General features: G+C 37.6%; 2 protein-coding genes across 2 annotated transcripts; one reads left to right on the forward strand and one right to left on the reverse strand.

Annotated features, from left to right (window-relative positions):
- The first annotated feature begins 18,532 nt into the window (after nt 1–18,532).
- LOC140235857 (G2/M phase-specific E3 ubiquitin-protein ligase-like) lies at nt 18,533–32,209 on the forward strand. Its single transcript, XM_072315855.1, has 8 exons — nt 18,533–18,577; nt 20,379–20,453; nt 21,393–21,448; nt 24,160–24,437; nt 26,731–26,909; nt 28,972–29,138; nt 30,170–30,384; nt 31,953–32,209. Exons 1-8 carry the CDS (start codon nt 18,533–18,535, stop codon nt 32,207–32,209), a joined length of 1,272 nt encoding a protein of 423 aa, XP_072171956.1.
- Nucleotides 32,210–42,670: 10,461 nt separating this feature from the next.
- LOC140235858 (uncharacterized) lies at nt 42,671–55,877 on the reverse strand. Its single transcript, XM_072315856.1, has 6 exons — nt 55,805–55,877; nt 53,194–53,304; nt 49,329–49,456; nt 48,404–48,569; nt 43,219–43,421; nt 42,671–42,690 (listed from the first exon to the last, which is right to left on the reverse strand). The coding sequence occupies exons 1-6, from the start codon at nt 55,843–55,845 to the stop codon at nt 42,671–42,673; spliced, it is 669 nt and encodes a 222-aa protein (XP_072171957.1). The 5' UTR covers nt 55,846–55,877.
- Between the last annotated feature and the right edge of the window lie 16,212 nt (nt 55,878–72,089).

Genomic DNA, 72,089 nt, shown 5'->3' on the forward strand with positions numbered 1-72,089 from the left:
TTAAACTTACAGGAGCGTTAGAACTTTGATGGCCTTTCATTTCGTACACGATGCACACGGAATCTGACGTCGACACTTTGCAGAAAAACGTCTATATACAGTATACGAGGCGTCTTTGTTGCACAATAGCGGCACTTCCATTTTCCATCTTTCCAATCAGAATTAATACAGAAGTGATATATCAGTGTATACTCGTATAGCCGTGTGCAAAGGCTATTTACAGTGGCTAATTACTACATTCGTGCTCTTGCGTCTCTACGAATTTAGTCTACAGACAACAGAAAGAAAAGGTTTGAGTGTTAATACTCAAGCTCTGTGCACTCGTTTGATGAGGCAACTGGTCATGGAGTGAGCTCACACCTGTTGAGGACTTTGTCACTGAATTGTATATTCTAGTCGCGACGAGACTGAACATTACATTGACCTTGTTGCACAGATCATAGAAAGCAGCAACGGCATGATGAGTTCCCGTAATGCCATTTGCAATTTATATTGAAATATCTGCCTATTTATCTTGTTTTTTTCTGATGTTCTTGGAGGTCTGCACGCTACGTGTGGATAACAAAGACGACTTTCCCAATGTAACTATCTATGTAGGCAATAATTTGACTTTGGAATGCAACGGTTATGAAGGCATTGACAGTTTTCGCTTATCCAAAACAAGCTACCTGATAAATAGTACCACGGAAGACGACTATTTCGCTTTTTACTCCAAATTAGATGAAAAATTGCCAAAACTTGAAATCATAAATGAGCATACCATCAGCACATACGTCGAAGACTTGAAGGGAATTGCTTTCCTGCACCTGTCTTTCACTAATATCTCCTACAGCGACTCGAGCAAGTATACAGGTTCAGTATCAGGAGAAGGCACGGGTTATATTAAGACGACAACGTTTCATGTTCGTGTGTTTGGATGCACTTGTTTCTTTGATGCAAGCACAGGTCAAAAACAAGTCAACACCGCAAGATGTAAAATCACGGGGCTACGAAGCAATGAGTATAACTGGACAGTTAGGCCTCATACATGTCGTAGCCTACACGAGGAAGTCAGCGTCAATTTGTCTGGTGGCCAATTTACATATTCTCCGGAACACGATATTTTGACGTATCGCTCACTGGATATTAAACTCGACCACTTTTCGAATGTCACTCCAATTCGATGTGCACTTCCGTCTGGAAAATCCAAAGAGGAAGATGAATCAGCCTCTTTAATCACAATCATCTCAACTGGAATCTCCATCGTTATGTTCTTCTTCATGACGGCTTTTGCTTATGTATTTTACACTTGCAAAATCAGATCACATGAGAATCAGATAGATTCACCACATGACTCAGAGGATAGTGATTCTATCCTGCACATTTGGGCCTACCAAGGTATATACACAACAGATCTTTCGGCAAGGAAAACAGTGAATGATGATGATAAAAATCAGATAACATCGAATTTCATTTTTACGAAATTTTGTAAAAGTGCCTTTTACACTGCCACGGATCGCTTCACGAATTGTCCCGGCGTGCAACATCACAATTTTCGTCTCAATGCCTGTGTGGATGTGATTCCATCTGGATGTCTACACGGATGGCGTCTACACATGTACATACTGGGTAGCAGCACGGACCACCACACGGACGCCAGACAAGATCACGGAGGCAACTGCGTCTCTTCACGGCCCCTACGTTGTCTGCACGGATATCCCTGAAATATTGACAGGTGACTTCTGCTTTATGGCTCTCAGTTTGATAACTAAGCCGTGTTGGGAAACATGTCTTCAGAGTCAAGCATGGCAAGGACACCCCAGGATGTATAGCACATACTTCTGATTGTCGACACCATATAGGTAAAACTCTCTGTCGCAGAAGCTCTTATTTTACAGCAACATAATGAAATAAACAACACACAAGAAAAAAAGAAAGCAGACGGATTGTGCGGATCAAACCTTGACTTCTAAGGCGACCATATTATGGATATTACAATTTTAAAAACTTTATGAAAGTGCATGCATTCTGACACTTTGCATCAAATCATCGCTTCAAGCATATAAATGTATACTGTATCCGTGACATGGCAATTTACCCTCAACTATTTGTTCGTATTGCAAAATACATGTCATTTCAATCCCGGATGGAGCCAAAGCTAATACAGACGTCCCGTTGTCTTCACTGGGTCTCCCGAAATAGCTACCGAGCTACATAGAATGCAAGGTGCCTTCAAGGAAGAGTACGGACTGATTTTCCTCCGTGAACTCCCCCATTAAAAAAAAAAAAATCAAAAATCAAGTAAGCTTTTTTTTTTTTTTTTTTTTTTTTTTTCACGGACATTCCGGTACACCAAAGATCACGCCGGATGACTTCGCGATGTCTAAAGGATAATGCCGGAGAAAGCATGGATGATCCCTGAGAGACGATCCGTGATGGTACATTACGATGCTATCAGTAAAAAGTGTAAAAGGGGCTTACGATCTTCGGTTTATATCCATTTCGTGTGATATCAGATGATCTACTTCCCAGTTTGTCTGACACCACTACGGCTAAACTCATTAAGTCTACTATCAATTTCGTCTAATACACTAACCCTTAGCGTAATCTTAAGTCCTTAGAGAAAATAAGACCGGAGCGATCGTCGCAGGAGCAACTTAATGTCGTGTCATTATCGTCATAAAGGCCCATGACCCGACAAGCAAAGTGACAAGTTCTACTAAGATAAATGGTTTGTCGTTAATCTTTTGGATTGTATATTCTTAGTTCTGCCTGGATTAGTGTCCTGGCATGATATTGAAATGGGGTTTGATAAAGAATATGACACATTATGTTTCACTGTGCGTTTCATATTTTAACACAGGAGAACGCGTGTACGTTGATCCATGACCATGTTCAAAATTCCTGATGGTTCTCTGTTACTGTATCAATCATTGTCTTTCCTTGACAGAGACCTTCCAATTTGCATCCAGTGCGTTGCATATGCACAATATTCATCATACCTTGGGCTGTCTACATTGATTCTCTTTGTAACATTATCGCATTTATAGCTGTTTTGTTTCATGTATATAAAATTAATTGTAAGTTTTTTTTTTTTTTGCCTCACGTGATATATGAGGAACGAGAAAATTGTAAAGAAAAATGATATACTAGTAGGTCACGAGGAATATCTCAAGGACATTTCATTTGATATTTCTGCACTGCACCAAAGTAAATCTTGACTATTGAACGCATGCATCCGACTGCTTGGCGTGAAAGTGAAAGATAGAGGCTCAAATAAAATAGAAGTTAGGTGAAAATAATCCGTGGTAATTGTTGACGATTAGTACAAAGCCTGTGTAAGTTACTTGTGTTAAATGATAGAAGATACAGTGCGACTTTCGGATAAAGGTTATGCCCTCGTTAGTTTGATTTAAAGGGGAAATCCAGTCCAAACGTGAGTTAGTTTCATAAGAAAGAGTAAAATATTACGAGTTCAACGATATTAATTTGATTAAAATCGTATGAAAAATATGGAAGTAATGACATTTTGAAGCCATGCTACTTTGGGGGGAAACAGTTCTTGAACAGTATGCAAATGTCAAAGTGAGCATGTCTTCCCCTCACAACTTACCAGTTACTTCAAGTTTTTCATTCAAACGCAATTATGCTCGAGGATGGAATCCTCATATGTTGCGACAAAGATTGTCGCCCCCTGAAACAGGCGACAATTTTTGACGGAGTTGGCGTCTTAAATTGTAGCCCCGTCATAAATTGTTGCCTGGCGACAGATGGTGGCAAAAATTGTCGCCCGCCCTCGAAGCACATTTTGCTGGGTAATATCGTTCTTGACATAGTCATTGAAATACCAACACATAACTTACATGGCTACATCCATGCAAACATGCCATGTAAAAAGTCATGGTGAGGTTTCAAGGAAAATTTAGTGTGCACGTGCGCGCGCACATGATAATTTAGTGTCCGTTTGTGCATGTGTGTGTGTGTGTGTGTGTGTGTGTGTTAGTGTATATGATGGAAGAATGTGTTTATTATGTCAGCGTATGGTGTCTTGGCTGCGCGTGGGGACGGATAGACTGTTGCTGGCATAAACGTTATATTGATTTTATCAGCAGCTTTGAATTTGATGAGATGTTTGACGGATTTGTATATGAATTCGGAGTGGTGCTTGCGTGCGGGCTGATGCTGCTTTTATGCATACGGTCCTTTATGTCTTACGTATTAACATTGGGAATCGTTTCATCAGGAAGGAAGGTGGTATCGGATCGGGTGTGTGCGTGTGTGTAGGTTACATTTCGTTATTCCGAAGGTTCGTTATTCCGAAGGCTCTTTAGTCCGAAGGTTCGTTATTCCGAAGGTTCGTTATCCCGAATTTCATTTTCGGATCAACGAACCTTCGGAATAACGAACCTGCGGAATAACGCCACAAATGTTCGGATTAACGAACCCTATTTATTTTCGGATTAACGAACCTCTAGGTTTAGGAAATTTTTGTGTTTCGGATTAATGAACCTTCGGAAAAACGAACCTTCGGAATAACGTCACACGAGCGCTCGCACACAACACACATACGTACGTAGCCTACGAACACCAAACCTCTCAGATGTAGTACACTCATGCAGGCACAAAACTGCGCCCACAAACACGCATCACCACACACCCTATACACATACGCCACTACCCACATACACACGTATATGGAAGGCCATCGCCGCCAAAACGCGTGCCAACACCATACGCGTGCTCGTCACAACGTACGCGTGGTCATTTTGGAACGTACGTATGCTCATTTCATAACGTACGCATGCATATTTCTCATTATAACTATTTGAAATTCGCAACGTACGCATGGTTGTTGTATAACGTACGTATGTTCATTTCATAACGTACGCTTAGTTTTGTCATTACGTACGCATGGTTTCAGAGAAACCTCAGTTTCTGAAACATACGTGTAGATATTTCAATGCGTACGTAATCCCAGAAGCAGACGCACGTTAACCCGTTGAGGACGAGTCCCGAGTATACTCGGGCAGGTGTCTATGGGAAATGTGTGTTGTAGCAAAATCAGTCCGTCTTCAACGGGTTAAATTAAACGCACGCGTACGTTATAACGGAGTCATGTATGCGCGCCACTGACGCAGCTCCACACAACCAATGAAAAAGCGTGTTGGAAAGGTACACTGTGCTCGAGCTAAATTCCCGCGCCGTCTGAATTGACATCTCATTGATCTTCGTCGTCGAGTGCAGTACAATGGATCCTTTGAGCCGCCTAGAAAGGCGTTTCACGGCGGCAGTAAACCAGACTAGGATGGCTGATCTGCATCCCTCAACATCAACATCAACATCAACATCAACATCAACATCAGCATCAGATACCATGTCCATGGCAAATGACGGCGGCGATCGCAATCGTGACTATGGGAACGTTGCGGACAGGTAGGAACCCGTGGCCGTACTAGTAGGGCTTACTCATGCAGTAGGACATGAAGCCCGAAGGTTGAAGCTGGTTGCCAACTCAACTGCGAACATGTTTTCCATTGTTGACGAAGGCGCCATTGATTTATACTTCCAGTAAAATTACTGTATCACATCCGATGTGTCTTTGATCATTCCTCCTGTAATAATATTAATTTGATTTAGGTCCATGCATTTGTGCGAAGACTGGGATCTTCATTCTCAAAATATCTCTTGAAAACTAAAATCCCTTTAAATTTAGGTCTATCAGTCATTGCATCTGATCTGAACTCTTCATAGAGTCTGTTGATGAGAAATACAATGTAACGTTATAGGTAAAATGCAGAGTAAAGTCAATGAAGATGCTTAAGAAATGTTAGACTAATCTAGTACCTAGTAGGGCCTATTAACTTTACAGGAATTTGTGAATGTAAGTGAAGTGATCAGGATCGAGTGCGATTAATGATATCAATTCAAGATTTGTATTTTTTTTTTTTTTTTTAGAGTGGGGGATAAGCCTATGGTCTGGACAGATGCACAGTAGGACCTATGTCACTATTGTCAGAGGTATGCAGCTTTATGTAATCTTGGATTTATGAAGGCCCTAACGTTAGATATTTATCAAATTAGGCCTACCGGTACCTTCTTTCAGCCTCCAAGTGTCACAATAAAGTCCTAATGTTAAGATTTAATGCACATATGATAGGAAGGTCTAAATATGTGCATGTGGTATAAAGGTCTGATGGAATATGGAATGATTTAATTGTGACATTAAAAAATGAGTAACGTGTTATATGACTTAATAGACCAGTTCGTAATTCCACTTTGCGCATGAGCAGAAAAAGGTCATTTGTACCAATAGGCATTTTGGTTTATTAATTCACTGAGATAAGCATCTGTGATGTGATGATTATTCATGAGATCCTTATCTAAATAGTGCTTGACAGCATATCCACCTGACAGCAAACCTGGTATTTGGCAACATCAAAAGAAAAAGGTTGTTATTGCATTCAATATGAAACAATGAATTAGATGCCTGCTAAAGTGTCAACTGACGGACTATTCTGGTCACCTGGTCTAAACTCAAGTTCATAATTTGTTTGAACACGAATTCCATAAATTGTTATGTCGGGTAAGCTTATGCATTATACCGCTTTGAAAACGAGTGAAGTGCCTAACCAGCTGAGAAAAAAGAAAGGTCATTTGTACCAAGGTGTACATGAGCTTATTACGAACTGGCTTATATAAGAACGACCCAAGTCCATGGAAAACCATTTCGAGTAAACTAAAAAAGAACTTCTCTTTTTTATTTGTCCAATAATATTCTATTTAACTGTGATGGGAAGGCAACATTGTATATACAAATTAGAACATATATTATTATGACAATTAACATTGTGGAGAGGCCATTTTGTGTGATGGACTTGGGTCGTTCTTTGATTCATATGGACTTGGGTCGTTCTTTGATTCATAGACATGATATTCTGCTATAGAGATGAGAGAAGGATGAGAGAGGGCGCTATAGTATGAATGTAAGAATGACCCAAGTCCTTCATTTTTACATAAATATAAGATTTAACTCATTCATTTCAGGCACTTCCGGGGGAACTTATATATACACAAGATGAAGCTACAATTTCCCATGTCAAACTGAATTTGGCCAAAAATTGGACTTGGGTCATTCTTATATTCAGGTCTTCAAATGTTAACTGTTAGTTGATAATATCTTTAATACAGTACCGTATAGAATAATACCATTTAGATCCTATGTACAGCCTTTTTGGTTTTAGGACACTTTTAAGTCAATGTGCATGTAAAAAATCAGCCAGACATCAAGCATGAGAATGGGAGAATTTGAAAATTTGGTCTCAAGGTGAAAGACCTTTTGCCTAACACAGGAGAGTTTGTAGTGTTCAGTACTAGTAGTACAGTAGCTGTCTTCATGCAGTGTCAATTTGCAAATTTTTATCTATTTGTTGTTCCTTTGTAGGTTCAGATTATTTCAGAATGGTGGTCAAGGTGCCTCACACAACCGGACACCACCACGTCATAGATTTACACGTAGGCAAGCCAGAAGAAGCCTTGACAGACCAAGTGTTCAGAGAACATATACCAAGTTTGTCACATTGCTGCCATCACCAGATGTTACCAGCATTGCACGATATACAAAGCTGCAAAAAGGTACAAAGTTTTATGGATGCTTTATACCATATGCATGTTGATTCTTACATCATCCATCCCCCTGAAAAGAGTGAAACAAAGTGCATATATATGTTCTTAAAGTTATTGTTATTCAGTCAGTCAGTTGACATTGGTGAAGTAGCCAATATCACAGAGCAAAGTAAAATATCAGTGGCCGGCCCATTATATGTCGACCAATGATTCTGTTAATATCTTACTTTCAAGTATTTCGTTGAACAATTTTGCTAATTGTACTCCCTTATGAAAAGCATAATCAAATTATCTCCTGGCCAATTTTTTGATTTGCGTGAATTCATTGTTCTATCTAAAATATATTCAAACTATCCCAATTTGCCATTGATGGATGAAAATGCATTCTGTTACTTTGTAACAGTATAACAATTTTTTCATGACAACTTTTGAACATAATTAATTGCAAATGTAAAATGTCTTCATTGACAGGAAATCCATTACAAAAAGTGTATAAACAATTAAGCTTTTCACAGTTTAAGACTTCACATGCACTGGATATTATAGGTCGGATTATTTGTAGGATTACACATGCACACCAACGCAAGTACATGTATTGATATTCTCATATATTTACATGTGTATTGTAAGACATTTTCCATTTCTTTCTGTTACATGTTTAGCGGGGCTGAAGACAAAAAAAATAACGGTACCTCTTGGTCTATCAAGGCAGCAGTTTTTCTCATATCTGAGGGATCAGTTTACCCAACTTGATCACATCTCCTTCCGTTTGTGCAAAGTTGGCCCGAACAAGCTAATTGTAAAGCTGCCTGACGCGATTTGTACCCCTCAGGCCCTGAGGCGACACGTCTTACACAAACGGTCAAACCTCTACATCTTGCCTTATGAGGTTAGCAAAATTGATTTTGTGTTCTTTGTATGTCATTGTTCATATGTGTATTCTGTAAGGCAGTACTTTTAATACTTTAACAGTCTGTTCAATTTGATTTCCTACTCTCCAAAAGTATATACTCTAGCTTGTCAGCTGACGCCCACCCTCACCCTCATGTCCCAACCCCTCCTTGATTTAGTCTTCAACTAGAATGTTTTCAGTGCCTATAGGAAGAAGGCACAATCATTTCATATAGATTTATCTTCTTTTCCAGGTCTGAAAAGAAATGTATTTGTTCTTGCTTTTGATATTTGTTCCAGGAGCTGCCACTGAATGAAAGGGGAGACCAGTCTACTGATGAGGTATCTACATTGTCGTATAGATCTATTTTTAGAGATTCTAGGTTCTGTGCAGATTATACTTTTTCATGGTGTAAAGTTATTTCACCGTTCTCTTTTACAGTTTAGACATGATAATGGAAGAAAGAGCTGTTAAAATCCAGGATCAGCATTTAAAAGTGGGAGCATACCATGTACAACCCTATCAAACAAAGTTCAAAGGTGTCTATTAATGTAGTCAGGTGGGCAGTTGAGGGGTAGGTCATGAAATGTCATGAATTAAAGGGAACCCAAACGCAAAGAGCAATGTGGATTGAATGAATGCAGCAACATTAGTAGAACACATCAGTGAAAATTTGAAGAAAATCGGACAATCAATGCAAAAGTTATGAATTGTTAAAGTTAACTTTTGGTGTTGGAACCGCTGGATGAGGAGACTACTAGAGGTTATGACGTATGAGAGGACAACAATATAAAAGAAAATATAACCAGAATTCCACTAGAAAGTTAATTTTTCATGAAAATTAAACATTCCATCAACTTGATGAGATACTGACATATGTGTAGGGTAGCAATATTCACCATGCTTTCTGAAAGCAGTTTGCCAAGTGTTAGCTTTCATTATACTAGAAAAGAGAATTTTTGTGGAAAAAATGATCATTATTGCACTTGCTTTCCAGTTGTCATATTTTGGGATAATGCTTTCCAGTTGTCATATTTTGGGATAATGCTTAAACTATTTCCATACTGACATCAGTCATTATTTAATTGTTATTGAAGGTGGACAAAAGAAAACATCAGATTTCAATGGTTGCTGCATACATAATAATTTTACCCAGGAATTTACTGGCCAAAGTCATAGAACTCCTTTATAGTATTCAGTAAGTGTTAATCACCTAAAATATGCAAAGATCATTCAAAATTTTACTACAGATTTGTTGTACTGCAAGTAGCATCTGGCACAGTGGATTGTGGATTCTATGTTGAGGTCCCATCAACAAGTTTTAATTACAGTTCAGTGTACAGTGTATGCAATTTCTTTCATTTAGGTTTCTTACTCTATTAAAGAAGTCTCGATTAATAACTATCTGTTTTGATGCATTGTATTTCAGGAGATGGTGGTTGAAATTGAGAATCAAGAAATGGAAATGCAGCCTTTGGTAAGAGAAGAGCCACAAAAATGAAAGGTGTGGCCTGTACTCATGTATAGCCTTTCATTATTATCACTTTTTGGAAATCTCAGCCATTTGAAAACTAATTTTCATCAGATGAACGTTGAATCCTTCTAAAAATTACATGCTCTTTCATATTTCAGAAGAGGTTCCTCATCATCTCACTAAGGAATGTATAAACCTGAATCCCTACCACAATCAGTACTGTACAGTCCCTCTAATGTTATAGTTATTCACCCTTTTAGCATGTATGGCAGTGAGTGTACCTCCAGCCATGGAGCTACAAACGAACTGCCTGGAGGTCACAGTGTGACCTCCATATAGCCCCCTCCTCTCTCTCTCTCTCTCTCTCTCTGCTATGTCTAGCCACTAACCATGGGCCTACTTAGGTCCATGCACTGACTGACCCCATAACCCCATTAAACCTTAAAGGGAGGAAACAGTACTGGTTGAGGTGGGGGATTCATGTTTTTAACATTCCTAAGTGAGATGATGAGAAATCTCTAATGAAATATAGAGCATGTCATTTTAAGGAGGATTCAACATTTATTTGGGTACGATATCAAAAAAAAAAAAAGTGATTATAATAAAAGGCAACAGCTAGGCCACTTCTTTTATTTGTTTCACCTTGTTTGTGTATATATCAGCCGGCCATTTCAAAACTAATTTTCATCAATAAGCTTTTGATACCCCTTAGAATTGCATGCTCTTTGACATCTCAGAGAGTGGTTTGTGAATACTCGTATCTTGCAAAATGTTAAAAGCCAACCAGAACGTACACACACCCTTTAAAAGTACAGTTCGACCTCAACTGTCTGGACAAGCTGTGGACAGATTAAGGGATTTGGTCTAGTTTGGGCAGACATACAATGTAGGAGACTCAATACTTTATATATATAGGGGAAAGGGGGACAATTTGAGCCCCGGGTAAAATGAGCCCCCTTAAGAGAAATTTTACTCACTGCTCTAATGTGCCTGGGCCAAACTGGCAACTACTTTGTAGTACATGTATGTTATTTAGTCCACTATCTCTGCCACAAGTTGCAGTAAAATGTGCACCTACATCCTATTTCATATGGCAAGGAGGAGCAGTTAAAGGACAAGTCCACCTTCATATACATAAGGCTTGAGAGAATGCAGCAATATTAGTAGAACACATCAGTGAAAGTTTGAGGAAAATTGGACAATCCGTTCAAAAGTTACGAATATTTTAAGTATCTGCGCAGTCACTGCTGGAAGAGAAGACTACTACAGTGTATGATGTCACATGCGTACAACTATATAAGATAAATAAAAAGAGAATTTCACAAAACTTTACTTTTTGAATAAAGTGCACATTTCTTCGACTTGCTACTGACGTATGTTAAGGGTAATATTATTCCCCCTGCCTTCTGAAAGAGAGAAGTCGAATGTTCTTTTGTTATGCGAGAAAAATGGAAATATGTTGAATTTTCTTTATTCTTTCTTTATATCGTTGTACTCATGTGACATCACAAGCTCTAGTAGTCTTTTCATCCAGCCGTGACTGAGCAGAAACTTCAAAAATTCATAACTTTGTAACGGATTGTCCAATTTTGCTCAAACTCTCACTGATGTGTTCTACTAATATTGCTGCATTCACTCAATCCACATGTCTATGAAGGTGAACTTGTCCTTTAAACACATAGCACTACGGAATTTCATCTCGAAAGTGGCATGTCTGCTTTGGAAAGATCAGTACTCTATCTACCCCTTTGCTTCAATTATTTATATTCTTTGTTGATTGTGTTAAGTAGCCAAGTATGTGCAAATTACAAAATATTTCTAGAGAGAATCATTTTGATTTTGTACCTGAATGTGAATGTATGGAATAGTACCCCATGGGGTGATATATGAGCCCCCTCTGTTATGTGTGGACGCTGTGTATCATATAATGAATCGAGTAATTATGTATTTCAATACAATTTGTGGTTTTAATTGAATGTTTCTTGAAATATATTAGAATAAGAGAAATGCATGTATTACAAGCCCACATTTAAAGAGAATACAGGTGTATGTGGCCCAACAATGATAGGATGCATCTTAAGCACTAACAATAACATTTGTACTGGTACCATTATTCAGTACATTGGAACATTGGGTGAGAATAAAAAAGAGTAAAGAGGCTGAGAAAAAACTGTAAGGAAAGCAGAACAGAAAGAATCAACGACAAAGGAAAGAGAGAGATGGAACAGAAGTGTTTTTGATGGGCCACCAGTGGAACTTCCACAAATTAGTGACAATGAAACCCAAATGGCTGACAATGAAGTCAAAAATGTGAAGCATGTGGTGAAATTGATGATACAATCAACTCAAGTTCATTGGTTGTTATCTCTGTCCAAAGTTATTGTGCAGGGTTGTTGCTTATATGTGGCATTGGTCTCTCTTCAGTTGTAGATATGTTACAGCAGTTTTTTGTTATCACAATGATTGCTAGTAAATCATGTAATTTAAAACAGACACTATGCATTGTGTGACAATTTACAACATTTATGGGAATAAAACATGGTGGAAACACATATGCTATGTCATTAACATTGCTTTAATTAATGAGATAATTAACCGGGGGAATATTAAAATCACTTTTATACTCCAGAATACCTATTAGGAAAGCAAAATTCATTACAGTTTGTTACAGCATAGAAATTGACACGTGGTTTTGAAAATTTAATTTGGAATAGCTATTAACATAATTTCTACAGGGTAGACATATTATTTAGCTTATCTACTACTATTACGTGTGGTATTGTCATGCTCCAGCATGTTTTATTTATTGAGATATTATTAAAAATGTCAAAAAGGGGGCTCAAATTGCCCCTTTCCCCTTTATATATCTGCTGAAGAATCAATGGCCTGTACAATACTATTTTTGGAATGCATAGTTATTTAGATAAATATTAGGTATTAATGTGCATGTATATTAATTGCATTGAGAATATAATGTAATTCATGTGACTTTGTGAAGGAATTTTGTTTGAGTTATAAATTTTCCTCTTTCCTGTAGTTATTTAACTACGTAATCAAAAAACAAAAAATCATGCCAAGATCACATCTGGTACCCCGTTTATACTGCTAGCAGGTTTCAGAGCCTCCTCGAGGAGGTTCGAAAGTCCGCTCTGAAAAAGCAGCCTCTTGTCTGTTTTAAAGGGAAGGTACAGTATTGGTGGAGATGAGAATTGGGTTTTTAACTTTTTGTGAGATACCAAGAAAACACTTAGGAAATAGTACAGAGCATACCATTTTAAGAGGAATTCAAAGTTAATTTGATGAAAATCGGGTTTGGAATGACTGAAACATCCAAAAATAAAGTAAAACAAAGCGATCATAATAAAGTGTGGGTCCCACACTTATTAGAATCGCTCTGTTTTGGATATCTCAGCCATTTCAAAACCAATTTTCATCAAATAAACGTTGAATACCTCATGGAATTACATGCTCTTTGTATTTTCTTAAGAGGTTTCTCATTACCTCAACAAAAAATGTTAGAAACCTGAAATTAGGTCTCAACCAAAACTGTACAATCCCTTTAACTGCTCGCCAAAAGCAGACCGCTAGCAGGTCCTAGCAGGCTAAACCTTCTCCTCCCCTCTGATTTATGGGGCGGGCTTTTGAGTGAAAGTGTGCAAGTTGAAAGGCTTTCTGCAGAGGGGATTGGTCGAGATGGCTGGGTTGTTTATGCAGGGAAGTGGAAGAAATACCTGCGATGTGAGCAGGCGATGACCTTCAGCAATTACCTCCGGTCAGCCAAAATGCAGCTTCTCGAATCCCCTATGCCTTTAACTTCAGTCGAAACTCCTAGAGGCGGCTTTAGCAGCCTAAATAGGTGATTTCAGAACCCGACCTGATCAGAACTCCTTTTTCTGAATTCTGTCTGTTTGTATGAGCTGAAAGCCTGCTCGAGGCTGATATACATAGGAGGTTTCAGAACCCCCTTTTTCCTTAGTGTAAACATCCGGCAGGGTATCTATAGGCCTCATGGAAAGCTCTGGATATACTCAGTATGGTGGCTGGATATGAGCAGTGTACATGTATTATATATACAATGCAGTGTATGTAAATTTGTGGAGTTCTGTATAAAAGGGAAAGCATAGGACCTATATGTTTGAGATAAGAATTTATCTTTAACTTTTTTTTTGTGAGAACCTATATGGTTGAGATGAGAATTCAACTTTTAACTTTTTTGTGAGATAATGAGAAATCACTTCGTAAAATGTGAAAAATGATACAATTCTAAGAGGATTCTAGAATTCAACTGATAAAAATCAATTTTGAAATTGTTGTGATATCCCAAAAATAAAGAGGTACAGAAAACAAAGTGGCCCTATAATGAAAGGTGGGTCCCACCTTGTTTTTTCAAATCATTTTCATTTCAAAACCTATGGTTTCATGAAATAAACTTTGAATCCCTTATTGAAATCATATTCTCATTGATATTTCATTAGAGGTTTCTCATTGTTGTTTTTTTTTTAAATCTCAAAACACTTAAGCCCCATCTCATCTAAACCTAGCTGTACCATCCTTAAGAACCATATCATGCATATTGAACTCCTTGCAGAGTCGATTCATATTTGGCAGTTGCATCCAAGCACACACAGGCTAATTATTTATATTACAATGAACTCATCAAATCCTGATATTTATAGAGAGACAGATGGCATTGATACAAACTATCTGACAAGTCAAGCCATATCAGACTTTATATAGGCCTACACAAAAGCATTTAGAATGAGCATTGGTAGTCAGTTACGTCTGTAGGACTACCTGTGTGGAATTAAGCGGGTATGTGAAATACATAACCAAACTTATAGATGAAAAAGAAAAAATGATTGATATTTCAGAACAAACAGTCAGAAGATCATCTGCTGTCAGATACACTTGTTTTGCGTATCCGGGCAATTACCCCCCCGAGGGCAATTACCCCCCTGCTAAATACTGGTTAGTGGTAAGGTTAGAGTTAAGATTAGGGTTAGGGTTGGGTTTAGTGTTAGGAGTTTGGGTTATGGTTAGGATTAGTTTCAGGATTAGGATTAGGATTAGGGACAGGGGAAGGGTCCGGGGTAATTGCCCAGGGGGTAATTGCCCTAGACCCCTTGTTTTGTTCTATAAAGCATGTCTTATACCAAGTTTACACTAACCAGCCATAAGGGGGGGGGGGGGGCATTTAGGATCATTAATCATGACATGTATATACATAGGCATTGGATAGAATATATTGAGTTATGGTTATGTGCTCAATGTCTTCTTTTAAAAATCAGTTATTTCTAATTGCATCGATTATATCTTAGGAGATGGCGAGTGATGTTGGGAATCAACAAAGGGAAGTGGAGCCTGTGGTAAGAGAAGAGACAGTTATAAAGTGTTATTAAGATCTATCTCACAGCTTCTAGATGTTTTCTTTTTCATGTAGGCTTACATGTAAGAGGGAGAAATATGAATTGCCTTCAAAATACCTTATTTCACCATATTTATTTTTATAAGATATGATATATTTCTCATTTCAAGGGCATTGACAGGAATTGCTCTGGCTATAGAATATGATAATCATCATAATAATAATAACAATAATAATAATATATTATAATTACATATCAATACTGTAAAAGTGGTTTCGTTCGCGTACAGAAACTGATAGCGTTGAACAAGCATCGAGTTCAAGAACATTTTCGCGTGATGTTAAATTCGCGGTTCAACCTCAAAGCGCGAAAAGCGCGAAAATAAAACCACAGTGAAAGAAACCACTTCTACAGTAATCAATACTGTGGGCTTATAATGCTTTTATGAGTCTTGCAACAATTTTTTTGTTATACTAGTAATCAAATAAAGTTGCATAAGAATCTTAGAGGGAAAAAGTAAAGAAAAATTAATTGGCCTTTCATTCTTTCATGTTATACACCTGGAAATCAGATTAAAGAGAAAGTTGCTGATGAAGGCTCGAAGTTATTTACCTTTTTGATTGACTTATTTGCTTCGAAGGCATGTATCAGACCAAGTTTTCTTTAATATGCCATGGGGGTCCACATTTGTATTACATTTGAATTACCAATGATTATATTCTCTATACAATGTACCATTCATTTTAGAATCATTAATCATGACATGTATAGGATATAATGAATTATGAGTTATTGTTATAAGAAAATATACTCTGTGTCACTGCTGTAGTGTTCAGTGTCTTCACATTAAAGTAAATTATTTTTAAATGCATCAATTATATCTTAGGAGATGGCGAGTAATGTTGGGAATCAACAAAGGGAAGTGGAGCCTGTGGTAAGATAAGAGACAATTGTAAAGTATTATTAAGATATATCCCTCAGCTACCAGATGTTTTCTTTTTCATGTAAAAGGGATTTTTCCCCCTTGAAATACCATGTCAACATGTTTAGTAAGGTATGATGTATTACTTTTTTCAAGGGCATGGGCAGGAATTGTTCAGGCTATATCATGATAGTAATGATGATGATAATACATGTAATAATAATGATAATAATAAATGTATATATATATATATATATATATATATATATATATATATATGTATACAATAATTACATAATCAATATACATTGGGCTGATAATGGTTATAAAATTCTTGCACCAATTTTTTTGTCGTTATGTTGGTAGTCAAACAGAGTAGCATAAGAATCTTAAAGGAATAAAGTAAAGGAAAATTAATTGGCCTTTCATTCTGTCATGTTATACACCTGGAAATCAGATTAAAGAGATAGTTGCTGCTGAAGACCCAAAGTTATTTACCTGTTTTGATTTACTTATCTGGTTCTAAGGCATACATCAGACTAAGTTTTAATTAACCTGCTTTTTTTTGGGGGGGGGGGGCTGGGGGGACGTCCACATTCACATTATTACTGAACATTATATTCTCTATACAATGTACCATTCATTTTAGAATCATTTATCATGATATGTATAGGTCTAGCACAGAATGAATTATGAGTTACGGTTATATACACAATGTTTCTTTTTTTGTGTGTTCAGTGTCTTCACATTAAGGTCAATGATTATTTCCAATTGCATCGATTATATCTTAGGAGATGGCGAGTGATGTTGGGAATCAACAACGGGAAGTGGAGCCTGTGGTAAGAGAAGAGACAATTATAAAGTGTTATTAAGATCTACCAGCTTCCAGATGTTTTCTTTTTCATGTAAAAGGGAAAATTTTCTTTTCCCTTGAAATACCATGTCACGATGTGAATTAAGGTATGACGTATTACTCTTTGCAAGAGCATGTGCAGGAATTGTTCTGGCTATAAGATACTGAACATTATATTCTCTATACAATCTACCATTCATTTTAGAATCATTAATCATGACATGTAAAGGTCGAGCACAGAAGAAATTAGGTTTATTATGGTATGATATGTTACTCTTTTCAAGGGCATGTAATAATGATAGTCGTTATAATTATGATAATAAAAATAATAATAATAATAATAATGATATATATATATATATATATATATATATATATATATATAATATACAACAATTACACATATCTATATACTTTGGACTGATACCGCTTTTATAATTTTTACACCAACTTTTTATTGTTATACTGGTAGTCAAACAGAGTTGCATAAGAATCTTAAAGGTATACAGTAAAGGAAAATTAATTGGCCATTCAATCTTTCATGTTATATACACCTGGAAATCAGCTAGATGAAAGAGATAGTTGCTGCTGAAGACATGTATCAGACCAAGTTTTAATCAACCTCCGGGGGGGGGGGGGCACATTAATATTATTACTGAACATTATATTTTCTATACAATGTACCATTCATTTTAGGATCATTAATCATGACATGCATAAGTCTAGCACAGAATAGATAATAAGTTTTGGTTATATACTCAATGTTTCTGCTTTTGTGTTTAGTGTCTTCACATTAAGGTCAATGATTATTTCTAATTGCATTGATTATATCTTAGGAGATGGCGAGTGATGTTGGGAATCGACAAAGGGATGTGGAGCCTGTGGTAAGAGAAGAGACAAAGTGTTACATATGTATTAAGATCTATCTCCCAGCTTGTAGATATATGGCCATTCAATATATACATATATATATATATATATATATATATACACTTTGTACTGACTTTTTTTATTGTTATACTGGTAGTCAAACAGAGTTGCATAAGAATCTTAAAGGAATCCAGTAAAGGAAAATTAATTGGCCATTAAATCTTTCATGTTATATATACACTTGGAAATCAGATGACAGAGAAAGAAGCTGCTGAAGACCCAAATTATTAACCTGTTTCGATTCACTAATCTGGTTCTAAGGCATGTATTGGACCAAATTTCATTTTCAGAGCTGCATTCATATTATTACTTAACATTATATTCTCTATACAATGTACCATTCATTTTAGAATAATTAATCATGACATGTATAGGTCTAGCACAGAATAAATCATGAGTTATGGTTATATACTCAATGTTTCTTCTTTTGTGTTCAGTGTCTTCACATTAAGGTCAGTGATTATTTCTAATTGCATTGATTATGTCTTAGGAGATGGCGAGTGATGTTGGGAATCAACAACGGGAAGTGGAGCCTGTGGTAAGAGAAGAGACAATTATAAAGAGTTATTCAGATCTACCTCCCAGCTTCTTGATGTTTTCTTTTTCATGTAAAAGGGAAAATTTTCTTTTCCTTTGAAATACCATGTCACGATGTGAATTAAGGTATAATGTATTACTCCTTTCAAGGGCATGAACAAAAATTCTCTGGCTGGCTAGGTATATAACATACATACAATAATAGTATTTTATGATTATGCAGGGTGATCAAAACTTGAAATTTGAGCATGTTGCAAGCTCAGAATTTGAGAGTACTGCAGAAATTGTATGTGTGCAGAGTGCATATCACAAATACATAGTAAGCAACACATCGCAGCTAATCTCTCTTTGTATTTCTTACATTCAATGGTCTCTCTCACCTGTTTTGCAAGCATATTAATTAATAAGTTGTTAATACTTACAGTTATCTTCTCTGCTTTTGTTAGGAGATTGCTGGTGAAGTTGCAAATCAAGAAAGAGAAGTTGAGCCTGTGGTAAGATACTAACTATTGAACGGTGGCAAGGGCATGTTGAAAATGTTATTGATATTTAGTTCCCACATATTGTCCGTAGTGTCCCCGCCGAACGAGTTCGAGCAGGGGACTATGAAACGGGCTCCGTATGTGTGTGTGTCCGTGTGTCCGTCTGTCTGTCCTTCCGTCCGTCTGTCTGTCTGTGCGTCCGTGTGTGATCAAAATGTTCAATTTGCTACTTCTCTGTCATTTATGAGCCAATTTTGATTCTGTTTGCTTTATATGATAGCACTACATGGGAGCTTTGAAACTTCTACACAGAATTTCAGTTGTGACCTTTGACCTATATTGTACATTTTGCTTCAAAATGCTACTCCTTCGCCATTTCTGACCCGATTTTGATTCCGTTTGCTTTATGTGATGGCACTAGGTGAGGGCTTCAAAACTTCTACACAGAATTTTGACCTTTGACTTCTTTGACCTTTGACCTTGATTTTTTACCTTTATTGTACATTGGCTACAAAATGCTACTCCTTCTCCATTTCTAACCCGATTTCGATTCCTTTTGCTTTATGTGATGGCACTAGGTGAGGGCTTCAAAACTTCTACACAGAATTTTGACCTTTGACTTCTTTGACCTTTGACCTGCATTGTACATTTTGCTACAAAATGCTACTCCTTCGCCATTTCTAACCCAATTTCATTTTCGTTTGCTTTATGTGATGGCACTACAGTCTGTAGGTGAGGGCTTCAAAACTTCTACACAGAATTTTGACCCTTGACTTCTTGACCTTTGACCTTGATTTTTGACCTATGTTGTACATTGGCTACAAAATGCTACTCCTTCGCCATTTCTAACCCGATTTCGATTTCGTTTGCTTTATGTGATGGCACTAGGTGAGGGCTTCAAAACTTCTACACAGAATTTTGACCGTTGACTTCTTTGACCTTTGACCTTGATTTTTGACCTATATTGTACATTGGCTACAAAATGCTACTCCTTTGCCATTTCTAACCCGATTTCGATTCCGTTTGCTTTTTGTGATGGCACAAGGTGAGGGCTTCAAAACTTCTACACAGAATTTTGACCTTTGACTTCTTTGACCTTTGACCTTGATTTTTTACCGATATTGTACATTTTGCTACTAAATGCTACTTCCGGCGGAGACATATTTTACGCACCGCGTAATTTCTACTTTTCCTTGTTTTCTCTTTCCTTTCATCCACGTATTTACATTTCTAGATTAAAACTCTTGAGCCCATAATCATCTCTTCTTGTGCATTCAAGTCAGTACGTATTCATGAATCTTTTTTTTTTTTTTAATTCAGATTTCAGGTTACCAGACAGCTGGTACTCCAACCATCTCATTTCGGCTGCCACCTGATATCGTAGATCTGGAGGAGGTAGGTTATGTCATTTTAAATGTCTGCTGAATATTAGTATAAGAAAGACCACTGTGTGATGTGTAATGTTTGAAATGATTTTTCATACGAAATCAAATGATTCGTAGATTTAGTGAGGGAAAATAATATGACTACATAAGATGATGTGATGAGATTTTGAAGAAGTGCTGTATCCTATATAGGGGTACCAACTCTTTGCAATATTAACAGTAAAAGTATAATACAATTAGCATGTAGCTTTCCTGACGAAAAAAAAAAAATCACAGAAGTAAAGCAGAGAAGAGTTAGAAAAAAAAAATCTGACAAACAAAGAAATGTTGTTTAATGGAAAAATAATTAACACGTCTTGATCCTTCTCCTTGTACCCAAAAGTCAGGAATTTAAACTTTTCCCCAAAGAAAAATTTTCTGTGTACTTGATATTCTTGACATGATACCCTCCTCTGTGGATATGCTCTGTGCCCAAATTTATCAAGCAAAACAAAATGTTGTGTTCAATAAATGATGAACTGCTAATACACCTATATCACACAGATGGCACTTTGTAACCTCAAAAATTCACAAATTTCGTAACTTTTCTTCCAGATGTAAAGGCCTATACTTTTCATATGGTTTTGTTTTAATATATAAAGCACTATAATAGCAAAAGCATAATTTCCATCATTTTCAGTATTTATGGCATGTGGCATACACAATGCTAATCCCTGAATAAATGTTATTTCTTAACCTGAATTAGGCATGTAGTGCAGGATATCACACTGTGGATACCAGAATGTAAACAGAGGGTGGTATTTCAAGGCTTCATTCAGGTCTTACTGTCAGCATGGACCTACAGGTCCATGCTGACGGTGCACACTTTTATCATTGTGGTTCTTTTTTTTTTTTTTTTTTTTTTTTGCTTCTCCCTCTCTCTCTCTCTCTCTCTCTATCTTCAACACAGCTGCCCCATGTAGAACTTTCCAGCACTCGGAAACCAGAAGACCAGCCCTCTACAATGTAAGTACAGATGCAAGCATAAAAAATATGACTTTGAACCACTGAGGGCGAGTATTTAAAAAAAAAAGAAGAGGTGAGATAACTTGTCATAACTAGAACATAATTATTATCAGCATGATCATGCAATAATCTATTTTATGCAATTAAATACTTACAGAGGATGGCTAGTCACTGATCAGTGAGAATCAGTGGGAATGCTGGGGAATGATTGTTCCAATCCTTGTGAGATTAATTTAACAGTACATTATGTATGATATTGTTGTATGAAAATTATTTCCTTCAGAAAGGTCTCATATTCAAGTAATGTGCAGTTCATTGTTTCCAGGTTAGCACGCCTGAACAGTGAAGGGGCGATTGTTAACGGGCCATTATGAATCCCACAAGGATTGGAACTATCATCCCCCTGCATTCGTACTGATTCTCACTGATCAGTTGCTAGCCATCCTCATGAGATGGTTTTAGTATTTCCCTTTATTTCACTATAGGAATGTGTGGTAGCTTGTACAAAGCAACTAGATTTTGGACTCAAACGTTAAGTGCACATTATTTGCATATACATTCATGACATTAATGTAAATTGCAGTATTCACATTTTCAATTTAATACAATAGACCGGTTTACTAATGATATGCATAATGACGTCAACCCCACGCGACCCTAGTGATTGTAACTAGGTCGGGCAAGCGAAATAAGCGCGGACGCGCGCGCCACACTGTTTTTGCATTCACGCGTGCATTGTCTACGATCATTACTCGCTGCGGATTATCGACAACTTTTGTTTGCTATAATCTTGCTTTGAGATGGCGTCAGCTTCAAGTTCTAGCCAAAGTTCGAGCAAGCCATGGAAGAATTGGACAGTTAAGGAATTAACTGAGTATTTGAGGGATATAGGTGTGAGCACAAGCGGCTACAACAAGGAGAAACTCATCAAACTAGTGCAACTGCCGTAGCCGATTTGGATTTGCCCATCGATCCCGACCTCTCCCGGGCGGACACCGGCCGGTCACTGCAGGAGAAGCTCGCTCTGGTAGGCTGCTCGTTCTCCGATCCTAACAAGCTCGCTGGGTTTACATCCAACTTTGACAGATTTTGGGCTCTTTGACGTGTTCAACTACCTGATCATCAATCGGACTGACTATGACTGTAAAAGCTAAAGGGATACAAGTCATTTGACGACTAACGTCTTTTCGCGGATGGGAGTGTTCAAGCCTGAAGTTCAACGAGGTTTCGGACACGAGCCCTTTTCGTGTTTTCCTTAGTGAGGTTAGGCCGACCGGACATACCTCAACAAACCAACGTACCAGACCTGGGTCGTGATGAATAAGTCAACGGGGGAAATAAATGTTGCCTACTGCGAATGTCAGGAAGGTTAGGTCTATCATTGTTTTTGTTTTTAATTTTAGGTCTACGTCTAGATCTACTCTAGATCTAGTCTATATAGGGCTAGGCCCCTAGGCCCTAACTGTTATTGTTAGTAGAAAAATAGGTCAAAATCGCCATTCTATTTCATGAAGTTTAATCAGTCTGAGTCTAACTTATAAAAAAAAAAAAATCCTTGGAAACATATCGATTATGAGAGATTCGTTGTCTAGTTTAGATTTCACAATCAATAATAATGCTTAGAATCATTGAAGTTTGAAGTGATGCGGTCATACTGTTGTATGTTCCGTAGCAGCAGTGTTTTCCACCCATTTTCAGAACTACTGAAGACAAAATCGAAGCCAAAATTCAATAAAATCGAAACTATAGTCCAAATTGCGTTTGATCACAGCAGAATTTTCCCTCATCTAAGGTTGGGAATTGATTTAGAGCCACACGAAATGCCACGAGGTAAAGTCGAAGTTGATGCATCTTACACATGTACACAACATACACGTAAGTCTACATGTGGGGATGTATCGGGGACGGCTGCAGCAGCCGACGTTGCAGGCTCGCATCCTTTGTTTGCCCGAGGTTGCGGCCGTGTGCAAAATTAAAGATCTGTGCATACATTAGTAAACCGGTCTATTCAATGTTCACCACAATCAGCTGGACTTAGGGCATACGTAGCCAAGATATGTTATGGCTAATGACTTAATTGTAGTGCCGTATTTGGGAATCTACTCTGATCACACAATGCATTACATAAAGTGAATGGATGTAATCAGGTGATTTTTTCGCTTTACATAGATAATCTCTTTCATTAAATCCACTGTTGCTGCTATTTCCAAAAATTCAGGCCTCCTAAAGTGTGATTTTTAACAAAATGAATTAAAGCAAGGCAGAAACATTTTCTTTTTCAATCTCTCCAAACATAATTATGTGCCTTTCTTTTGAATGGACACCTTTAAAATTATTGTACCAGAAATTGGAATATATCAAGGAAATACCACTACTCGGAGCTAAAAACTGTCTAATTTTGCAATCATTGGTGAATTTCTCATAGACCACTTGCATTGTGATAACAAGTCTGTAGCATAAGATGTGCATATATTTTAATATATGTATGTACAATGTTTGTATAACTGTATATAACATATACCATTGAAATAGAGAAAAAGGCCCGTTTGAAAAGTTGACAAGTGGTATCTTCATGGGGAATTCAGGGACATTTGCTATCTCAAAGTGCCTTCTTAAATAAGGACTATCTTCCCAGTTAACAACTTTCTATAACTATAATTATTATGATAATGAAAGTAATGCAGAAGAAATCATCAAATTTATGTGACCAGCACTCTGGAAGACATTCTCTCGACCCTGGGACGACAGATCCGTGATGATGATTCATCCAATTTAATCAGCGTCACAAGAGATGACATCCTTGAGGGGGGATTTCGGGGCTTCAAGAAGCCCCGCTTTAATCCAGCAGCACCCTTGAATGTGAAGTTCTCTGGAGAGAGGGGCATTGACAACAAGGGCCTTGCTAGAGAATTCCTGACCCTGTCCTTGATGACAATCAGCGACAGGTACTTCAGTGGCGGACCTGCAAAATCAATTTCCATTGATTATGGTAAGCAATGCAATTTTATGCAAGCATCTTGTACAATCAATGCCTGTTAGAGCCTTTCAGCCTCTCTTCTAGACCTTTCCATTCATAAGTAACTTCTTCATACCTTAAAGAGATCGTAGAGTTTTGGTTGAGACCTAATATCAGGTTTCTAACATTTTTGGTGAGATAATGAGAAACTTCTTATGAAAGATGAAAGAGCATGTAATTGCATGAGGATCTCAAAATCTATGTGATGCAAATTGGTTTTGAAAAGGCTGAAATATCAAAAAAAGAGGGATTCTAATAAAGTTTGGGACCCACACTTTATTACGATTGCTTTGTTTTGCTTTGTTTTTGGATGTTTCAGTCATTCCAAACCCGATTTTTATCAAATAAACTTTGAATTCCTCAACAAATGGTATGGTTTATCATAAGTGTTTTTTTTTTATATCTTGCAAAAAGTTAAAAGCTCAATTCTCATCTCCACCAATACCATCCCTTCCTTTAAGGAATCTTTACTTCCTGTTGTTTGCTGCTTCCTACCTTTAAAACATCAATGTATTGTAAGCAAACACTATTTTGGATACAGTTTAGCTGACTGTTTATTGTCTGTCAACATATTGGAGGATACCTTGGAAGTAGCAGTAATATTCCTACGTAGGGTGGGATTTCACGGAGCACGCGAACGATTTGCGAATGACGCGAATGGCAAAATCCAGCATTCGAATTTTAGTCTGCAAAAGATCGCCAAACAAACGTGAGGGTTCGGAAGCGTCGTCAATTGTTCGCGAATGTCGTTTTTACTTCGGCGAGAATTTCAAAAAAGTTTGAAATTTTTTGCGAACCTTTTCCGCACACTTAGTCGGGATTTGCTCGTGAATTGTTCTCGAAAGTGTCTTTAAAGCTTCGTCATAGGCGCAAGACCTTCGCAAGACACGCGCGATATTCGCAAAATGTTCGTGAAACCCCAAACAGACTCCGAAACTTTGGAGAATGTCTCGCGTATGTTACGCGAAATCTGCGAAGTTTTTCCGATCATTTTACGACGTAATCGCAAACTGTTCGCGTACCTTTTGAGACATTCTCGCGAACGTTTACCGCACGTTTGGGGGATGTATGACTTATACGTTATCTACAGATAAAAATCGTAGAATACATCTAAACATCAAAGAATTAATAACAACTATAGTAACAAAAGAAATAAAAAACTAGCAAAGAGAAAGAAAACTTTAATGTTTGATATAATATAAAAAAAAAATTGCAGAATACACTAAAAAATAATCTCAAGTATGTAAAATTTCATTTGAACTATAGAGATTATGTGTGGGAGGAACTGCTAAAAAATCAAATGCTTTACTAGTGGAGATAGGTCCTAAACAGGAAAAAATGTAGGCAAGCACGCGATAGAGAAATGAGAGAAAAAGAAAGGAGAAGCAGAATAAAGAAAAAAATTCAACTGAAGACAGCTTCCACCTCTCCTTGGGTACATTTTCTCCCATGATTATTGAAAATTTTTCTTTGTTTGCATTTCCATCGCGTGTTCTTCGTGTAAGTAACATGCTGTACTTTAGCAATGATACACACGACATTCGCACAAACGTCGTGGAAACTTCGCACAAATTTCGCAAGAATAGTTTTCTGCTTCATTGTCGGAAAACATTCGGAGAAAAACTTTTCCGAATGTTGGATTTTGTCATTCGCGTTCTTCGCAAATCGTTCGCGTGCTCCGTGAAATCCCACCCTTACATGTTTTGTCAAATTGGTAATTAAAGGAACCAAAACCCAAAGCATGTTGATGTTTATTGAGTGAAAGCAGCAACATTACGAGAACGTATCAAGGAAAGTTCGAGGAAAATGGGACAAGGTTATGGTATCTTAATGACTGGATGAGGAGACTACTAGATTCCATGACATCATATGTGGACAACAATGTAAAGAAAATTGAAAGAGAATTCTATAGAAAGTCTTTTTTATGAAAGTCACACATTCCATTAACTTCATACTGACATTAAGGGTAGCAATTAATCCATCTGCTTTCTGAAAGTAGATAGTCAAGTGCTCTTTCATTATGCTAGAAAATGGAATGCATGTTGAATTTTCTTTATATTTTCTCTATATTGTTGTCAATGCATGACGTCATAAACTCAAGTCTAGTCTCCTTAACCAGTGGTTCCAACATCAAAACTGTTAAAATTCATAACTTTCCATCGATTTGCCTCAAACTTGGGGTTGGTTTTATTTAATGATGATAAAAGTTAGCTCATTACTTTGCAGTAGTTAGATTTGATGACGCTTACATTCTTATCTCCTCCAGCATTGATGGAGGATTATGAAGCCGTGGGCAAGATGATGGCATACTCAATCGTGCATCATGGACCACCACCATCATTTTTCACCAAATTGTCATACGAGATGATATGTGGAGGAAATAGTGTTGAGAGGGCATCATTATCAGATGTGACAGATGTTGAAGCTCGAGAGGCAATACAGAAGGTATTTATTTAAAGTAAGAGCAGATAAAGGAAAATTTATAACAGAGCTCAGTGTATGTGTATGTGTGTCTGTGTAGATATACTAAGAGTTTCAAAAAACATTTCCCACTTTTGATTATTAAATGTTCAACAACTATTCATCAAATAAAACTGTCATTGACATGAGTAATAGCTGAATAATGTACAATTTTGTTGGTGGTGATTTAAATGTGAAAACATAAATCAGTTTCATTAAATCTAAGATTGATTTTGAAGTAAAATTTCAGATTTTGGTCAAATTTCAACCCTCTGTCAAATATTGAACTTTGCACAGGAACCAATGATATGTATGCGAGTGTGTGCTGCAATGGCCCTTAACAATGGACATGCCTGAACCACCTGTTGGATTAGGCGTCAGTCTCGCGCTCCGAGGCACATGAATGCTAAATCAATAATTCATGTGGATTGCCCTGAGCACTGCTAGTCTGAATTCATGCACGGTAAAGATAAGCACATGTTTCCATGTGCTTGCAAACACCTCATTTCTTTCCAGATGGCAATCATTTTGAAATTTTGCTTCATATATCACTTAATTTGGGAGATAAATAAGCATAAATTATAAAGTTCCTCATTTCAATACAACTGTCTACTAATTAGATAGTCTGACAAATTTTTCGCTTTTTCAATAAAAAACAATAAAAAGAGATAATTTTTGGTAAAGAGTTCAGCAGCTTTTATCATTGGGGCGATTTGTTTCACAGTAGATTAATTTAAGGCTCCATTTACACAAGTGTATACTCTAATTTATTATCTTTGCTTCCTGTCACCATGTTTACGATAGAACAGAAGGTATTCATTGTAATTTCGTTTTTCAGAAATAGGGAGAGCTCTATCACGACTCAACGACAGTATCGGCAGGCATTTGACTTTACACAGATACTGCCGGAGGCTAAATAAAGACTAGTGACAGTGGAATTTCTCATGAATAAATAATGAAGCATTCAAACCCTGGCCATTGTTCAGGACCATTGTCAGGGTGTTTACCACACACTCCCGTACACACCCATTGACCCCTGTGCAACGTGAAATTTTGTACAGAGGGTTGAAAATATAGCAAAATCTGGAAACTAATTGTGAAATTAATCATGGATTTCATGAAACTGATTTATACTTTCATATCTAAACTACCTCCAACCAAATTGTATAATATTCAGCTATCACTCACATCAATGACAATGTTATATGATATATAGTTTTGGAATTATTAAGAATCAAAAGTGGGAAATGTTTTTTGAAACACCTAGGTGTTATTATACCCCCGCCACACATAGTGTGAAGGGGGTATATAAGAATCAGCGTGATGTTGGTCGGGCGGGCGGTCGGTCGGTCGGTCTGTTGCAAAAGGTCAATGAATGCACTGCATTGTATGCACTAGTATTGCAGTGCACCCTTTTTAATAACCACGAAACTCTCCCATATAAGGTACATCATATTATATGATGCCAGTCAGATATGTTGGTGAAGTCCATCACTAGTCTGAAGGTCAATCAATAGGCCTGTAATTGGACTGTCATTTGTTTTCCTTGAACTGGGGCTATGAAATACGTGTAGGTGCCATATGATCATTAGAGAGCACTGTCAGGTGGGAATATGTTTCAGCTTTTTTTTTATTCTCCAAAGGCCAGAAAATGTCAGAATATGCATGGTCGATTTTCTACAAACTTCTCAAATATATTGGCTGAGAGTGAGACAGTGTGCTAATGTAGGGTCTCGGTCTATACTGCTGATCAAAGCCCTAAAGCCAAAGCCCCAAATTCTCCTTCGACCTGAGTTTATTACATATACTTTGAGAATGATAAACTTGCAATATACTCAAAGATTAGCACTAGACTTGTGATTATAGTTATTATAATTATTATTTCGTATTTATGATTATGATTATTGGTAGTATTATTATTATTGTTATTATTATTATTATTATTATTATTATTAGTTTGCAGCTATCCAAATTTGGGGAAGTGATCCCACATTTTACAAGAAATATGATCATCTCGGCCCCCCCCCCCCCACCTCCCACTCCACAGATACTGGAAGCAGACGATTCAGACTATGGAGATGTCACAGAGACACATTTGGAACTGATTGAGAAGAGTGGATGTGGCAGGCTGATCCTCCCTCATCAGAAGGAGAAACTTGTGCAAAGCCTCATTCAGTTTTATGCTGTGGACAAGCATCGAGCAGCAGTTAGCAAGTAATCAAAATTGGAGTAGTCTATTCTTTCCTTTATTACTTTAAAGCGGACATGAAGACAGTATTTTCCCCTTTATGACTTTATTTTAGCTGTACGACTATTAAACATGAAGCAAACTTAATGCACTTATTGCAGGATTTAAATCACAGGAGCAACAACAATGAAGGGATTATCAGAATAAGCTGAAATTGAGCATGTACTATAAACACATTCTGTCCATGATTTATGCCAACTTTCAAAGCAGTGTGTTTTCCTTTCAAAAGTTATTAGATTATTAGACTTCAAAGTGAGGAGTGTGTAAGGAATTTCAAGAAATGAAAAGGGACTCTAAGACAATACCCAATCACTCTATTCTCCCCAATAAAAGGATTGTAGAAGAAACTGCTGAAAACATACTTGCCCATCAATGTTATGATCCCAAATTAAAGAAGAGTGTAAAAGGATCTAGCTCTTTCAGAAAATATAAAGAACTCAATAATGACTTTTTTTAATCCTTCCCTCACATGAAATCAAGGGGTGCGACTTTTTTTTCCATTTTGTGATGCATGGTCACATGTGTGGACAACATAAAGACAATATACACGTATAGAAACCACAACATGATTTCACTTTTCTAGCATAATATTACATCATGTAGTTAAGTAATGGAAAATTGCCTAACTCTATGTAACATTAATTCACGACAGGCATGAAACACTGTCATGATACAATTGTATCTCCATTGTCTTGTCTCATAAGGTTTACGTATATTATAGTGCTGCATATGCTGATAGGGTTATTAGAGATATCTATTTGCTGTATATTAGGTGATTATACATTGTTTGTCTAAATTCAGGTCAAATGCATAATGAAAACATGATATAGATTCATATGTGTCATTTATAGTATTTATCATGATTTATGAAATTACTGCAGTACTGCTGCTCTGGTTCTAGGCTACAACGTAGCTTGAAGAAGAAATCTCAATTGTGTAAGCAATATAAGATGTTATTTAAGTTAAAGTTTCAAAATGTATCTTTGTTTTTCTCTAGGTTACAGAAAGGGCTGGAAACCCTGGGGGTATTGAAAGCTATGAGAGCTCATCCAACCACTATGAGCCAACTTTTCCTCTACAAAGAGGAAAAGTTAACTGCAGATCAAGTGGAGATCCTTTTTGATGTGCAGTACTCTCCAGTAGGAAGCAACCTACGATCCTCAGAGGAGAGGATGGTTTCTTACTGGAGAGATCTCCTTGAGGAGTTGGAAGGTGAATAATGTGTACTACATTATCTTGGCTGCTGCCCTATGTATTTCTTTATGATTCCTACCACTAGTACTCCTTTAGGCTGCAGACACATGTACAGCTGCTGGTGCAGCTAATGGTACAGCTCTTCCACTGGTCTGGCCAAATCTGGTCTGGCCAGTTTGGCTAAACCAAGACATTGTTCTACTGCAAACATGATACCAGCCAGAACTACCTGGTACTACAGAGAAATATATCAATAATCATATAACTGTAATGTATAGACTCACATGGCAGTGACGCACATACTACATATTTTGTTTCTATGACATTGTGTCGACAACGCTGTGCCAGTGCACAATGTCAGCTCTATTTAATTGTAGTAAAACATACAGCATAATTTCTATGTCCTAACTACCATAGCTAGTTTGTATTTTTCCTCAGCAATTAAAGGACAAGTTCACCTTCATAGACATGTGGGTTAAGTGTATGCAGCAATATTAGTAGAACACATCAGTGAGAGTTTGAGCAAAATCGGGCAATCAGTTTAAAAGTTAGGAATTTTTGAAGTTTCTGTTCTGTTCTGTTCTTTGTTCAATAATGCCTGGATGAAAAGACTACTATACCTTGTGATGTCACATGAGTACAACAATATAAAGAAAATTCAACATATTTTCATTTTTCTCGCATAACAAAAGAACACTCGACTTCTCTCTTTCAGAAGGCAGGGGGAATACCCTTTACATACATCAGTAGCAAGTCAAAGAAATGTGCACTTTATTCAAAAAGTCAAGTTTTGGGAAATTCTTTTTTCTTTTCCTTATGTAGTTGTACGCACGTGACATCATACATTGTAGAAGTCTTCTCTTCCAGCAGTGACTGCGCAGTTACTTAAAATATTTGTAGCTTTTGAACGGACTGCCCAATTTTCCTCAAACTTTCACTGATGTGTTTTACTAACATTGCTGCATTCTCTCAATCCTTACATGTATGTATATGAAGGTGGATTTGTCCTTTAATATTCCATGTTTGGAATATGTGTAGACCTCTCTAGAGTTTTTAGCTCTGCAAATTAACTTCTAGTGTGAAGTGACAATCTGTCAGTTGTGATCAATGGGCAAATTTAAAAAAAAAGTAAAAAGGCAGTTAATTTGACTGTTGCATGTGTGTCCTGCCCTTGCCAGCTATTATAACTCAGCAATTCTAGAAGTGCACAAATGAACACCGAGTGTAATCCTGATAGTTTTGGCCTCCTTGTGAGACGTGTGGGTTTGTAAGACTAACTTGTTCATCTGCATGTGGTGCATACTGCCAGCATATAGTAACTCCATGACTAGTGATCGATGAACTATCTGCATTTTGTGATGTGCAAAAGGAACAATTACTAGACTAAAAAGAGATACAGGCAGAAAGTAGCTACTAGCAAGAATTAAAATAGTTCAGGAAGAAATTATTGTATAACAGATATTTGGGGACAGAGGTGACCATTCAAGACAACATTGAATCAAAATTTTCACAATATACAAGGTCATGGTCCCTTTGAAGGCTATGTACTCATTATTATTTGTTGCTTCCTTTTCTTTCTTATCTAGATGAGGACGGCTTGGAGTCCCTCCTGCAATTTACTACAGGTGTAAGACGGCCCCCACCCCTCGGGTTTGGGCAGAAACTGACCCTGTCATTCAGACATTGGCAGTTTCTGCCTGAAGGTCAAGCCTGTACCATTCAGTTCCCACGGGCAAACACCTGTGCCCTGGAATTGGCACTGCCCGTGGTGCAGCCATACGAGCTCTTTACAGCGAGAGTGAAGGCAGCTGTCCGTGCCCCCCTTTTTTTTGGTATCGAGTAAATAGAGTAAAATCAATATAAAGTGAAATTAGTCAGCCCTTATTGTTACCCTCACCAGAAGTATACATTACCTCTGTTTTATCCTCACACCATTGGTTACCCATCATTAAATCTCACATTGAATTAAAATCAACATTGCTTCTTTTTCACTTCATACAAGGATCTGCCCCAGAGTAAATTGTAAATTTACAGACACTTTGTGATCCTCACAGATGTTTAAAGGCATTATTTACCATTTACAGATGAAAAAAAAACAGCTTTCTAAAATAGTGCTTCAAAATAGTTCTAAAATGAGAGTTAGGGATAGAAACAACAAATTGATGTAAAAACTTCAATCAGGATAATCAATATGCTAAGTACTGTAAATATACAATTTCTGAACAATTGTTATGTAAAAAGTATTTGTAGCAAAGACATTTTATATACAGAGTGTCCCAGAAATAAAAAAAGAAACAGAGTTTCCTTGCAACTTTTTACTATCAAAATCATAAATTTTCTTCCTTCAATTGATAAACAACTTAATGTCCATTGTTCATGCATGACTGTCGAGTTAGAACGAACAAATAAATGAAGGGCCCCGCACAATGGCAGCTACCACAACCCCAAATAGGAGCTCTCTTGCATGGCCATCTCCGCTAATGGACTACGCCCTCTTGTCGTACAATCTCTTTGGTTTGTAGACTATAACCTGTCTACAGTTTTTATATTTTAGGTTTTACTGCAAGCTTTTTATATGGTAAAATGTTTTGTACATGGTACAAATGGCCTACTCATATGCATCAAATGTGATAACTTGAACATTCTTAAAATCACTGCTCGATCCATATGGTAAAATGCCGTTCATCCGTTTGTACATAACTTGGTTCCAAAATCAAGAAAATGGGGGGGGGGGGGGGAGGGGGAGGAATTTGGTCATTTGCACAGACTAGACTTTGCCCGTAGGATCAGTTGCCTTTAAGCTTTCCATTAAATTTTAAATGTCAACTAATTTGTTTATATGACTGCTCAGTAAGCAAAACTACATTATGTAATGTTTTATTTTCCATTTTGTTTCATTTACTTCAATGCACATGTGTGCAATGAACTTTGTATTTCATTATCACTTTTCTAGCAGTGCCTTGATCACATTAGTCATGTGGAACTGTCAAATAATATCAAAGTACTCTGCGTCATTATTATTATTATTACAAAAAACAAAATCCTAAATAAAATTTAAACTTGGACATAAAGCCATTCTTTTCAAGACAAATGACCCGATTACCAATAACTACTTGCAATTAAACATACATGCAACATACAGGCAAATTACATTTCCTCCTACCTCTAAAAGTATTGTTTATCAGTACCATGGGGAACAGTGATTTTGAAAATGTTCAATTTATCACATTTGATGCATGCATCTCCATCAGGTGTACCATGAAACATCCTACCATTTTTCTATGAAGCCTGAAGTACAATTAAGCTATGAGATATCACAATTTTTCTCAGTAAACTATAACTGATGTAAATGGTTTATTTCAAGAAATAATTCTTTTATAACTTTTGTTCACATTTAGCATGTTTATCAATTCTTTACATTGATTATACTACAGTGAACTCCCGTTATAACGAAGTCCTTGGGACTGGGAGTTTTCTTCCGTTCAGCCGAAATTTTGTTATGACCGAGCAAATAAATGATAAAGAGCAAAGAGAGGATGTTGCGGCCTGAATTTATATTTCGTTGTAACTGGGATTTTGTTATAACCGTGTTTGTTATAACAGGAGTGCACTGTAGTTGACATCGTTACTGTAATTGTTTCTATTGCTGGCTCACATATTAGCTCAAATATTAGAACTACATGTTATTTAAGCACTAAAACTGCAGGTTTCTGTTTATCTGCAGATGGTGAATGTTGCCTTTAAATGCCCAATAGACATCCACTCTAGAGGAAGTCAACTTGTTCTCTTTATAGAGGAAATGTTTGTTCATGGTAATTGGATAAGCTCCAATTCATTTCTTGTCAAATGTCTGAAACTAAAAGAACTCGCCCCAAAATAAAATACAAAACAAAACCTAGAAATGTCGCTATGACAAATGGTATGCCTCCACCATAATGCATGGTTCTCCTGATATAGGTCTTTATTTAGTACCAATGTACAACATTTTGACAATGTTTGATGATGGTTTAACATAATTGGCTAAATATTAGAATGACAGGTTTGTCACAAAAGTGTTTAATACTTAGTATTCACTTTCCTTGAAGTAGGTTTAATTGGATGGATGGCTATACTGCCTAAGAGCGCATGTATTTAGGGATTTGAGGATCTTTATTTGACTTTTGACCCTTTCATAAGTTTATGCATTGAGTAATTCTCAAGGTAATGAGAAAAAGTGTAATTTCATTATTAAATAGTATTCTTACTTGGCCTTTGACCCTGGACCTGCGTACAGAAATACCAGCACCTAATTGAAGATTTTTAATCGAAAAATGGGGGAAAAAAACAATCATGCATAAATGCAGCTCAGCATCTTTTTCCCCCAGAAGTGTTACGTGATAACTGGTACGTATTTGGTTAAGAAAAACATTGCGTTTGAGAGAACATGTTGGCCTTCAGGCGAAATCAGGGGAAGTATGTGTCAGGAAGTATAAATGACAATTATAAGCAACCATTGTATGTAAAACCATTGCTTTACAGTGTGGAGAGCTTTACAATATGTACTTATAAAGGTTTGAAGGGAATTTAATACACTTGAAGATGCATAAAATCAGTAAGACTTAGGGAGCAACATTGCTACATGAAAAGACAGTGCATTGAACTGCAACTGCATAGAGTACAGTAAACTCCTACATCCCATTGATTCTTGGGAGCAAGGACTAATCACAGTTGGCAATCATGTATTCTACTCTTTTTTTTTTTGAACTGATTTTGATTTTATTCAGGCCTGCAATCTAAAGTACAGTACTGTCTTTCGCAACAAAATCATTCTTGCCAAAGTATTTGTGTGTGAACCAAGTGAGAGATATTGAGAGTTGATATATAAATAGCACGGTATATCATATTTTCTACATGGTGTCAGTGCCCTCCAAGCATTATGTGATAACCAACCTGATCATTAGTGGGCATGAACCTGCATGTAGCATTATTATGTGATTAGATTTTGAGGTTAGAACATTTACAAAATGTGATGGAGGTGTAATACATGTATTACTGTCATATAGTGTAAAGGTAAATACAATAATTATGTACATGCATTTCCAAACAGTAGTCGTATTGTGTGTGTGTGTGTGTGTGTGTGTGTGTGTATCGTACGGTATGTGCAGGGTTGGCTTTTGGTGAATTTCATGTGTTTTTAATCACAACATTTAATAGTGGTGCATATGATAAGCAATGATATTCTCTTGGTTTAATTTTTTCTAGTTTCTGGATGCATGAAAATTTTCACTTCACGAAGTGTTTCACTTTTACAACTAGAGAAGCACTCTGAGAGCGCAGACCTCCGCCAAGCATGCAGCCCATTTCCACCCACACTGATCTTGGTCTTCCACAGAGATCAGTGATTTCCACCAAAGATAGTACCAAGCGTCTTTGATTTCCACCCATTCGTACTGCATTGTGTGCTGAAAGCCGCCCAATTTCCCAATATAGCAGCCTTTGTTACGTCATAAACCCTCGGCTGCGCCTCGCCCTGGCAGAAACTAGAGCACGCACTTAAAGTGCGCGCATGCAAATCTCAAATATGTGCAGCCTTAACTCCAAAGTTAATTGACCCTACCTGCCAAAACATAAAAAATCCTCCATAAATTCCCCCCAAATTCTCGGATCACTGCCAAAAGTTAATCGTTTGTTACTTGTGTCATTCTTAACCTTTCCTGCAAGTTTCATCTCAATCTGTTAACTATACTTTTTGAGTTATTTTGCACACGGACAAACGAACAAACGAATGAACAGGTAAAGAAAACATAACCTCCCCCCTTGGCGGAGGTAATAATTGGGATAGTATCAAGGACCGGCAATGTTTGTGCTGTCATACACTGTAGGCTACCAATATCATTGTTTTTGGGAGTAAGATGTATGATATATGATGTTAATGCAGATCGAACTATCATTTCATGTATACTATACTACTGTTTACCTTGCCTGGGCACATCTTGCCAACTTTTGTGTGTTGCCATGTATTATGTTCACTATCTCTCTTGTTGTGTGTCCATAAAGGTAATTAAGAGCCTGATATGGTACATTGAGAACCAATTCCTACCTTTGCTTTTCCTACTCTATAGTTTTCATCTTGCCTATGCAGATCTTGCCAGTTGAAGAAACACATCTCTTGTTATTAGATGTACTTATCTCATTGGCTTCCAATTACTGTACGAGGTATTGATGGATATATATGAACACTGTACATGCAGTTTTGTCTTCATTAAGAGTACATGTATTTTTATTTTGTTGCTATAGTTACTGGCTGTACATGATAGGTAGTTTCTTTGTATTCACTGTAGATCTTCATGGAGTATGTGTATTTGCAAGTTTTGCTCTACTTCCAAGCAACCATCAAAGCAGGTGAGCCGTGGTAGGTACATGTAATTAGCATCTTGTTGGCTGGCGGTTGCCCATGCAGCCTAAAGCAGATGATTGGCTGGCCAGTAGATGCCATGGTTATTCCCAGCCATCATCAATCCAAGTTATAGCATCTTACTTTATAGCTCGAACAGGCGATACTGTGCAAAGTGTGACCTCTGTATAGCTAGTACATGTACAGACATGATTGTGTGCCAGTTTCCCGTTTAATGTGATATAAAACCAGAGGGCTCATCTCTCGGATACTATATATTACTGAGTACATCTTTTCGTCTTACAGCTGGCGCACAGCCGTGTATGCATTGCAGGAACAGTAAGCAGACTTTGGTATAAAACTACTTTCTGTGCCCAGTGCATGTGATAAACGTTGAATATTTGGCCTGGTCATATATGTTCCTCGCTGTGTGAATCTGCGTAGATAAAGCTAGGTGAGCTGTAAGCATTCAGTCATAGTGGCACGACTGTTTACAATACCAAAGTTTTTCCCCAATAATGTGATGCAATCTAACCAATCACACTGCATATTTCTGATTTGCTATTTCCCAATATTTTGTTTTCAGTTGGATAATTTAACATGCATGAATAACTCCTACTTTGTTGGCTATATTGTCATAGGTGGGTATCCATAACTCATTTTGCAAGTCAGCTGCAAGAAATACTGTATTGGATAAAATGAGTGAACAACAGGTTGCTTTTTTGAATAAAGTACACATTTCTTTGACTTGTCACTGGTGTATGTTATGGGTAGAATATTATTGTCCCTACCTTCTGAAAGAGAGAAGTCCAGTGTTCTTTTGTTATGCAAGAAAATTGAAAATACATGTATTTTCAATTTTCTTTATTCTCTATTTACATCGTTGTACATGTGACATCACAAGTTATAGTAGTCTTATTCTCATCCAGTCGCGACTGGGCAGAAACTTCAAAAGACTCATACCTTTTGAAAGGAGTGCTCGATTTTCCTCAAACTCTCACTAATGTGTTCTACATACTGTACTAATACAGCTACATTCACTCAACCGACATGTCTATGAAGGTGAACTTGTCCTTTAACTATGAACCTATCCTCAAAGTTACATACTTTTAAGTACTTTGACGATAGTGGTGTGTCAAATGTTACATGGTCTCTTTCATCACAAAATAAGTCATTTTGTTGTTTTTTCCTTGATGAGTGAAAACAAAATTTTTGTAGATGAAATGACAATTTTGTTACAAAATGTTCATTTTCCAATGAAATTATTAACAATTTGATTAAGATCAATGTTACATTTGGCATTCCCAAGTACAGTGTCCCGAGAGGTTATCCTCGCAGTTTATATACCCTCAAGAACTGAATGCATATCATGTGTGTGTGTGTGGGTGCATAAATGGAGACAAAAGACATTACCCTACAGGTGACAGAACTAAGGCAATGACAGTGATACCGCTATTCCATATTTGTATCAATTTCACACATAAGTACATAAAACTGTGCTTCCCATTTACGGTACATGGAAAGTATAAAAAAAAAGGATGTTCTCAGCTGCGCATGAGCATGCTTGCTAGTGTAGACCCCCCCCCCCCCATGAAAATGCTTATTTCATAAGTCTACATAGAATAGAAAGTATTTGACATTTCTACAATGCACACTTCACATGCAAATTTGCACATAATTATTATGTACAGATATAACATGTTAACAATATCATATTGTAATTATAAGCCTACATACATTGTATGTTCATAGAAAGATACATGAACAATGTCTAACTGTATTTCATCTCATCGGGTCATATATATGCTTTGGTATTTGTTTTCCTGTTACTTCAAACAATATTGTGATTTTACCTTGAAGAATAAAAAGAAAATACACATCACATGCCAGATCTCAACTGAACTTGAACAATGTATTTCATAAAAACTCACTCTTCACACTTCTTCTTTGATCTTCTGGTTAAGTCTGCCTCCTTCAATAAGCTGAAGATGTTGCGGAAGGCATGTTTGCTTTTAAATTTAACTCTAACCTTTCTCTGGGGTTAGTAAATACTACAGATGATTTAAAAACTGGTACAAGTGTAATGTAACGGGTGGTGTTACATTTGGAATGTTATTATGAAGCAGAAATGAAGGAGCTCGGGTACAGTTTTGGTACATTTCATCGATGCAAAGTGTTTATTCACAATCGGTCAGAAATATCATGATGAAGTTCAATGACAAGTTAAATGACGAGTATGTATATAAGAGTAAAATATAGAAGTATCAAGATGCAGGAGAGAGAGCAATATCAAGTAGAGGTTGAGGTTGACTCTCTGATGTTGAAATCATCATCTCCCTTGGGGCCTTGGAAAGAACACCAAACTTGGAAATGTTCAATGGGTGATGGGTGAGAATTTTGGTAAGACAACCAATCAAAAAGGGATAACTAAAAAGAGTGACCAAAGGGGTGTCCCAAGGGGTGATGTTTGACCAATTAAAAGAGGGGGATTCTTTTGTGGAGGAGGAAGTATTATAAGATAAGGGGCAGACAAAGAGTCTGGTGGTTCACATGGTGTGTGTATATAATCTTTGGGTAATTAAACCAGGGACAAAGAAGGGTTGTTACAAGGGTGATTGAATGACTCCTTGATGTAAACATCAAACAAGGGTAATTAATGACAGGAAATTAATAGTAAATAATCTTGGTGTTATATTCTGAGGTGAGTTTACAAAAGCAAGGGAATTTAAGCTGAGTTGTTAATGAACAGGAAGTTATCCCCAAAATATCCTAAATATACATTACACAAGCTTACAGGTAGAGGTTCTGTAACAATGACCAAACATGTTGCTTGTATTAAACAGATCCATTGTGAAACTAAATAGACCACTTCATTAGGAACAATTGCACATGCATGTAATTGTAGATTGATTCTCATGCATGTGGCTGCTTAAAACAAGGTTTTGATAACTGCATCAGTCGTTTGTTTTGTGTGTGTTTTTTTTTTTTTTTTTTTTTTTGGGGGGGGGGGGGGCTACAGATGATGGTGAATTCATTACCACAAACACAGTTAAAACGCAATTCAAGTATATAGTAAAGGTAACCTTGACCATAAATAACGCAAGTTTGTTGTTCTGTAACGCCCCTCTTCTTTCATACATGTTATCAGAACTATACATGCACCAGTACCATATATTCACTTCACTTTCTTATGTCTAGTCATGGCAGCACGAGTTAGATACAGGCGTATCTCTCAAGAAGACAGGGAAAGAATCATAGCAGCATTTGAGGGTAATAACCTTGACAAATTGATGGCTAGAGCTGATCTAAAAACTTTATTCCTAATGATGATTAACGCAATATAGCACCCACCAAATAAAAATAATGAAACCTGTAGATGAAAAGAAATAATCACGATGTAAATTGAAACCTCCTTCTCCGAATTAATGTCAGAACAAACTTAAGATCAAAGTATCTGTGAATGAAATAATGCTATCGAACATTATAAACACATACACATAATTTGAAAGTACTGTTGCAATAAAGATGATATCAGAATAAAGAATGAATACGAAAATATAAAATGTTATGATGCTTGCAAACAATACCTATGATGAATGAAAATGAAAAAAAAAAAATCCCGAACGTATCTGCTAAATTGACTGCAGTAAATGCGAAATTGGATGCCCAAGAATGAATTCGAATGAACGAGCGCAGCGTATACGTGATCACGTGACTATATCATGCTAAATTGAAAGAACGATTTTCGAAATGGTGCTTGTCTTACGAATTTGAACTAAAAAAGTGCTGATTCGAATGATGTTAAAGCTCATTTGAATGCTCCAAAATGAATTTGAATGAAAAGATTATAAAAATGAAATACCGAACATGCCATCTAGGCTAAATTGTGCTAAATTGAATGCAGCAATTAGGAATTGGACTGAAAAAAGTGCGAAATTGGCCGGGAAAACCTATATTATTAAAAGGAAATACTCAGGTAGGACCTACTTATTCATAACATTTTCAGGTATAGGGCGTATGTTGTAGAAGGAAATGAGGTGCCAATATCAATATGTTACAAGAGAGCACAAAAATGCAACAAATTCGATTGTGATAACTATCTGGTGTTAAATTGGAATAAAACCAATACAGTTTCTGTCAATGACCAACTTGCAAGAGTATAAGGAAGTAAAGAGATATGTGCTCTGCATGGAGTTGACAAGATCAACTAGGAGTATCTCATGCACTATATGAGGTTCGATGGCTATAGAACTACTACCGGTATGATAAAAAACAATGCTGCAGACACTGGAGCAAAGTAAATGTATAGGGCGATCAGCTAGGGGGCAATACAGATTAGGAATGTCGCAATGATGACTATATCCCTATGCCATAACACATGGTTCTCCTGTCGTACAATGTCTTGACAATGTGTGATGAAATGCAGTTCAACATAATTGGCATAGTATTAAAATGACAGGTTTGTCACAAATGTCTTGAATGTTAAAGTTCCTTCACTTTAATTGGTTAATTTGATAAATGGCTATATTGTATAAAGAGTGCAGGTATTTGGGGAGGATAGGATTATATTTACTTGACTTTTATATGACCCTTCTATAAGTTTATGTAACGCTGCACACAGGTACTGGTCCGACTGTCCAGTCATTGTTAGAACAGTAACTTTTTCAGGAATGGACAGGTAAAACATGGAAAGACAGGGTATCTACTGGCCCTACAGACTGGTTGGACCAGCAGAAATGATGGGTTATAGTGTGAAGCCCTGATTAATGTTTTGAGTAATTTTCAAGGTATGGGAAAAAGGATGACTTCAGTATTAAATAGTAAAATTCTAACATTTTAACCATGCCTTTGACTCTACAACCATGAAATACCCAAGAGAATCACCATCAGGTAGAACATGCATAAATATATACCAAGTTTCATGATGATAACAAGACCCAATTTAGTGCATTTATGCGATCTTTGACTTTTTGGCAGAATTCCTGCATGCATTGCATTGAAGAGAAATAATGAAAATCTGAGCATTTGACCTCAACCTTTTGACCTTTGACCTTGAGCATATGCACCAAAAAGCTATTAGGCACAACTTCACTCACTCATACATATACATGCCAAGTTTCAATCGGATAATTCAAACAGCTTTTTAGTTACACTGTCCACAAAATTGACTACTAACGGAGAATAAGGACGAAAAGAGGGACGGACCACCTGAAAACATAAGTTGCCTCAAGCGACACTTCAAGGGAGCGGCATAAATATCAATAAGATGAAGCATGGTACACGCATCCAGCTTGATGAATGACGCAAAACCATTCAATTTAAAAGATTGAAAAATAAGAATACAATTTTTTTTTGATCTGCAGTCCCTCATTCAGTGCTATTTTGTAGTATACACACATGCTTGCTCCCTCCCTAATACAGTAAAAGCCCAACACATTCAATGGGCTTGTTGCAGGAATATGTTACTATGATATACCTCCTGCTTTCTTGAAGACTACACTAAGTTAAGTGCTCTTTCATTTTGCTAGAAAACATTACAATATGTTCATGTCTTTCAATGCACTACAAAGAGGTTTAAATGCAATTTTGAAAATGACATAGGGTTATGCTATCAAAGATCAATATAAAGTTTCTCATCTCATGGAGTTGCATTAACCCTTAAAGACACAATTCTTGCACATTACATCTGTTTTCTCGAATAATACAGTGTAACTGATGGAAGGAAAAGCCTTAATATTAATCACACAGTAGTAGCGCCTATTTCAATGCATGAGACAGAAGGTTTGCACTTCAGGTGGATCTGACTTAACATAGAAAAATTAAGTTCTTTATCACAAACTGAATAGAAAACACCCACACGAGGGTTTCACTGTAGCTGACCATTACGCTGGGGGGTCACAATTTCTTAAGTCACGTGCAGCTCTTTACATCTTAATTCTGGTCTTGAATACCTGTTAAAAACGTAACAGTTTCGTTATATGACTCAAGACCTAGAAAATCGTGTGTAACATCATGAGGGTCTATGCGCTCTCGCAATCTTTCAAAGTGTTCCGGTGGAACAACAAAGTCAGAGGCAGGTACCTCTACTAGCTCTGCTTCATTGAGCCCACCTGGTATTTCAACATTCCCTTGTGGAATATTTTGCATAAAAAGATCCCGGATGGCAGAGAGATTGCTGTCCCTGTGTGCTAAGATACCTCGTACAAACAACTGCATTGGTGAATGATAATGCTCTGTCCTAATGCCATGATTGTTCCATTGTGATTGAAACAACTGCAGGTGTCTATTAAGACGTGGGAGAAAGATGTAATGTAGTGCCCACAAGTGAAGCTCACTATCTGCATTTAAGATATTTTCTTGCTCCATGAAACAAAATAGATCATAATAAAGATTTGACACCCCAGCCCACACATCAACCCATGCCCTTTCAATTCTCTGATTGTGGGTGCTTCTGCCCCTTATTGCACTTCCCCGTGTACTGCCTCTCAACAGCTCCATGATATCACAGACGTCATTGTTTTCACCACCATAGTCGCAGCGGACACGGGACGGTAATCCGTATGTAGACACTGCCTCAATGAAACAGGCCAAGACTGTTTCTGATCTATTATTGTCCGATGCCTTGAGATATGTCAGTAAACGACTGTAGCCATCAACGCATCCATGAATGACCATGCGCCACCTAGATAAAAGGCATTGAAAATTACAACAAATCATGCAAATAATATTCATTCTTTTTGCCTGTCGACAGAGAGGCAGACAGGTTAGTAATCCACATGTGTGAAGGCAGTCAAGCGGTACAATGTATCCCCCTTTCCACGGTCAACTACATGTGCCAGTGAACAATGGAAATATCGATCGGGTGCGAGGTATGAATAAAGCGTGCACTGTTGAGCTCACAGAATCTTTTGTTCTACACAAAACGAGGTACCTGAATGAAGTGACTGGGGTCAGCGAAACCAGATATCTAACTGATCTCAGCCTTGATTGCTATGTACATATGTTCATACGAGTTAACAGCAGAACAAGAGAAAAACTAAATCAGGAAAAAGGTGCATAATACTGTGAAATATGCATTTTTCAAACAGAAGAAGCACAAATGCTGATAGAAGAAACTTTGATATTTTTATCAAACCCACTTTTCTGGGCATTTTATCACAAAGAAACATGAATTTAGGCTACTAAAGTAGGCACTCTTGTCTTCATTTTGGGAACCTGGTATACCAGGTTCCCATATTGCTCCCACGGGAACCTGGTAGGGGTAAACAGAAATTTGTAGAAGTTATGCCAAATTGGAAAAACCAAATTCTCAAAGCATGACTACCTTTGTGGCTCAGAATAACATGGCACACAGGGGTTTCAACCATGGCACATACTGTAAAGAGTTTAGACGTTTTGTATCTTGACTTTCTCCATACTAACTGGTACTAAGATACAGAAATTGGAAAAAAAAATTATCATAATACAATCATAAATACCCTTAATTATAAAATGAAATAAAAATCTTACTTTATTATACAAACCCTCCTTAAATATATAAAATCAGGAGAACTGAAAAAAAGTTACGATAACGATATTACTGGCACATATTTTTCAGACCACATTATTGAGGTGGACATAATGGGATCTACGTTTAAACATGCTGGCAATAAAAGAGCACATACTAACATTTGGTTTACCTATAATGTACAAAGCCACATATCCACATTATCTAGATTTTCAATTTTATCCTACTAACTTTTACACTTAACATTTCTTATGTTTTTGTTTTTGTATTTATCTTTGACAAAATAATTTCCAAAGCAGCAGCATTAGATACATAAACTCACACACAAACACACACACACACTCATGTACACAATTCACATACATACATATCAATTCCAAGGGGTGGATCTACAGTTGTACAGATTTTGCAAAGGGGAGGCACGCCTCCCCCATTTTTTCTCTCTTTATTTCTTTTGTTTAAACAAACAAATAAAGAGAGGGTGTGCGCCAGTGCGCCTCCCTCTGGATCTGCCACTGATTTCTCAGATTTAACCTTGTAATTTAATCATGCCATGATGTTCCAAGAAACACTAGCATCTATGCTTCTCCAAAAATACCTTATTAATTTGTGATTTCCATCTATATGCCACAGAGAGTTTGGGGCAGCAACTGTGTATGTCCGTCTGCGAAGTCTTGGTCCCAATGCTCGTACTGCAGCATATTGAGGATAAGTCCTTAACATGCTTTCTCGTACACGCCATCGTTGAATGTGAACTCCAGTCCCTTCTAAACGTGCACGAACAGCGTTGGGGCCCATATGCGGATTATCACAAACAACTCGGCGAACTTCATCATCAAGGGCTTCATCTGTTATCCCTGCATACTCTCTGAGACTGATGTGATATGCTCTACAATTCAACAAAATGGAAAAGCAAAACATAAAAACTTATCATAGAACTGAGACTGAATGACATCTTATCTCAAAATCACGACATAAATTGTTATCTTTAGGAGGAAAATCTATTATCTATTATCTATTAATCTTTTATTGCAGCACAAGCTTCCACAATAAGGAGTACATTCCACAACACCGTCTAGATACATCCAGGCTGGAAGCTATCTATCCCATGTCTACTGCATCTCTTCTTGAAGTCCCAAGTTCAGACTCCCTGTATCCAATTGCACACTGCTGGAGCTACTACGTGTTTAAAAAAAAATTCCCATTTTTGATTCTTAATAATTCCAAAACTATACATTGTATATCAGATAACACTGTCATTGATATGAGTGATAGCTGAAGAGTGTACAAGTTTGTTGGAGGTAGTTTAAATATGAAAGCATAAATCATAAAATCCATGATTAATTTCACAGTTAGGTTCCAGATTTTGCTCTATTTTCAACCCTCTGTACAAAACTTTCACTTTGCACAGGGGTCAATGGGTGTGTATGGGAGTGTGTGGTTAACACCCTGACAATGGTCCTGAGCAATGGCCAGGGTTTGAATGCTTCATTATTTATTCATGAGAAATTCCTCTATCACAGCTAGTCTTTAGTCAGCCACTGGCAGTATCTGTGTAAAGTCGAAACAACTGCCGATACTGTCGTTGAGCGGCGACAGTGCTCTCCCTACTTCTAAAAAACGAAATTACAGTGAATACCTTTTGTTCTGTCGTTTACATGGTGACAGGAAGCAAAGAAAAAGTGAGAAATTTGTCAGATTATTAGTAGACAGTTGTATTAAAATGAAAAACTTAAGATCATTTGTGTTCATTTATATCCCAGATTTAGTGATATGTGAAACACAATTTGAAAATGACTGCCAGCTGGAATGAAATGTGGTGTTTACGAGCACATGGAAATATGTGCTTAGGTTTTTCATGTGCATGCATTTTACCCTTCCTCCTCCAAGAAAGCTCACACACAACAAATCAAAACAAAAGATACTACAGACAAAGTTCATTCCCATAGAGTTAATCCACACTTTGTACAGACCCAATTACATTCAGGGCGGCCATTCAATTTCAAACAATGCAACCCCCAACCTGTGCACATAAAAATATTCATGGCCCAAAGACACAAAAGAGCTGTAGATCCCTCCAAACACATTTACACACAAAAACTATTGAAATCCTGTGGGAACACAACTCTATTGCCTACCCTGACAAATCCAAGAAACACTGCAAATTCATGAGTCAACTTCACTAACAACACAGAAACTTAACCCGTTCCTTACGGGAACCTGGTATACCAGGTTCCCGTGGGAGCAACTGATATACGGGAACCTGGTATACCAGGTTCCCAAAATGAAGACTAGAGTGCCTGCTTTAGTGGCCTAAATTCATATTTCTTTGTGTTAAAATGCCCAGAAAAGTGGGTATGATAAAAAGATCAGAGATCATTCTATCAGCATGTGTGCTCCTTCTGTTTGAAAAATATGTATTTCACAGTATTATGTACCTTTTTCCTGATTTAGCTTTGTGCTTGTTCTGCTGTAAACTCGTACGAACATATTATAGCGATCAAGGCTGAGATCAGTTGGATATCTGGGTTCGCTGACCCCAGTCACCTCATTTAGGTACCTGGTTTTGTGTAGAACAAAAGATTCTGTTAGTGCATCAGCGCAGGCTCTATTCATACCTCACACCCGATCGATATTTCCATTGTTCACTGGCACATGTAGTTGACTGTGGAAAGGGGGATACAATGTACCGCTTGACTACATTCACACAGGTGGCTTAAACCAACCAGTGTGCCTCTCTGTTGACGGGCAAAAAGAATCTTGTTTGGGGCATTAAAGGCACTCAGAGAATTGTGGAAGGAACGGGTTAATCAAAAGCTATACTATTTCTAACTTGTAATTTTCTGCAGGAAGATTACACACTCTAGTCTATTTGCAACCTGTTCTCGGTCTGCTGCTATCGTCCACAAAAATTGTGACTTACTACAATACTTCTCTAGGTCTATTCTTCTGCATTACTGTACACTACTGTCTCATGATCTTTTTTGTGAAATCTCATGAACAAGTTTGCTCGATAGATATCAAATTTGGACGTGTGTGCATGTTGGGGGTGGCAGTGTCAAAAATAGATATCACTGTTATGAGGGAGGTTTGGCATACGGGACAAAGGTCATAATTTCATAAATTGAAGTAATCTCATTACATGTCACTAGTTTGAAATTCATGATCACAGGGGTCAATATTTGCATAATGACACATTGCTGAAAAAAAAAATTAACAGTTTGCAGAATCCTCAACCTAATGACACATTGTCATGAAAATAAATTCATTATATTTTGAAGTTGTAAGGTCTCGAGTCGACAAATAAAACTTATGCATCAACATGGCTAGTTTATTAGTGTCACTTTATTTTGACAAGCTAGGTAATGAAAATTGTTCACATATTATCCTCTGCTAGTATATTAGATTCACTAATGCAAAAAAAAAACAATGTTGTATTGGCGTAACCCGCCTGACCCTAAAGAAAACCCTGACCCTAAACTTTTCCAAAAAAGGGAGGAATACATCATTTTTACCGAGAGAGGGCGCGATACGGGTTTGCGAATTATTAAAAACAACAACAACAACAACAGCTGGTGTCGGAAAATGGCCGCGCAGTACAGCGTGTCGTCGACCGGCAAGTCCGGTTCGAAGATTCTATTTAATATTATTCGGAGAATCGATTTGTCTGTGGCGCTGGGTGATCTAGCCCAGGAATTTGTTCGTTCGTATTCTGACCGGTATGTCGTGACGGCTTTTAAACCGGTGATATAACAAACTTTGATGCAACAGACCCTCTCTATCGAATGGGGTTTTGTTGAATATGAGTTTTACACATAAAATACAGGTAGCAAAAAATTAAAAAAAAAATTAAAAATCTGCCCGCCCGACCCTATTTGAAAATCTCATGTTACGCCAATACATTTTTTTTTTTTTGGCAGAAGTCATAGATGTGCTGAAAATATTTGTCAAAAATATTATGAGAGCACCCCATATGAGGGCACTGTCTCTATACACATATGATCCTAAATTGCACTGACCATTCTTATCAAACTAATTCAGACAAAAACATAATTCTTGACTGAGACTTAATTCTTGACTGCTTGTAACTGAAAATGTTGCGTTTGATTTTTACCTTATCCTGCATTGTTCTAGAATGTCATCCCATCATATCTAACCTGAGTCTTCTCTCCACAGTACGGACTGAAACTCCAAAGATATCTGCCATTTGGTGGGCTGAGAATCCACTTTGCTTTAGAAACAACAGCTGCTGCTCAGTGATATGATACTTTGGACGTCCACATGCTTGAAGAACTCTTGGGGCATAGTATGCTGCACCAGGCACTGCAGAGCAAGATTGATACTGAAATAAACTCTTGTCATTGTTTTTCTCCTAAAATGGGTGAGAGGTTTCAGTGAGAAATAAATCATTCTAAATACTTTCGTGACCTATCATAGCAACAAGGTGAGTTGCATTTATTATACCAAAATACAGTGGACTCCCATTACAAAGAAATCCTTGGGACCGGCAGCTTTCTTTCATTATACCGAAATTTCGTTATAACCGAACAGATAAACAATAAAAATACAAGGAGTGGATAATGCTGTGGCCTGATTTTTACTTCGTTGTAACCGGAATTTCGTTATAACCATGTTATCATAATGGGAGTGCACCGTAGGACTGAATTAGGACTATCAGAGACGAAGCTCATCCTGGTTTATGTAGTTGCACAAAAAATGTGTTACTTTTATTCTCCTTGGCCCTGCAATGATCTTTTGAGAGTCCAAGTTTATCCTTATGTTATACATATAGTCCTATTGAAAAAAAGAGTTAGCAAAATCAGCATATATTGTTCAGGTTTTTGTTTTTTAAGTTTTGAATAACAAAACAATGAAGAAGGCAACAAAACAGGAACAAATTATAAAATGTTAGCTGATATAACTCAAGGCTAGACACAGCAAGGTTATGCATGAATTATAAGTAGAATACTAGATGTGCACATTGACTCCATCTCATTCCCTAATGTTAAACATGTTGATCAACACGTGATGTTTATCATTTTCGTAAGCCTATCACTGATTTGTATGAGCTCATGTAATTACCATTGTTGAGTGGATCTTGTTCAAGTGAAGTGATGGTCTCATCAATGGCTTGTTTCAGCTCTTCTGACATTTCAAGTGGAACAAGATTTCCCTGAGCTCCCAAGACAGATCTTCTCACAGTAGTTAGCCTGTCTTGAGAAAGTGTAAAATATGGTTCATTTAAAGATAAAGCAATTGTTTCAACTGTCCTGTCAACAGCAAATAAAGGACATCATTATAGAGGGATGTTACTCGAGTATAGTATTGATGGAGGTGTGAGCATTTATTAAAAGGGATGGCAAGTAACTGATCAGTGGAAATTAGTGGGAATGCTAGGGGATGATCATTCCAATTTTTGTGAGATTCATTTGAGAGTACAACATATACATCTGTATCTAATGTGTGAAAAATTATTTGCTTCAGAACGGTCTCATCTACATTCAAGTAATGTGCAGTTTAATGCCCCATCACTCTACAGGCATGCTAACCTGGAAACCTGGATTGGAACAATCATCCCCCAGAATTCCCACTGATTCCCACTGATCAGTTACTAGCCATCCCCTTTAAAGGCATAATTTACCATTTGCAGATGAAACAAAAAACCGGCATTAGAGCCATTAGTTCTTCAAAATATGTCTAAAATGTGAGTGAGGGATGAAAACAAAGAATGTAAAAATTTGAACCAGTATAATCAATGTTAAGTATTGTTGAATAAACAAAATGTGAACAACACTTATAATAAAAAATGGTTCCAGACTAAACCGTCTACAGTTAGGGTGGGATTTCACGGAGCACGCGAACGATTTGCGAAGGACGCGAATGGCAAAATCCAACATTCGGAAAAGTTTTTCTCCGAATGTTTTCCGACAATGAAGCCGAAAACTATTCTTGCGCAATTTGTGCGAAGTTTCCACGACGCATGTGCGAATGTCATGTGTATCATTGCTAAAGTACAGCATGTTACGTACACGAAGAACACGCGACGGAAATGCGAACAACGAAAAATTTTCAACTTTTTTCTTTCCTCTATTTCTCCTTTCTTTTTCTCTCATTTCTCTATCGTGTGCTTGCCTACATGTTTTTCCTAGGGCGTATCTCCACTAGTAAAGCATTTGATCTTTCTTATTTTTTTTTGCAGTTCCTCCATCACATAATCTCTATACTTCAAATTAAATTTTACACACTTTAAATTAATTTCAAGTGTATTCTGCGATTCTTTTTTGTATATCAAACATTTCTTTCTGTTTGCTGGCCTTTAATTTCTTTTGTTAGTATAGTTGTTAATAATTGTTTGATGTTTAGGTGTATGCTGCGATTTTTATTTGTAGAAAACGTATAGGTCATACATCCCCCAAACATGCGCTAAACGTTCGCGAGAATGTCTCAAAAGGTACGCGAACAGTTTGCGATTACGTCGTAAAATGATCGGAAAAACTTCGCAGATTTCGCGTAACATACACGAGACATTCTCCAAAGTTTCGGAGTCTGTCTGGGGATTCACGAACATTTTGCGAACATCGCGCGTGTCTTGCGAAGGTCTTGCGCATATGACAAGGCTTTAAAGACACTTTCGAGAACAATTCACGAGCAAATCACGACCAAGTGTGCGGAAAAGGTTCGCAACAAATTTCAAACTTTCTTGAAATTCTCGCTGAAGTAAAAACGACATTCGCGAACATTTGACAACGCTTCCGAACCCTCACGTTTGTTTGGCGATCGTTTGCAGACTAAAATGCGAATGCTGGATCTTGCCATTTGCGTCCTTCGCAAATCGTTCGCGTGCTCCGTGAAATCCCACCCTTATGGTTTAATGAGAAAAATATTGATACAAATTGTATCTCCTTATATTTTAGGCTTTTTGCAAACATTTTATACAGTAGGATGTTTTGTGATACAACTAACAAATATCCATCAAAAGTATTAACTTGAACATTTTTTTTTTTAAATCACTGCTCCCAAAGGTAAACAAGACCTTTACGCTTTTCCTTTTAAAACTTTCTGTAAGATACCAAGAAACCATTCATAATATGATGAAGAACATACAATTCTAAGATTTAAATTCAGTGTTTATTTAATAAATCTGTGTTGAAATGGCTGCAACAGCCAAAAACAACATAAAACAAAACAATCATAGGAAAAGGTTGGTCCCACCATTTATTAGGGTCACTCTTTTTGGATATTTTAGCTATTTGAAACCAGATTTTCATCAAAGAAATATTGAATTCCTTTTGTAATTACATGCTCTTGCATGTACATAAGATGTTTCTCATCATCTAAGTAAAAATGATAGAAACCTGCAGTTGCATTCTATTAAACCAAAACCATACGATCCCTTTAACAATGTTATTGCACTGAAAATAATCTAAATTGAATCAATAAGTATAGGTGAAGAAAAAATTTTTCAATAAAAGCTGATCCAAAAGCCCCCCACCCCCCCCCCCCCAAAAAAAAAGGTGTTAGTTAATTGATTGTGCTGTATAGGCCTCCTATTTACAAGGTTTATTATAAGTGCCAGGCAGACCTAATAGGAATAGGAAACAGAAAAGACAAGACATCTGAATTCTTTTGATTAGTTGTAGAAAACAGGTCTTTCACCTGTACGGACGCTTTTCTTGGTTACCCCAAAGGAATACAACAAAACAGTCTCATATAGTGGTACACATTCACACGTAACACAGGGCAATTAAAAATTATGATTGTCTTGCCTGCTCCCTCCCCCACACACACAAGTTAAATGTTAGCAACTTGCTATCTTAAGGAACAATAAAAATCATTTGAGTTTGATCATGAAAAGCTGACAGCAAATAAGTATGACATTTAGTCCAAAGGCAGTCTGATATGTGCTCGTAATTAATGTAGACATCTAAAGTTTTAGAGGGCCTACATGAAAAATTAAAAGAGAGAAAGTTAATTGAACCTGAATTCCTTGATTGTACTGAGAAGATACACACTGATCTTTATCCGACAGGTTTATTCATTGACCCCTGATCTCCGGATCCATTTTTGACTTTTGACTATGGTCACCTAGTGCGCACTACATATCATTGCCTTTGAGTAGAAACCTGTATCTCTGCATGTGTTTCACACATTGTCACCAAATCCTGGTGATCCTCTTGTTCAAATTATGTATTATATAACACTGGTTTGATTTTATTTAATTTGAACACTTTTTATTCATTTTAACATGGTAAAAGCCTGCTATCAGCTTCAACACACTGCTTTTCAGCAATGCTATATCTATGCATATTAACGAATTTATTACAAAACTAAAGGAAGGAAGAGTATTCATTCATTCATTTATTTATTTTACATCTAGGTAAGTATATGTTCTACATGTATGGTATCTTGAATACCAGTACTCAGTTCATTAACCCTTTTCAGCCTTAGACTTTAGAGATTGTACGTAATTCTCTGCCAAAAAAAGTCCTTCCTCACGGCAGTTTGTGCTACTACACTCTTTTTCCTGACTTCCAAGTAACAAAACAGCATGTTCCAAAAAACATACAGGTAATTTATGTGCTATTAATGCATTGGTATGATGTTGATCTACATGAAGGCAGCCCTATGTAGATTGTACTTGTTTGAACTTAAGCTGAATAAGCATGAATTCCACCCGAGCTTAAATCAAATTTTATAAACCATACTATTCCAGAGTCATACAGGGATTTACGCTGTACATGTGATTCATGTGAAAAAGACAAAAAATGGATCAGTAGAATCAGCTTGTAGACTGTCGTATAATAAAAAGACGATTGGAGAGGGGGGGGGGGTCAGGCTCGAAGAATCAGATTACACCTGTTTTGCCAAATGATTCTTCAAATCACAGCTAGTGCGAGGCCTCACTAATACGAGAATCATGCAAATTTGAGGAGGAATTTACACTTACCGCTGTATGACAAATTGTTTCAAATTCTCATCACGATTGTCGGTAGACCAAAGTCTGCAACATTCTGTCACAACTGTCCGGCATCTTCTCAAAAATGTATCCGCCATTGATCTGTTGCCAAGTGAATAAACATAAATTGTTAGTACCAACTTTTTTTCTTTTTTTTTTTTAACCTCGTTTATTGCCTAGACCCATTTAGGCAGCAAAACACTGTACTGACGACTACCGGTACATATCAAGGGGTCTATACCAATGTTACAGAAGTACACATATAACTGGCCCCACTGATTTTTAAAAAAAATTAAATTATTATCATATGCAATAAAAATACAATATAAATTGCTTCCACTTGAGATAGGTCCTGTGCTCTGCCTCTAACATTATCTGTTAGACATCTAACAACTTAAGGCACTGTGTTATATGAAAATTGATAGAAATGTATACTACACTGTACAGTATGCTGGTGTGACATGATCTGGTAATGGCAGTAGAACAAGGTGCGACAAATCAGGTGTGCTGGTACTGTAAGAATATCTAGCAAAGCCTGAAACCTTGTAAATTAGAAAATGACATAAAACATTGTCATTGAAATCATAAACATAACAGAGCTTCAGTATCCTTTTCATGTGATTATTCATACCTTGCACGATAAGAATGCGGCAAACTAGAACGATTACTAAAACTATAATTATGTGATTAATACCCCCACACTAGCAGCCCACATTCTTATGAAAACGAATTGAATCAGGGTTTGATTAGAAGCTAGGTTCTGTGTATGTGTGTGTGTCGATGTCTGTGTGCAACACAAAAGTATTGTGTATAATGTCTAGGCCTATACCTTGTGAGCTACAACGTGTACCTTGTAAAATTCACTGCATCACATTCACTGCATCACTCCACAATCACTGACAATATATTTTAAAGTAATTTTATGCAGTTTAATATGGCAACACCTTGTCAGGTAAAAAAAACCCACAAAACAATTAAATTCAAAGGGTGTGTACAGTTCTGGTCGAGGCGAGGATTTAGCGTTTAACATTTTGCGAGATATTAAGAAACCACTCTATGAGATGTCAAAGAGCATGCAATTCTAAAGGGTATTAAAAGTTTATTCGATGAAAATCGGTTTTGAAGTGACTGAGATATCAAAAAAGGTGAAACAAAGATCGTAATAAAGTTTGGGCATGTAGTCTTTTATCATTATCACTTTTTTGGATATCTCGGCCATTTGAAAACCAGTTTTCATCAAATAAATGTTGAATCCTTCTTAAAATTATATGCTCTTCCATATTTCATAAGAGGTTTCTCATTATCTCACTTAGATCTACTTAGTATTAGGAATATGAAAAACATGAATCCCCACCTCAACCAGCACTTTTCTGTACGGTACAGCCCCTTGAAGAGTGTCTTGTTGGAGCTTCAGATATAAATTTAATCTAAAATGTTACATATGTAAATCATATTATAGGCCTAGTACATTTCAAATTTTGAGGGGAAAAAATTCTTAAATAGGTTACTGTGGAATACTGATAGTCTAGGTAGATCACTTACAATGCCATGGTTTTAACTTGTGGTTACCGACCACTAACGACGAACGTTACGTAACTACCAGTAGTCTATTGACCGATTCTGTGACGCGCTATGTGTATTTTTGGCATGGGCGCAGCCATAGTGGGTGTATCAGCCGACTCCCCCCCCCCCCCCATCCCTCTCCCTAACTGTTACATTAGCACGCGCGCAGAATGAACAACTGCTTTAGCCAATAGGCGTCTCGTACTGAGTGCGCGAATGCTTGCTTAGTGCGCGAACCTTTGTCACAAGTGCGTGTAAACATGTTGCCCCGGGATGGGGGGAGAGCAGGGGGGGGGGGGGGGGGTCGGCTGATACACCCATTATGGCTGCGCCCTGTGCCGTAAAATGTCTGCTGCCCTCAACGAACCCGAATCGGTCAATAAGTGTAACAGTCAGAAATAACCAGTGTGATAACACACATTACACAGTTGAGTTTAGAGTCGAGGTGCCGAAGTCGGCAAAGAGCTTAACATACAGTTAGAGAACACCACTTTCTATGACAAACACCGAAAACAGCGTCTTGCACATCTGTAGTAGGCCTACTGTACACTTCAATGTTGTCATTTACACCAGATTTTATTTGAATTTGCTTTAAAATTGTGGAAGAATTAAGGGAGACAGGCATATTCGTACCTCGATTGTACATAGTCACTAACGTTAGTGGTGGTGCGTGGCCGGTGGCTCTGGTCTCTTTTCCATCTACCTATAAATTTAAACGTTTAGGCCTACTCTTGTATGGCCCGACCGCGGCGACCACACATTCACACCGCCGTTAATCGTGCAATGTGCGGGGTAGGCCTAGGCCTACTGGAGTTTTCTATACGGTAGTACTAGCTAGTAGGCCTACTAGTAGTAGACTATGTCTACTACTAGATCTATAGTAGAAACACATAACTGTTAGACAGTTGCATACAGTGTCGATCTACCAGATTCTAGGCCTATATCCATGATATCTGATATCGTAGTTTAGGCTTAATTGGTCAGGGTAAACGTAGACAGGCCTCTAGCTATTGCCTTAACGATAATGCAATGTACTTACATGACATTTATAGTGACGTACAGTACATGCCCAAAGAACATACATCAGCGCAGCATACTCGGCAGGATCACAATGCGAACATACAGTAATTAACTACGGGTCGTGGGTGCATCATCGCTCGATCATATATCGATCAGCATGCTCCCGGATCCCTATATGCTATCTAGGGAGCGGCGAACGATCGCTCAGCACGCAAATCTAAACGTGCTGTAAAATCGCATACACTGAGTATACTCGGAACATCATCTACGCCGTATATTAAACGAGGAATTTGATTGGTCAATCCATCCAGGTTGTAGGTATTGCAGGCCAATGCGTACGTAATGAAAAGATTAAACGTACGTAATGATTCGACCACGCGTACGTAATGAAAAGACCATGCGTACGTAATGTTTATACTATGCGTATGTATAGAAATTGTGGCGCCCAAACCATGCGTACGTTAAGATTGTAGCATGCGTACGTAATGACAAGACTAAGCGTACGTTATAAAATAAACATACGCACGTTGTGCAACAACCATGCGTACGTTGCGAATTTCAAAGAGTTATAATGAGAAATATGCATGCGTACGTTATGAAATGAGCATACGTACGTTCCAAAATGACCACGCGTACGTTGTGACGAGCACGCGTATGGTGTTGGCACGCGTTTTGGCGGCGATGGCCTTCCATACACGTACGCATACAAGCACACGTATACACGCAGACAAACATTGAAACCGCTACCACTATACAACCACCACACATGCACAGTTTCCACATATTGTATTATGATACTCCACACACACACACACACTCACACACACAGCTATACGCAAACGCATTCACAAGTCACTTATTGTACGCACCTACAAATCATACACAGCACATACCATGCAGCCTCCAACACACACACAGGTATACGCAACGCACCTACAAATCATACACAGCACATACCATGCAGCCCCCAACACACACACAGACACACACACACACACACACACATACGCATAACTTACCAGTCATACCCTAAAGGTATTAGTCAAGGCGCTAATTCCTGTAAGAGGCTTAATTAAAGAGTTCGTTCAACCCACCCAGCAGAAAAGGTTTGACCAGACAAGGTGGTAGATGGGACCTCTATGAACATCCCCAGGTAGTATGTGGTTCCAAATTGTGGTGTCAGTAGAATTTTACTGGCCAATTTTCATCATGATTTGTTGGAACTAAGATAAAAGAGTATGCGCACGCCAAGACTATTACACGCACCACTAGCACTGCTACAGGCGCCAGTGCCAGTGCTGCGTGTAGTAGTCTTAGCGCGCATATACTTTTTCTTCGATAAAGAAGGGTTTTGCCTGCAAACTAACTTTTCACGCCAAGCCGGGTTCGGTGTAGTGTAGTTTCTAGCCGTTTTTATTTCGTCTTTATTTCAAGAGTTCAAGCAAGCCGAGTGAGAGCGCATACCTGGTGATTGTGACGACCGAATCGCAATCACTGGGTGTGTGCTCTCACTCCACTTAGCGCAATATATACAGCGGGCTTCTGCATAATACATAAGCTGCAACTCAGAGAAGTAAAGACGAAAAAACGACTAGAAATTAAGACTAGGGTCGGTAAGCGCTTTTCGCTATTTGGGGCACTGAAAACGACAAACTCACACAGTTTTTGCATTTATTTCATGAAGAATTCATCAAAACTGCATAAAACTATATATGTATATGTTGCTAGAGATGTCACCCATTCAGTGGGATTCATTGTAAGTTATAATATTGTGCATGGTTACCATGGTAACCGGATGCCTAAAGGTGACAGGTAACCCCCAAAATGCCTCCTGCTGCTGCAAACATTGTTTGTTTGATTTTTTTTTATCTTATAGATGCAATAAAAAAGCACAATCTTTTATTGATTTTCAATAAAAAAGTTTTCCCTGTTGCCATGGCAACCAGTATCATCCAATCAGAATTTAGTTGTCAATAACTCAAAAGCTAAAGCCCATAATTTCATAAAGCTCAATAAGCATGTCCTTCCTTCTGCATAAAGTGTACGACATCAGGTATATGTGAAGAATATTTTGAAGCATTATCAAGTTACAGCAAAATTTGTAAGCAAAGACATAATAAACGGCCATTGAAAGAAAGATATCATTCTCGAATAGTAAAATGCATGAAAAAGTTGCATCCGTCGTACTTTCAACACAAATTTGACTTACAAAATAAGATGAATACAGAAAGCAAAGCCAATATTCTATAGTAGCTCTTTCGAGTATTTACAGAGCGATGGTTATTCAAAACAATCCTGGAAAAGAGCTGAGGAAAGCAATTGATTGTTTATGTTCTTAAAGGAAGTTTATTCAAGAATACCGATAAATTCCTTTCTAAAGAAGGAATATACACGTGCGCTGGATTATTCATCAAAGAATTAAGCGTACTTTTGTGTTTGTTAGCTATTGTAAAAAAAAAAATATATATATATATAGATAGATAGATAGATAGAATAAAATGAAATATCATGATATGTAAATTTTATTCAAAAAGTGCAGTAATGAATATTAATGCTGAGGAGAAAATGAGGGAAAAATCTTGGGCGTCTTTTCCCTTTTTATCCAGACTAATTTTACAGTGTAGAGCTCATCTACAATGAGTGATGTGCACGAAAGGCAAAAGAAACAAACCTGTCTAAATTCCAGATATTTTTGGGAGTTACCAATCACCTGTAGGCATCCGGTTACCATGGTAACCATGCATAATATTATACCTTACAATGTATCCCATTGTATTGCTGACATCTCTAGCAACATGCACATATATAGTTTTAAGGCGTTTCGATGAATCCTTCGTGAAATAAATGCAAAACTGTGATAATTTTGTCATTTTCAGTGCCCCAATAGATAGCGACAAGCGTTACCGACCCTAGTCTTAGCTGTTTTTTTATTTCGCCTTTATTTCTCTGCGTTACAGCTTGTGTGTTGTGCAGAAGCCCGCTGTATTGCGCTAAGCCGAGTGAGGGTGCATGCTCAATGATTGCCACAAAAAATGGTTCGGGCGTCACAATCGCTGGGTATGCACTCTCACTTGGCTTGTTTCAACTCGGAGAAATAAAGACGAAATAAAAACGTCTGGAAACTACACTACACCGCGGAAAAATGTCTTTGTACGCTAAGACTATAACAGGCACCACTGGCATTGGCGCCTGTAGCAGTGCTAGTAGTACGTGTAGTAGTCTTAGTGTGCGCAGACGCTTCCTCGAAGAATATGGTCATGTCGCAACTAAAATGGCCTGTAAAATTTCATTGATACCACAATTTGATATCACATACTACCTAAGGGTGTTCCATAGGGTCCAACCGACCACCCCATGCAGTCAAACCTTTTCTGCGGGGTGGGTTGAACGAAGTCATTTTTTTCTGGGTCGCTGCGCCTGGACTATTATATAATATTGACTGGCCTCGAGGGAGATACCAGAAATATTGCCCAAACTGAAAGAATATTGCCCGAGTCGAAGACGAGGGCAATATTCTTTCAGTGCGGGCAATATTTATCTGGTATCTCCCTCAAGGCCAGTCAATATCATAATTATTACCTATCCCCTAGGTAAATTAAGAAAATATGTGAATACAGCTATACACTATGATATAGATCAAGCCACATGTGACTACCTGTAGATCATCACCAACATGTCGAATAATTGAAAATTGTTCATCAATGTATATCATTCAACTCCAACTTCAAAGATACATAATGTAGTTGTAACAGGCGAACTTCAAACATCTAAACGCTTTTACACTTTATTTTTGCTTCTGTTTCAATTTGGAGAGTTGTAATAACTGTTGGTCACTGTGCAGTTAGTCATTGTTTGACGCGTCGTGCTGCTGGAACTAGTGGAAGTGGTCGACCTTGTATGAGTTGATTTATCGGCGTTCTTCTGCGGTGCGTGTAATCGACACGCAGCGACGTCCTTGAATGTTTTCTCTTCGTGGTCGATCGGAATGTTTACATGAGGTGGGAAGAGAAGGAGTGGAATCTCTCTTCCCACCTCCCTGTTTTACAGTGCACTCCCGTTATAACGAACACGCGGTTATAACAAAATTCTGGTTATAACGAAGTAAAAAAAATGGGCTGCAATGTCACCCACTCTATGTATTTCTATCGTTTATTTGTTCGGCTATAACAAAATTCCGATATGACGAATTTCCACGAAAGAATAACTGCCGGTCCCGAGGATTTCGTTATAACGGGAGCCCACTGTATATGTAAAACCCCGGATGCTCGTAATATGCTCTAATATCGCCCGCTGAACTCCCGACCCTGCAAAATAACAACTCTAATTGCCTCGCAAAAGTACCTCGTATAGGTAATAATATGTGATGTTGCCTTCTAAATGCGAGGAGTTTGCGAAATGAAATTCCTGAACTGAACTGGAGGTGTCTATCAACACATCTAGACCTGACATTTTTTCTATTACGGAAACATGGCTGGATAGTGATGTTGTGGGCTCTACAACTCTTGGAATCCGAGATGACTACTTGATTTTACGTCATGATTGGTTAGGTCAGGGAGGTTGGTGGCGTCCTGATAGCCAAAGGTTTAACCCTGCTCCTGTCCCCCTTAATAATAACAAGATCGATTTTGTATGGGCATATTTTAGCGCTAACAACTCTTCTTGGTTGATAGGGGTGCTGTACAGACCTCCAAACAACTCACTTTTTTTTTTTCTTGAATCATTTACAGAGTCAGCTAGACTTCCTGAACGTGAATGGTTATGATGGATGTTTGCTTCTAGGACTTGGTGGTTTCAATGTCGACATGTCTACCAACGCCATCTCACCCAATCGCAATCTTCTCTTAGAAGTGATGAATGACTCTGGGTTTGTTCAAACTGTGTCATCTATCACACGCCCAACACCTGGTGATGAATCATCTGGTACAACCGTAAATCTTGTATTCACCAATTGTGAAAATGCCATCGTGAGTGTAGACACCATATATCAAATCATGTTACCTCTGATCATCATGCTGTTCATTTCCACTTTCACTCTATGAGGCCAGCATCATTACCATCTGTGTTGCGTTCATTTCGTCAGTTCTGTATAATTTGCATTTGTACGTTGGTAGTCGTAAGCTGTCACCATCTCCTCCTAGGTTTCATCACAGTGGCAATGACACCCTGCATTTTTATTTTTTTCTTCAAAGAATGTAAAGAGATGATCAATCCTGGCAACAACGAACCTTTGGGTACTTAATATTTTGAGTAACGAATCGTCCCTGAGGAATTTACGAGCTTGCACGATCATGTATCCTAACTGAAACCGATGCAAGGTTGAAGTTGAGCGTTGTGTCAATCTACAATTTGTGGCTTAGTGGCTGTTTCTAATAGCATGTGTCCATGCTTGTAAGTGCACACAAGTGGGCGAAACTGTCCTGGATTTTATTACAACATTATATCCTTACGTTCTATGACGCCTGTATTAAATTTCAACAAGGATGAATTGAGTTCCACCACGTCAACATTGAACCATGGTAAATTATTGTTATACTATAATAAAGTCGTCTTATTATACATTTGCAATGAACAGTACGTACTTCATGGAAGTAATGATGTTTTTACGGATATCGTGGTATCTGCAGGTCGCCTTCATTAATCACCTCTAATGCCATGTTAATCGAGTAGATCTTTGTACTGTCTTTTACTTCTGTTCCGACGTGAGATCAATCAAGAACAACGTGGTAAGACTGGAAGAAACATTCTGCTCCTTCAAAGAATCACTCCAAAGTAATAGCATCATAATGCTCCAACAAGTTTAGTTCTGAAAAATGCGCGCCTACAAGTTGTAGAAGACGCATTTCTTCAAAATTACACACGGAAACAAAAAATTGGATTGATTTTTTTTTTTCTTCCTTACTGAAATTACATCATTCACAGATTGAGATTTCGAATCTTCAATAAATATGCTTGACGTATAACTGCGTAATTTCAAACACGACGAAGCTGAACAATGTCTGCTCCGTGCAAATCCCAAGGAGTAGCAACGGAATGATGAATCTGTATCGGAAAATATACCCGTTCGTGTTGTTTTCATTGGTGTTCTTGCAGGCCCTCATGTTTTGTAACGGAGAGGATTTTGTCATTATATCTGTCAACGTAGGCGGTGATTTGAGGTTGGAGTGCGATGGCTACGAAGGAACTGACAGTTTTCGTTTTTCAAAGAATGGGGACCAAACTAGTAATACAAAGGACAACGCCGAGTACTTCGCATTTTACTCGACATTAGGTGTCAATTTTCCAAAGCGGGAAACCATAAATGACCATACCAGAAGCGCATACGTAGAAGACGAGAACGGAATTGGTTCCCTGCACCTGATTTTCACTAATATCTCCTGTGGCGATGCCAGCAACTATACATGCTATATATCAGGTAAAGGGATCGCATATCAAAAGATGACCACATTTAGCGTTCGATGCGTATTTCCGTCGACATCGACACCATCGTCCATTCCGACTTCGATGAGGTTCCCAGTCAGTAATGAGCCCGGCGAGTCAACTGAAGTCATTACCATTTTCGCCATCGGAATCTTCATCTTTAGTGTGATTTTAGCGATCCTAGTGTTCTTTCCTTGCTTATTCCGGAATATTCACAAACTAGGAACACACTTACAAAATCAGATCAGGAAGACATTTCTGTAGATAGATCCATCGCAAGGTACAGATGAGGTTGAATCTCTTTAGCATCTCCAGGACTAGCTGCTCTTCTAAATCTCATTTTCTAAGGTTCCTTGCTCGTCTGTTTCAAAACATTCACAAACTAGGAGAATTATTATATGCGAAATCAGATTAAGAAAGCATTTTTTTTGCAGGTAGATTCATGGCATGGTGCAGAGAAGGATGGATTTGTACAGCATCTCCAGGTCTGGTCTCAGCAAACCTGTTTATGGGTTCTTCCGCACTTATTCCCGAACATTCACGAACTTGTATAAGAAAACAGTATTGAAAAATCCCGAGCTCATTCCGGACATTCACGAACATTCAGGAAAACAATGTTGCAAAATCAGATCAGAAGGGAAGACACGTAAGAAGGTAAATACATCGCATTGATCCTTTGATAAGAGAATGGTGGATCTCTTCAGCATCAGTGATATTCTCGTGAAGTATCCGGTATGTCTCCCAAAATGATCGAGTAAAAATCAAGAAGAAGAAGAAAAAAAAAGAAAAAAAAAAGGGTTGTATGTTATAACCAACTCTTTTCCCACATTTGGTCGATATAGATTTGTTACTGTTTTTCCAACATTTTAAAACATTGAGCATGAATATTAGCAGGGTAATTTCCCCAATCTTTCAGTATTAAAAGGCCCCAAAATTTTATCAGCCAGGACATGAAATTATTTTCCCTAATTAAGTATGGAAGTAAGCTTTTCGAAGTAACCATATACAAGGAGTGTCAATTTTCGGCATTACTCAGTTTCATTTTCAAAAAAAAAAAAAAAAGAAGTAACTATTTACTTGTTGATGACGTCACTTTTTAGCTGTCATGATGATTATACGATGAATGTAACTCCTATAACAACGTTCCATCGGTGAACACAGTTGAAGTTACATATAGATTCGCATTACCATTTGAAGAGTTTGTTTGCAAAAACCGATAAGTCCATATTTGCCAAATGGAGATATTTGCGATTAAAGGTCAAGAAAAATAAAGAGAATAATAAGAAAATTTTTACTTCTTTTGACCATAACTTCAAAAATGTACCTTTATATGTAGTGACCAATATATCATTTAATAGTTATTATTTTGTACTTTATGACAGAGACCTTAATTCAAAATCTTCAAAAATGGACTTATCGGTTTTTGCAATCAAACTCTTCATTTGATTACTGTGCAGTGACATATGAAGGTACAGAAAAAAAGTAGAACTGTGACAGAGAGCCACCCTTGAAACGGTAATTGCAATAGGCTTCGTAGGTAGCTCCCTAGAAGACAGTAATTCATTCATAGCTGAACGACTCTGCGTCCACTCACCCATATGCGACGAGTACATGTGCTAATTTACCCACCTATAGAGGGGTAAAATGAAACATTAATAGTTTATAATAATCGTATACCAACAAGGGGTTTCGTCATGGCAAATTGATGGAATATCATTATCCTGCTCAATTTTGGTCAAATTTTCCCCAGTAGATATTAACAACAAAAATATATAATTTCAAAATCTAATTGGCAAATACTCACATAAGTTTCCCATTTTGTTAGCATGCTTTAATTCGTTTTTGCTTATTTGCTTCGTATTTTCATGTCTGTGGGTTTGAGCAATGATAATGTGAGTCTATACAAGTGATTTATGGTTCTCTCTTTCTATACCTTGTCATTGTAAGGAACTTTTCAATATGCATCGTAGATTGTTTAGTACATGTAGTCAAGTGGTAGTATTTGGTATGAAATTAGATTTACATTACCGTAGTTGCAACCTTTTTATTACCTGTTATATATATGTACGATAGTATGGTATGAGTTCTTTTCGGTCACGTGATATACATGACATAGGAGGAATGGTAATGCAGAAATAGAAAAAAAAATAGTCAAGGGAAGTGTATAGGGATATAATTTTGATGTCAATGACCAAACAATACGTCGGCCATTCAAACAATGCGTCACGACTTCTTGAAGTGAAAGTGAATGCTACAGATACGCTGTATGCTGAAATAGAGGAGACCACTGAAGAAATCATAATTTGTTGTACTTAATGACTTTTAGTTAATAACCTGTTTAGTTATTACTTTGCTTGATTAATATGAGATAACACACCTAACAGAGGTACACACCTAACAGAGGAGTATTTAACTATGTTGATTTTAGGTGTTCGTACCAGAGTGACAGATGTAACAAATCGTATCCTTTGAGACTATACCAGTGAAAGGTATCAGCTAGGTTAGAAGTTTAGAGATGTTCCCTTACACTTGTTTTGAAAATTTCACATTTTTCATCCTTCGAATTTCCTTTCAGTAGTAAAGGAAAAGTTATTTTTGCAATGTTAGTCGAGGATGATACTCGGCATGAGACATAGGCCTAATTTGCTTACTGTTGCGTTGTTAAAAATTCAAAGACTACCGAGGTGCTTTACTTTCCATTATTGTTTAGAAATACCAACAAAAGATCACTGTTTGAATCTCTGAAATGAATTATGATCACAATATCTAATTCCTGCTAAATACATTCATTGTTGCAATCCCTGTAGCGAGCTTCTAGAGCAACTTTAACTCTTGACCTGCCACAGTGATCACCTGGTCATAGATTTGTGTGTGAAATCTGTGCACGTTTGGCTCATTGGCAGAGAAAGGCTTAAGTGATATGCATTATTTTAGCTGCACACGAAACACTCTGTAGGGCTACGAAAGGTAAATGTGTAGAGTTGCACAGTAAAAATCGAATAGTCAGGTTCAATTCAAGGAAGTTCTTTTTCGAAAAGAATGCTTAGCACATTCACCAGCATTGACGGGGTTTCGATTTCACAACCTATTGTTGCTACCGTCAACTTGAGTGGCTTTAAAATGTGATGGTGAGAAGGTTTTTTTTTTTTAAATTTTATTATGATTCCCATAATGTATCCTCGCACTTTGCGAAGAAACTTAGTGACATAAAACTTACAGGGGCTTTCCTTTTCATCTCGTACACAATGCACACGAAATCTGACGCCGACAGTTTGTAGACAAAAAAGAGCCGAGCTTCCTTTTTCCATCCCTGGAATCAGATAATACAGTAGTTATAGTGGCGTGCAAAGGAACTCTCAATTTAAAGGCTCTTCTTAGAGTGGCTAATCTCAAAATTAATGCCCTTACGTCTCTACGAAATTAGTCTACAGACAACAGAAAGAAAAAGTTTAAGTGCTGATGCTCAAGCTCTGTACACTCGTTTGATGAGGAAGCTGGTGATGCTGATTGAGGACTTTGTCACTGAATTGTTATACAATATTCTAATTGCGACATGACTGAACATTGCAATGACCTTGTTGCATAAAATGTCATAGACAGCAGAAACGGCATGATGAGGTCCCGTAATGCCATTTGCAATTTAAACTGGAAGATCTGCCGGTTCATCTTGTTATCTCTGGTGTTCTTGGAGGTCTGCACGCTACGTGTTGATAACTTAGAGGACTTTCCCAATATAGTTATCAACGTAGGTGATAATTTGACTTTGGAATGCAATGGTTACGAAGGCATCGACAGTTTTCGCTTTTCTAAAACAAGCTACCAGATAAATGATACCAAGGAAGACGACTATTTCGTCTTTTACTCGAAATTAGATGAAAACATTCCAAGGCGTGAGATCATAAGTGGTAAGACCATCAGCACATATGTAGAAGATATGAATGGAATTGGTTCCCTGCACTTGTCATTCACTAATATATCTTACAGCGACTCAAGCATCTATACATGTTCAGAATCAGGGATTGGCACGGGGTATGCAAAGACGACAGCGTTTCATGTTCGTGTGTTTGGATGCACTTGTTTCTTTGATGCAGGTTCAGGCAAACAACACCTGCCTGAAAGTCAACACCCTGTCCGTAAGTTGTAACATCACGGGGCTCCGTCGCGAAGAGTATGGCTGGACAGTACGACCTCGTAGCTTGCATCAAGAAGTCAACGTCAATATGTCTGGTGGCTCATTTACCTATTCTGTGGAACATGAAATTTTGACGTATCGCTCACTGGATATTAAACTCGACCACTTTTCGAATGTCACTTCAATTCAGTGTGTACGTCCGTATATAAAATCCAAAGAGGAAGATAAAACAGCCTCTTTGACCACAATTATCTCTGCTGGAATCTCCATCGTTATATTCTTCTTCATGACGATTTTTGCTTATGTATTTTGCACTTGCAAAATCACATCAGAACGGAATCAGATAGATTCACCACATGACTCAGATGATAGTGAGTCTATCCAGCACATTTGGGCCTACCAAGGTATATACATCACAGATCTTTCGGCAAGGAGAGCAGTGAATGATGATGATCGAGAATCAGATAACATCGGATTGCATTTGTACGAAAATGCATAAAAGCGCTATTTACACTTCCACGGATCGCTCTACGAATCAGCACGATCCGTGGTGTCCCGGCGCACTACATCCCAATTTTCCTCTCAATGCCGGAGTGGATGTGATCTCACATAGGTGTCTGCACGGACGGCGTATACACAAATAAGACAGACAAGGTAGCAACACGGACCACTACACGGACATGCGATCGTCGCAGGAGCAATTTAATGTTGTGTCATTACCGTCATAAAGACCCATGGACCCGAAAAGCAAAGTGACGTGTTCTACGAAGATATTGGGCTTGTCGTTAAACTTAAGGATTTTATGTTCCTAGTTCTGCCTGTTTTAGTCTCCTAGCATGATACTGAAACGAGGTTTGATAACGAATGTGACACATAATGAGCGTTTCATATCTAAATACGAGAGAACGCGTGTATGTTGATCAATTAGTGTGTTTCTACAGAGAAGCAAAATACGCGCTCATGCCGGCTCATGCCGGCTCATGCCGGCTCATGCGAGAGGACCTCTCGAATTTTACTCTGTATAAACACGGCGTATGCCGGCATACGCCGCCAAATGCAGGCTCATGCGAAAGGTTCCGTCCGCCCCCTTTTGAGGTGGCCGATGCGAGAGGAGCCTCGCGTATTTTGTTGTGTGTTTATACAGACGACCGAAATTCGAGAGGTAACCGGAAAGCGCGTATTTTAATATCTGTCATGATCGAACCACGTCTTCTCCTTCTTCCTGAAAAACTGGATTTCAATCATTTGGCCAGGTGGTTGTCAAGAGGAACGTTACAAGAATGACCTTCAAGCTGATGACTTTGCCGGTGCCATCTTGATTTTTTTCATTTTTTCCCATCATGCAATAAACTGCACTGCGAACGTGCCCTATGCTTGACCCCAAAATTCGAGAGGTCCGATTCAGCTGAGGTCCGCTAGGAGCCTCTCGCATCGGCTCGCATGAACCGGTATTTTGACTTCTGTATAAATACGAGAAATATGCGCTCATGCGGGAGGTAAAATACCGGCTCATGCGCGCCGATGCGAGAGGCTCCTGTATACACACGCACAATGGCCATGTTCAAAATTTCAGATGGTTCTCTGTGTTTGTATCAATCATGTCTTTCCGTTACAAAGACGTTCCAATTTGCATCCAGTACGTTGCATATGCACAATATTCTTCATACTTTGGGCTGTCTAAATTGATTCTCTTTGCAACATTATAGCTTTTACAAGTATATTAATAACTGTTTTGTTTTAAGTATATAAAGTGTTAGTTATTTTGCCTCACGTGATAAATGAGGAAGGAGAACATTGTAAATAAAAATGATATACAAGTACAATGTAGGTCACGAGGAATATCTAAAGGACGTTTAATCTGATATTTCTGCAGCGCGCCATAGTATATCTTGACCATTGAATGCATGCATCACGACCACTTGACGTGAAAATGAAAGATGTAGGCTCAGAAAGAAGAGAAGTTGGGTGAAAATAATTCGTGGTAATTGGTGGCGATTAGTAATCAGCCTTTTTAAGTTACTTGTGTTAAATGATAGAAGATACGGTGCGACTTTCGGGTAAAGGTTTTACCCATGTTAGTTTGATTTCAAAGGGGAAATCCAGTCCAAATATATGTTTTTCTCATGGAATGAGTAAAATATTACGAGTTCAACGGTATAAATTTGATTGAAATCGGATGAAAAATAAGGAGGTATTAACATCTTGAAGTTTCGCTATTGTGGGGAAAACAGTTCCTGTGCAGTCAATATGAACATCCAAATGGCAAAGTGAGCATGCCATTCCGTCACAACTTACCACATAGTTTCTACGTAATATTTTGCAATATTTGTACAAGTTTTTCATTCAAACGCAATTATGCCAGAGGCTGAAATCCTCATCTAAATCTAACAATCACTATTCTGAAGTTATTCAACCAGGAATAACGTCATATTTCAGACTTCACTGACAGAAACATTGAATTTTTGTCGTGTTTTTTTTTTTTTTTTTTGTACACGATCAATGAAAACATGTGAGGGTATGACATGGTTAACTCACTCATTTGCATATTCATACCCACTGAACAACTATATTTGGACTGAATATCCTCTCTAAGAGTACTTGGAATTGCCATCCTCAAGGAATCAAATATTATTTGATACCGATTACTTCTTTTTCAACTCTGATCGAAGTTAAAGGTTGTCTCCGTCATTATTTTGTTGTTCATATTGAGGGTTTCTGACACGAATCTACCGACTAAAAATGATAACGTGATGTCCACAAACACAAAAGCCATTTAAAGATATACGTCTGCAAGAAACTTGAAGGTTGTTGTTCTTTCTTGTTCATTCAGGTATATTTTTGTTGTTCTTGTTGATGTATGTTTAGTTCTTGTTTGGCTTTGGTAGTGTTTGTAGGATTTGTAACAAGAGTAGTAAACGAGACGTTAAGCCTTAGTAAGTCAATGGCTTTTGCTGTAATGCCTACATCTGATGCGCTCTTTGTCTGATGATACGTAATCCGATCATGTTTCCATCTATAATATGTCATTACTTTGTATCCTAAATGACAGTTATGATTGTACTAATAAATATTCTATAATGTAATGACATATTCTCCTCTAATATTTATTTTGAATGTAAATAAATATTGTATTTTGTTGTATTTTTTTTAAACGGGTGAAATGAACAGAAACTTGAAATGGCTCCATTCTTTTTTTCAGTCATCAGATCACATGAAGTATTCATTACAGTACAGTATTAATTGTGTGTAAACTCCTCAGCTTTTCATACTTCTCTTATAATTGTGTTCATATGAACTGAGATGCTTTCATATCCTGAATTTTTGAAAATAGAAAATGTCTCTACTTCCACAGCCAGCTGTGCATTTTCACAATGATTTGTTTATGATGTATTAACGCTGCATCAGAGACGGGTGACTTGTCCCCTGCTATCGCTATATCGCTAAGATTTTTGATCGTTTGCATATGCGATCTCGAATCTGGCCTTCTTGAAAATTCTGTATTCACGGGTGCATGTCGCGAGTCATACAGGCCGCGAGCTCGACACTAGTCAAGAAAGACATCGAGTCCAAAAAAAAAAAACAAAAAACAAATCATTGAGTTCGACACTATGATGATATATAGGCAATCAAGGCTCACGAGTCTGACACTGTCGTGAAACTTTTTTGCCTCTTCTCGGACTCGTGGACCTTGTTTGCCTACAAGCGTCGCACTGATGGGCCTTTTTGCCTATTGTCGGACTCATGGGTCTTGTTGGTCTCCCGTCGGGCCCGCAAACCCTATTTGCATATTAAGCGTGGAGCTTATGGGCCGTATGACTCTTGGGTGTCGGGATAATTGAACGACCCCCTATTAACAACTACACAAGCCGAAGTTCAAAAACAAAAACAAAAACAAGATTTTCATTCATTCATTAATTTATTTTATTGGCAAAATATAAAACAATATACAACTTACAGGTCATTACAAAGAAACAAGTGAAGAATTTGTTCGCAATAACCGATAAGTCCATATTTGCCAAATGGAGATATTTGCGATTAAAGGTCAAGAAAAATAAATAAAATAAAACAAAAAATTTCTTCTTTTGACCATAACTTCAAAAAAGTACCTTTACATGTAGTGACCAATATATCATTCAAAAGGTATTATTTTGCACTTTATGACAGAGACCGAACTTCAAAATCTTCAAAAATGGACTTATCGGTTTTTGCGAACAAACTCTTCAAGTGCATGCCAGGACTCCTAAGAAGCAATTATGTATTTGTGGCTGGAGCCCTCAAACAAAAGAAAAAAGGTGAAATATATACAATAATATTTATCAACTTCCAATCAACAGGAAAATTTACACAATGTTGCACCGACAGCCTTGACACAAAGCAAGAGAATTTTATGTCAAATTCCATTAGTAGAGGGATCATGTGGGATCACAGGCACAGGTACTCAGATGAACTACTCATTCGGTCATTTAGTGATGATATAATCATCATCTCTACATTCAACGTTATGAGCCTTCTAAACAAAGTTCCTGGATTCTGCTGGACAAATTTCTCTGCAGGGAAACTAATGGTTGCAGTAAGTTTGTCTGTTCAACATTTTATAATGACCGACATGACCAGCAAGTGCAGCCATCATTCATTCTACACTGCGAGGTCCATTGTTCATCACAATAGTGACCTGCCTGTCATGATGGGTCTCTTCACGTTGGTTGCTTCTGTAGTCTTTGTGTTGAAATGCCACTCAACAGCCCTTGGCTGTGCACAGTGCTTCTACAATACTGCACATGGTGTCAATGCACTGCATTACCAATATGGCAGACATTTTGGCCACAGAGTGTAATATGTGACCCTGCACCACAAAACACACAAAAAGTCGCCAGACACGAATTTTTAGTTAAGACCATATTCTGAAAGAGCAGACTTTAAGCTTTAAAATAATGTTTAATTCAAATCAAATGAACTCTCCTAACCTATCTAAATATTGGAAAGAAAACACAAACTCAGGAAAAGAGTGAACTGAGAAAAGAGGCTCTGAAGTACAGTGTCTATTCAAGTGCTTAATCTTTACCAAGCCGTGCTGGCTGTGCGATGAATGGGACAAAAAATAAGAAGTAAACCACCGAAGTAACAACAATGACGAGATTATCAGATTAAACTGAAATTGAGCATGCCTCATTAACACATTTTGTCCATAACTAATGCTAACTTTCAAAGCAGTAGCATTATCTTTTCAAAAGTTATTAGAGCTGAAAGTGAATAGTGTGTACAAGGTTTTTCAGAAATGAAAAGGGGACTCTAAAGACACACCTAATCACATTATTCTACCAAAAATGTTTGAGATAAACTGCTAAAAAAACACACTTTCCTGCCCGTTTTATGATCCTGAATTTTAGTATAATGTAAAAAAAAAGACTTGCTCTTTCAGAAAATATGAAAAAGTCAAGATCGGCTAGGTTGACCCGGCATTTCACTTAATTTTAGTCCTCACTCAAAATCAGCGTGTGCGACTTTTTGCTCGTTTTGTGATGCACGGTCACATATTATACAAACTCCAGTGCCACGTCCTTCCAGCTTCGATCTGTCAGGACCGAAAGTCTACCACTCCTGTCTGGACATCACTGTGTTTCGTGTTCTTTATCCCCACTTTTATCTGGGGATGTAGAAATCAACCCTGGTCTTGATGGACAGCAAAATAGTGCACATCCGAACCATTGTGCCAGAGGTACGTCATATTGCCTTCTAAACGCAAGGAGTTTGCGAA

Source organism: Diadema setosum, chromosome 12 (genome assembly GCF_964275005.1).
Source record: "Diadema setosum chromosome 12, eeDiaSeto1, whole genome shotgun sequence".
NCBI lineage: Eukaryota > Metazoa > Echinodermata > Echinoidea > Diadematoida > Diadematidae > Diadema > Diadema setosum.

Coding starts and splice junctions, on each gene's coding strand:
- LOC140235857 (XM_072315855.1), top strand. CDS start 18,533: ATGGCGAGTGATGTTGGGAATCAACAACGGGAAGTGGAGCCTGTG. Junction 21,449..24,159: donor GAAGACCAGCCCTCTACAAT/GTAAGTACAGAT, acceptor TTATGTGACCAG/CACTCTGGAAGACATTCTCT. Junction 30,385..31,952: donor TCTCCTTGAGGAGTTGGAAG/GTGAATAATGTG, acceptor TTTCTTATCTAG/ATGAGGACGGCTTGGAGTCC.
- LOC140235858 (XM_072315856.1), bottom strand. CDS start 55,845: ATGTTCTTTGGGCATGTACTGTACGTCACTATAAATGTCAT. Junction 49,457..53,193: donor AAACAATTTGTCATACAGCG/GTAAGTGTAAAT, acceptor TTCTCAAGACAG/GCTAACTACTGTGAGAAGAT. Junction 43,422..48,403: donor ACTGTGGAGAGAAGACTCAG/GTTAGATATGAT, acceptor CCTTTTATCTAG/GTGGCGCATGGTCATTCATG.